Consider the following 72,089-nt stretch of genomic DNA (forward strand, 5'->3'; position numbering starts at 1 on the left):
TTATAGTATAATCACTGACAATATTATTTTAGTCAACATGTTAAAATTATGTTGAGATTTTTGTCCCCAAAAATCGGTTGTAGCGATAGCTCTATATGTAATAATACTAGCTGTTTTGAATAACTCATTTCGCAAAATATGTTTGGTGGTAGGTATATAACGCTTTTTATCCAAGTATTTTTTTATTACTTATTCTCTTTAGAACTTTGATCAAATAGATTTCTATAAAAAACTATTATATTATTAATAAAATATAAAAGTAAATTATATTATTTTATACGAGAACATAATATATTTAAGATAAAAATTTACATTTAATTTGCTTAATGTATTAATGGGCTTTTCTTATGTACAGCTATCGCACATTAAGTGGAATCGATGTACTCAGTTAAATAAATATAATATATTATTGATTTTGGAAAGTCAGACCAGTGAGGCGATGTATATCATACTCATAGTGCAAGGAGAAAAATACAAAGTAAATCAAAATGCATGGTATTTTATGCAAATTAAATATCTCGAATAACGATAATGAAATCATAGAGAATATTTATAAATTTTTACTAGGAAATATTTTTAACCCAAAACTTAAACTTATAATATTTATAACAATGAGGGCTCTCGCGTTTGTGTGTCTCGTCCGATTTCATGAATTTCGCAGCCTAAAGATTATAAGCCATGATAACGCTGAGGAATTTGCACTCTACGAAACTGTGAATGCAGTGAAAAAGTGGGAGTAAGAAAGAGAGAGAGAGAATGGGATGTTGATAATTTTGAAAAGAATAAGAATAGGTAAAGACTAATACGAAAAAAAAATCACTTGTATATAGGTACTCTTTGCGACAGTCAATGCGTGGCGGGGTGGAACAAATGGGTTTACGCGTGCGCGTGCGAGTGTGTGTATGCGTATGGCATGGGTGGGCAGGAGGTGACACTGTTCAGTATTCCGAGAGTGCACTTTGATCGCGCGCGCTGTTTACGCCGCTGCTGTCGGTGTGGCATCCATCGATCAGCGACAACAACGGCCATAGCAGCAGCATCAGCAACTGCGACGGCGACGACAGGATTGCCGGTTATTTGTTTAACATATAGGCTGATAGACGAGGGAGGATGTGGAGAGATCCTCAAGTTGCAGTCGCTAGGCCGTACTGCAGGATTATCGTAGACCCGTATCTGTGCGCGAGACCTGGCAATATAGTGACCGAGCAAACGTGCAGGACTGTCAATCACGAGTGCGCGCGCGCACGCGTTCGCGGATCCCATTACGATGGATTTCCATTCAGTCGCATCGACTAACGATGTGTGGGCAAAAAAAAACGCAAAAATAATATATATATATATATACATAGAATAAACGAGAAGAAATTATATAAATTTCCAATGCAGAAGTGATTTTCATAGCGTCGGCGCACCGCGCGCGCGTGTATACAGATGAGTGTACCGTGATTCGTCCTTAATAGGGAATACGACGCACGTCCGTCGTCCTCGCCGCACCAGAACCACCGCCGCTACCGCGAAAAATGCGCGCGCCACGCCGGTCAATCGTATCACTATCGTCGATTTCACGCGGTCGTTACGACTACAGCTGCAGCTGTTCGCTATCGCGAAATCTTCTCCCATTTTTTTGTTATTACCTTTACCTACGCCATAAAAATTAATATCCTTAAAATATTTAACCGAATGAGTTAAAAAGACAAAACGTCCAACAATAAAAAAAAAATACGAAGTGTGATAAAAAAGTAACGATAATTTTTATAAAACTATCAACATTTTTGTTATTTATTCACCAATATTAGTATGGTCCCTTCAAAGTACTCTGTTCAATAAACAAATAAGTCTAACAAACAACAAATACTGTAAAATATTCTATACACTCGAACGTCATGAATAATCGATTTGTTTTGAACTCTACACTCATAAATGTTTAACATAGAACCAAAACAACTTTATCTTCTCCAAATATGAACTTATTATTGTGTACGGTAATAATAGTGTTCATCACGCGTGTTCTACGACGATACCTACCTAGACACCATTATAGAGTAATATATAGTGTACCTATGATACATGATACATGTTTATTGTTTACATATCATGATGTTATGTAAATATTAGTTGTGAAACTGTCGGAAATCCTCATAATTAATTATTTTTATCGACCTACGCTCCAATGACATTTATAACACCATTTTTTACTAATCGTAATTACCCATCTATGTACGTTGTTTTACCCATACCATTTTAACTACCCTTATTATTATAATATTATCACTTTGTGATTTAATATATATTTCGAAATATATTTACATAAAAAAAAAAAAAAAAAACAATTTACTTAAAGTGGTAGGCACCGTAACGTATTAGATTTTTATCTGTTTTATTCCAAAAACAAAATAATTTACGAAACTTTGTTTTGAAATTGAGAATCGTGTAATTTAAAAAAAAATTCTGATACAAGACGTTAAACTGTACATATACTTAATATACTTGTAAACTAATAATAATAAGTTAAATAGCATTTTGGTGTCTGTATTTTTTCCAATTTTAAATTAATTATAAGATGGTTGATAATAGATTACACTTATAAATACTAATAATTATTTTTTTATTTAACTGAATGACATAAGTAATTTAATAAAATAATGTGCAATACTTTTTTTTATATGTTTTTTTTTTTTAACTATAAATAAGCAACAAAGAGAGTAATTATTAACGCAAAAATGCATTAATATGTATGAGAATAAAAAATGAACTATTAACCAATCTATAGCTTTAGTACCGAAATATTTCTATTATATAGAGCCTGTAAATATATATATATATACAGTGTGTAAACGGTAATCGAGAACATTCAATATCTTTGCGTAGAGACCTGATATTTGAATTCTGTTTTTTTGGTAGTTGTTATGACATAAAAATACACATTTTTATGGTCTTTGAATTTTTTTTACTTAAATAGTCACGCGCATGCGCATGTCAACTTTTTTTTTTTTAATGGCAACCCCCTGCTTTAACCACTAATTATTTTTCGCCTATTTTTTTAATGAATTTTGGTAGTTGAATCAACTTTCTAAGTCCAAAATTGACCAAGTTACAGCAATTCAAAAAAAAAAAAAATTAGAAAAAAAAATGCTCTCGATTTTCAGCTTTTTAATTGTAACTCTGAGAATAATTATTATAGGATTGTTAAAGATTGACATTTTTATAACTATTTATTACGGTGATATTAATACGTTATTTTAACTTCAATTACTGAATAATTTTCTCTTTAGTTCGTGTAATAAATCATAACTTATTACTTCAGAAAAAACGTAAATTAGTATGTTGTTTATTTCTTTACATTTAATGGATCTATTAGAACGTATTAATAATTAATAACAAATTCAATTCTTATTTAAGTTACCTATTTATTTAGTTAATAAAAATCTAAAAATAAAAAATAAATCTTTTTTTTGACACTCCCAATAAATAAACAACATATCAACTTTATCTGAATGAGGCATATTTGTCACGGAGTAACGCACGGTTTGAACGATGAAAAATATCGAAATGTTTAGTTATTTCATTTATCTCATCGTATTTAATTTTATATCAAATTGTCATACAGAAAAAAATTTACTATAAGGTAAACCTAATGTTTAATCAAAAGTTTGAACAATTTATTCGTTAGATTTTTTTTTATTTTTAGATTTTTATTAACTAAATAAATAGGTAACTTAAATAAGAATTGAATTTGTTATTAATTATTAATACGTTCTAATAGATCCATTAAATGTAAAGAAATAAACAACATACTAATTTACGTTTTTTCTGAAATAATAAGTTATGATTTATTACACGAACTAAAGAGAAAATTATTCAGTAATTGAAGTTAAAATAACGTATTAATATCACCGTAATAAATAGTTATAAAAATGTCAATCTTTAACAATCCTATAATAATTATTCTCAGAGTTACAATTAAAAAGCTGAAAATCGAGAGCATTTTTTTTTCTAATTTTTTTTTTTTTTGAATTGCTGTAACTTGGTCAATTTTGGACTTAGAAAGTTGATTCAACTACCAAAATTCATTGAAAAAATAGGCGAAAAATAATTAGTGGTTAAAGCAGGGGGTTGCCATTAAAAAAAAAAAAGTTGACATGCGCATGCGCGTGACTATTTAAGTAAAAAAAAATTCAAAGACCATAAAAATGTGTATTTTTATGTCATAACAACTACCAAAAAAACAGAATTCAAATATCAGGTCTCTACGCAAAGATATTGAATGTTCTCGATTACCGTTTACACACTGTATATAATATATATGTATAAATCACATAGAAATGTAATTATAAAACAGCTATAAAATCCTAAATAAACCATTGCGCAAATCGTTTTCTGTAGCAATAATAATTAATCATATTAAGGATATTTTAAATATTAAATACGAATGATAGGTAAGCGTAGTCGTAGGTTGGCCCATGTAGGTAATGGTTTATACGGTGATAACTGATAGACACTCAATTGCCATTTTTAGTATGTATTTTTTTTTTTTTTGTTTGTTTTACATACAAGAAAGCACCGGGCAAGCAATGTGACAAGGTATATTAGACCAGGAGACGAATAACTTCCAGACACTCAATTACAGCAATCGATTTAATCTATTGTTCTACAGTTCTACTTATGATAATAGGTAGATAATAATTGAAAATAATTGTGTTAGCTATACTTTATCTTAAATACCTCTATGATGGAGCATACAGATAAAAATTATATCATCTGCCGGTAAACTTATGTAGTTCTTAGTTCATAATTCGTTATTTTATAAAATATTTGGTCCATTAAACCATAGTAGTATTAGTATTATTGTATTTCGGTTTAAGTTTAACCCTAACCTAACGATAATTTACGTTGAATTTTTAAATTTTAATATTATACATACATTAAACATTTTAAAGTAAACTATTTATTTTACGTTGCATTAGCTATGGCTTCTTGTTTAAATTTTTAATTTTAGTTAGATTTTTCTTTTTTTTAAACAAGTACTATTTATGTTATTTTTAACTTTTATTAAATATATAAATTATACACTATAAATAATACAGAAAATTGTTTATTTTATGTTAAATAAATGTTTTAGAAGTATTTTTGAAAATCTGAGTTAAATAATAGTCATATTCGTGGTATATTTTAAAAAATGTTTCCGAGAGACTCTAAGTAATAGCAGTGTAATTTTTCTATTGGATAGTAACGCAGGGATATTTTATAAAATTTGCATAGATATCTTATAAAATATAGGAGAAAAGTTTTAAAATCTTTAATTTTCCTTTATCCCGGTAGTTAAATTATTTGTTCTATTTTAAAATTAAAAATAAAATTTATGTATTTTTAACACTTATATTTTTATAATTAGTTAACAAATGTCAACAGATATTATTCTTAAAAAAAAAAAAATGAATGGTTTTTGTATTTCGGAACCGGTTATAATTGTGTGTATATTGTATACATACAATCGATTTAGTCGGTTTATGTAAATATGTAATATATTCTAATGACAAATGTATGTAATTCCATTAAAATTCAAAACTAATTGCGGTTTAAATAAATTGTTGTTTAATATAAATGAAATATGTAATATAAATAGTGTTATAAAATATGATTCTCTATGGTTTAAAAAATGAAAAAAAAAGTACATCAATTAGTATTTTGTTAAAGTAATAGGGGCGATGTTATTATCTTAGTAATAAAATATATTATATATACGTTATTCTTGTTCAGTAAATACTTAAATATTACAATAAAAATGAAATCTAACTATACCGTGAAAGGCAATTTAAAATAGTTATAACTTTTAATTAGTGATTCTGACATAAATTAATTAATTCTTATTGCAGCTTTACTTAGATTCATAAACATATTATGTATGCCTATAATGGATAATAATAATAACAATAAACGATTGCTTATAATAGCTTATTATATATCATATCAAAAACGTAATTTGACCAGTTTTTATCGTTTATATATTTTATCAATATCAAAATCATTTAATAGCTACGAATACGGAATATGTACATTCTTTGAGAAATTCATTGCCGACATCTTAAAATATCATATTTTGACGTGATAGTATAGCCATTTGTTTTATTTTTATAATAAATTACCAGCTATTTATTACGTTAGCAAAATATTTTTGGTAATAGTTGTTAGCTAAAAAAAATATATGGTGTTGGGTTTTTTTTATTTTGAATTAATTACAAATAATTGTGTACTTCGTGTGGCGATCGATGTTTTGGTATTTGAAAGAGAAACATGATTGTGTCGGGTAAAATGTAAAGAATATAATTCCACCAATAACTTATTAATGTGATCTGTTTTTTGCCTACAACATATATATTCTAACATTTTTTTTAAAAACCCGTTTTACTTCTCGAGATGTATTTGTATTATTTTTTTTTTGTGATCATATTAATATTACATTTTGTCGCCTCGGTTTTCCCCGTGAAATTAACAACCTTCAAATTATTATTTTTTTGACCACATTATTTTACAGCGACGACTATTTATCAACTGTTCACAGCTGCGGCTTGGTGAATGTAAAAAAATAAAAAAGATACGGTAAAAATCAAATTCACGCGCGCACACACGCACACACACACATACGCACACACAAGGAACACACCACCTTCTCAGCGCAAATATATATATATATATATAACGTAATGCACCTATTGTTCATTCCATCTATCTCGTTTATCAAAAAAATTGTTTAATCCTTTTACAAAACGTGCTATACTGCTATTCCAACACAGCCGACATCACATTTATAGTTATACTATATAAGTTTACACAATATTATAAAAACATCGTTCACGCATTCATCACAAATATACACATGATATATATTATACGATATAAATTTATTTATTTAGTCTATTGTATATAGTACCCATTGGCCATTGTCATAATTTACAGACTGCAGTATAAGATGCCTGCAATATGTTATATGAAATTGATCGTAATAACTAATAAGTACAACTATCGATTACGTCGATTACGATATGGAACATTAAATATTAAGTAGTTTTTTTTTTTCTAGCTAGTAATGTGAATTATTCGTATATAATATCTATCTTAAACACCACACAGTTGCATAAAATATCGTGGCAAATGAATATTTAAATGGTACTTTTGTGAATATGTAGGTGTATTATATTAGATTTATAATTTTACCTTATTCTTGATTGAACACATGTATATATGTCGCATCCACATAGTGAAACTACTCAATTCATGAACTGGATATCTAGATGATTAAATTTGTCCAGATCGTGAATTTTGACGAAAATACATTATATGGAAATCCATTTCATGGGATGGACAATACCTATATTATGCACTTTGTGTAATTATTATAAAATAGTTATTTTTGTTATTTACCAATAAATTATATTATATTATATTTTTATTTATTTTTCATACATCATATATATTTTATATTTATTATATTGTATTTAATTTATTTTTCATGAAAAAAAAAAAAATGTAATTAAATAATATTATATTATATTATTATAATACACAAGTATAATTGTATATTATATTTTATAAATGGCAGTATTACCTGTAAAGTATAACTATGAAATAATATCCTCATTACTTATTTTTTCACGACAATTGATTATGACATAGACTATTACATTTACTACATTTACATAGCATGTTATTTTTAAAACATGCTCTCTGACTCGATTGACAAGCAGTTTTTGCCTTACACAAACAAGACAAAATCTTTGCCTTCCTGAAATTTTTTTAATAATTTCTGGCACTGAAAATTCAACATTTTTATCAACTTGATCATTAGTGACAAATTTAATTATTGATTTTTCAAACATTTTACTACTGAACCATCCTTTAAGTAAACCATATCTTGTTTCAAGCTTATGCAATCCTTTTTTGTTTTTGTTTCGTAATCACTGATCACACAAATTATGTTTAGCGGATCGATAGGTCCCTTCCAACTTTTGGTACTCCGAATACAATGCATTGATTAATTTCAAAAATGTCTGCTCTTTTTTTGTTTCTCTATTAAAAATAACTTTAAATTAAGATCTAAAAGAACATTTTAACCATATTCTATTATCTACCTTGATCATTTTCTCTGCAGCTAATTTGATTTACGTATCCACATTCAGGTTGAATATATATTTTTTTTACTTGAATCACATAATTGATAACTGATAATAATTTTATTATTTTCAGCAATTCCCGATAATAGCAATCCCATTTCAACTTTACAAATACTATAGGCGATTGAACGTTTTTCAATTTACTTTATCTGAAATGTATGTTCGAGATTTTTTTCCGTTATTAATTTCTTCAACAAATCAAATGGTAAATTTGATGTAATTAGTCAAATTTTGAGTAATTTCTAAATAAAGCTTTATAAAGGCTATATCCAATTTTTTGATGAAATGAACTATTTATTTATTTTTTTTGAAATTAAACAAAATTTAAACCAATGTTCCACTATTTGCTTTATTATCAGCTTTCTATGCTCGAAAAATTCTGATTAGACTTCTCAATACTTCTCTGACTTTGAGGGTGTCTAAAGCGTATGTCATAAATCAGAATCAATCGTCGTGCAAAAATAAATAATAAAGATATTATTTTGTAATAATATTTCATAGGTAACACTGTCGTTTATAAAATATAATATACAATTATATATGTATAATTATATTATATTATATTATATTATATTTTTTTTTTTTATTATTATTATTATAATTATTTTTTTTTTTTATGAAAAATAAATTAAAATATAATTTATTGGTAAATAACAAAAATAATTATGTCATAATAATCACACAAAGTGCATAATATAAGTATTGTCTATTTCATGAAATGGATGACTATTTAATATATTTTTGTCAAAATTCACGATCTGGAAGAATTTCACAATCTGGATATCCAGTTTATGAAATGAATAAAATTTCACTATGTGATTGTGACATATGTATATAGATAATAGATAAATATATATATTAAATAGCGTATTAAATATAGTGTCTATAGATTCTAGATAGATGTTAATTTTATTTTATTTGTATAGTTTATCAAAATGATTTATCTAACGATTTAAAAAATAAATTGGTCGATTGTTACACGAAATTCGATGATTGATTTAATGATTTTTGAACGTATATAAACATATACAATATATATATGACAACATTCTGAACATATTTGTTGTAAAGCTATAAAATTAGATTTTTGCCGACGCCCCATCAGTGTCCTCAATATTGTACTATACGACCATGTTGGATATCCAGATAAGAATATAAGCCTGTATATGGAAATCCCGGAGGAGTGATTGTACTTTCGTTATATCCAACTAAAAAAATTGCATTTCCGAAAATATCTTTAAAACATTACCGTTTTTCGTTCATCACATGTATAGATAGGTTACGAGTCTCTTGAGTCCCGTTACTTATGTATCATAATGTACTATTTCGATGGAGGTTTATGAAGGTAACTGTTCGAATACTTTTATTTTATTTTATATTATATTTTACAAAACTTGTTGATATAAGAAGTCATTTTTCAAAAATAATAATAAAATATAATAACAAAGCACGTGCTATATATATTATATCGAAAGCTTAAAACTATAGTTTATGTAATATCGATTTAGTTTATATATAATATATAACATAGTACTATATAGCCATATGCATATATCCTTATATGTAACGTGTATTTATGTACTTGTAGTGTCCGAAAAATACAATTGGTTTTCCCATGTAATTTATTTACGTCCGTTGGACAGTACCCTAACGACACGTTCAATTCGTTTTCAGTTGGCGTGTAGTTTATCCCCGAGTTTATATTACAAAAAAAAATTCGCACACTGCAAATAAATAAATGGCAGGACACATATCGGATCGTGATTTTTGGTACTGAGTGTTTGTAAATCTACTACAAGTATAATCTCGGGACGTGTTACATTGCGTTTTTACAGTGCTAAATCCCGTTTTATATGTATATTCATGGCTGAAACTCGTCTGGTAAATATAAACTATAAAAATATCAACTCAGTGGCGTAGAGTTTACAACTGCCGCGGAAAATATGTATGAGGGTAGGGTCGTAATTTTAACTATAATCATGCTTATTAAAAATGTTTAAAAAATATTATGACATTTACAAAATATAATAAGATACATACGTATTATAATTTATAATGTATACTAGGAAAATTATCAACTGATTTCTAAAATTAAATTTATCCCTAGATTAATGAAATATTAACAAAATAAATATTGATTTATTCACTGTAGCTTTTGTCATTTATCAGTCGAGTGTAATAAAGCATTTAGTAATGTTAGTCATGCGCAAGTCGAAGTCGTACAATGTATAATGGTATACCGTAACTATTTTGTATAGCACGATGATATTTTATTATTTATTAATTTTCAATATTAATCCCTACAGCTATTTATTGGCAAGGTATAACAAACATATGTTAACATTTGTATACTGACCAGTCAAAGTATATTGTTTAATAATCAGCTTGGTATAGGTGATACTAGGTAGTAGGTACCAAAAATACGATTGGACCAGGATTTGCAGTAGGTTAAATCATAATAATATATTTAATATATTATTAAACAGATTGAACCGGTACAACTTAATAAACCTATATCTGAAGGTACTTGGCTGTAATACTTCTAGAAATTGCAATTACTATAATAGAAAATTATAGCTTACCTTTTATATGGTACATCGGTAAATATTTCGAAAGTGAAGCATTTGGTCAATATTTCTACTAGTTTAAAGTCGCATATTATACTTGCATCATGTACGATTATTGTCATAAATGTCATAACCACCAATATCATATTATATTATACATACTTGAGATAGAAATATATCGTGGACGATGGAACATGGTGCTATTAAGATACTTTATAATGCTGAAATGCAGTTATATGTATGTACTCCAGGAAGAGAAAAAGAATGACCTTATAACCATATAGTGAAATATGTAATATATACTGTGACGTATTAACAAATGTATTTTTTTTTTTGGAGGGGGTATCATAATAGTGACAGGGATCCAGACATTTTCCTTGAGGTGGGGGGGCAGAGACAGCTAAAAAAAAAGGTTTAGTCACACTCTGACGATTTTTTCTGAGATCGTCCTTGTATTATACATGCTTTTTTGTATATTTCTGGGGGATGTAAACCCCCCCCCCCCCATAAATACGCCTCTGTATATATATTAAATACAATATATTTATACATAATATTATATTGGCGGTGCATGCTTAAAATTACATTTATCAATTACATTAATCATTCGTCATCTATATATGGCTTTATATATATATAATGTATAAATAACAACGATATTAAGACTTTCTCTCTCTCTATCTATCTATCTATCTATCTATCTATCTATTTTTCTCTCTCTCAGAAAATATAATTTTTGATCGATTATTTATACAATGGAACCAAATAAAGCAAATATCGCCTATAGGTACATCTATTATATAGGTAATTAATAATTAATAACTCGATTGATTATTTCACTCGACACTCTTACACCAATAATATTATGTTATTACTTATTATATTGTTATTAAATTTTATTCAATCTCGTTTATCAACACGTCGCTGATGCGTATAATGTATACATTATCATAGTATTATACACACGGTATTACATAAACGCTATTATATATTAGATACGTACGATAAATCGTAAACACATATTATTATAATCCATATATGGCTATGAAGGGTTTTCGTCGTGTACTTATACATACCGGTATGTACAGATATTATCATATTACGGTCGACCATATCTCTATATAATACTGCAGGTTCGTATAGTGGACAGTACTGCTGCAGTGAACGAGATTCGTACGTTTTCTTCGCCTATATCGGATTTTGTTCCGTTTTCGCGCGTATACATGTAATTCTCATATATACCTTAATACCTATTACTGTATTCACACGTTATCGCGATCATCACATCGTGGCAGCTTCTACGGACTGTAGCCGCGTGAAAGAAATTCTTACGACGACTGCGACGATACGAACGTATAGATTATCATTATAGACGTATAGTTGCATGAGCGTTGCGATGAACCTGCAATAAATATATATACTTATATATTATGTATGTGTTATTCATGTCGCGGAATGATTCCTAATTTTTACGATGGTTAACAGGGAGTGTGCGAAAGAGAATAAAATAAACTATATAATAATAACATGTCGTAATACCTTAACGATATGTGTACATTGTACATAGAGGAAAAAGAATGAAATAGGAATATAAGAGAAAAAAGACTCGTGCGCTTATTTGTGTGTGTGTGTGTGTGTATAGGTGGGAGGAGAGGAGTAAAGTATTGAATAATATCCTATATGCCACGATATATACAGATATATTATATATAGTACTATTCGAAGACATGGTGTCTCTGTTTTATGTCGGTCTCATCGTACCTATAAGGGAGAAAAAAGAAAATGTGCTGCATTTAAGAGATAAACGCATGTTGGACCGCGAAACATAAATATATATATATATACATGCGTCATGCGTATACTGCAAAATTGAATCAATTTGATATGTCTTCTGAATTTATTTTGTACCCATAAAAACTACGAATCGCGTGGTATCGAGAATATAATATTATACACAGGTATACGTGAGCAGATCGATTTAGAATAAATTATTATTATATCATTCGCCAGCAGTACGCGTCGCACGACTTGTTATAACTTATATATTGTAAGTTATACTTATTACGTATCTATATGACTATAAATATAGGTTAGGTACTATTGACGTTGTTCCGTTACCGTGATTCTCAACTGCAGTAGGTATATCATATATATTTAATAGTGTTCACTATAATATACTAGTTCATAACTTCTGTATAGGTAAATATTACACTGACATACCTATGAACTAAAACAGCGGCACTGACGCACTGAATATGTACTTCAGATAGTTCAATTGAACTACTTTGAAGATTGGGTGGGTAGATGAGTAAAATAATAGAGTAGTGCAGAATCGTAAGTCGTTCTACTATAATATTATATAATACACAATAATGTTATTATTATAATATTATTATTTATTTATATTTAAAATGGTATATTTATTTAATGCTATGCTTAAAAAAATATTCAGAAAGGTGATAAATAGAAAAGGGTGGATGATTGTTATATTCGATTATTGAAAATCCCACTACCAGCGTTAGTGAAGAATTTTTATTCAAAATTATTATTCTAAAATAAAATTTTTCTCAAGCAGTTATCAAAATCAAAATTAGAGAATTTATACTGATTCTTTACAAAGTTTTTCGAAACTGTATACTAGTTTTTTTTTTTATTTATTTCAAATTTAATTTATAAGGGATTAATTTAAAAAAATAAATGAAGATTTTTTTTATTCATTTTATTTATAGTACATTAGGAATTATGTTTCGTAATTATTACAATTAAGTATCATTATTATTATTATTATACATTTTATTTATAGGACATTATTATGTTGTATCATTATTGCATTAAATTATTACAATTAAGTAACAAATTTAAAATTCTATAGGATGGGGGCAAATGTCCCGTCTTGCTATCCTCCTTGGGACGCCCATGATAAGCAGGTACCTTATTTTACATGCTTAATATCATAGCTTTTATATATATATATATATATATATATATATATATATATATATATTATATATAATTTTATTATTTATATAGCCTATGGCATATATATCTCATATTTTTTTTTAAATACCTATTTAAAGCTATGAGTAATGGTACGATATTTTTTTTAGGCAATAAGTCTATAATATAAGAGCGATAAGCCCTTTACATTTTTTTAGGATCATTAAATGCGTGACCACATTTATTATTTATTAGTTTGATTTTAAAACTTTATGTGACTATGTATACACACACATTACACATACATACATGATATATATATATATATATATATATATATATATATAAACACAAATAATATACATACGTATACGTAGCATGTTCGTATCAAATGATAATAAAACAAGTCATGTGGTCATTTTTTAAACATCACGTGGACACTCAATACGCAGAATCGACAAAACGACAATCGGAACAAGGTTTATGCATGCATTTACGATTCCAAACAAATATACATTTTTATTATTCGAATAATAACCATAAATGGTATGTTATCTAAAATTTTAGTTATTTAAATAATTGTACATGTTTCATCCTAAGTTAAACCATCTATCGAACGATGAGGCTATTTATTGTTTAAAGAACAGATAAACTGCGCAGAGTCTGTAGAACTATTTTATGAACACTGATATTAAGAGTTATTAAATATTAATCTATACAACAGTAATTATTATATTATATTACAATATTACGTTACTACTTATATAGAAATAAGAAATAATTATTTTATTTCATAATAATAATAATTATTGTTATATGATATAATTACATAACCATTTACAACCTAAAACCCATAATATCTATTATAATAATTAGTTATTAATAAGCTGCACACATTCAGAAAAGATAATTTTGTTTTTATCATAGGAATAGTGATGGTATTCATTATGCTACGTTTAAATATTTATTTATTTGAGTGTGGTATTGTATAAATTGTATTATGACGTATACGAATGCTAGTAATTGTATAACTAATAAACAAGAAACCTCACTTTATTTTATAAAAAACCACATTTTGAACAATCATTAATTAATTAACTGTTTACGTAGAAATAAGGTGCGTCGAAAAAGAATTATAGTAATATTTCAATGTTTTATAAATGTAATATCATTGAAACAGATGTAAAATGACAACAAGAAGATAGGATTGAACGTATAAAGATATAATGAAAAACACGTTGTTAATGTCGCGTTGTAAATTATATATTGGTAATATATAAAGCAACTTGTTTAACATTTAATTCTTTCGATTGGGTGTTTAACACTTATAAAAATTTAAATATCAACGTCCCATGGCAAAAGAACGTATTTGATGTTTTATTTAAAAACACATCTAAATGTTTGGTGTACCTGGCACCTAAGTAATCGAACAAATCAAGAGATCTCATATCGCGCGCACAGGTCCTTGGAGAATTATTATCGTCATCAAAATGCATAATTAGTCTGGTAGAAGACAGTTTATCGCCGTGTCCAAATCTAATATACTTATTTTACTTATGTATTATAATATTATAGGCACTCACATATTATTATATATACGCTGCACGAATTGAGTTTGTCCGGCACACGCCTATATAGAAATAGGATCGTACGTAAAGAATAAAATTAAATAAACATCGTTAAAGCAGTTCTATGGAATAATAATAATAATAATAATACGAGTAATAAAGACGAAACGTTTAAATTTTAAAGCGGCGTGTGTTTGTGTAGTTCGGGCGGTTTATATCCACCGAATCATCTGAACACGAGGTTGTTAGTCTTCGTGTGACAAGAATTCCAGTCGACATTCCTCGTATATACCTATATATCCATACGGATAGTGGTGTATTATTATATACACATTACTATAACTATTTACTATCAGAGCATCTTAATTTCTTAATTAGATGCTCTCAAAGAACGTCCCGCCTGATTTTTAATGGGCTAACCAGCAACCGCGGTGACATATACATTTATAATATATACCTGCTGCCACGTTTATATTATTATTATGCACTCATTATAATAATCGCGTGGTCCGAGTGACCGGCAGTTTCTTATAATATGGCCCTGCCTATAATATACGAATTAACGTGTTTAAAAAATATCCTTCCGCAGTGATGTACCTGCAAACTGCTAGATATCACACGGTAAACGAAATAGTTTAATATAAATTATATTCATAATTATAAATTATTTATGCATTATTATTAAATTATTGTGTCGGCATGTGTATTATTAGTTTATCTATGAGTTTACCCGAGCGTAATTAATATAAACACAAACAAAATAAATATATTATATTATGAGTACGGGTCATACACATAAATTGTGATTTATAATGATTGCGAGTAAAATAAAAAACCGGTATAGCGTACAATAATTGTAATGAATAAAAATATGACAGTGTATTATTAAAAATTTAAAATACATTTACTAAAATAATAAGAAGTATTTCATGTTTTTGATATATATAATATTATAAATACTTAAATATATAAACATATAATAAGCATAATATAGTAAATTTTGTGCTGCCCCTCTCCAAAGGTGTTTGAAATTTGAAATATTTTTTTAATAAAGTTGTTCAAAAGCATTATATACACTTTTACTATACAATAAAAAAGGCTAATGAATAAGAAAGTTGATGTAAGTTCATAACTTGCTTCTTTTAGAATCTTAAGACGTATGATGTCTCAATATGTTATATTAAAATATTATTTAGGTGTATACTTAATTATAGTACCTCTGATTCTATATTCAAGGTAAAATAAAATCATGACGATAATAAATTACAGTTCATTTATTTTTAATTATATTTGTCGTATGTGATGGTACAGAACTATTATTAAATGAAATAAAGGGTACCTAAAAGAGTTATCTCGTGTATTTACGCTGATGAAATATTAATGCGTGAAAAGTAAATAAACATTGTAGTACGTAATAATTTAATATTAATTATAATATAATATATTATGTGTTAGCATTTAATTATTTATATATAAATTTACAATTTATAACATAACCATTCAACAACAAAAAAGAGTTCTAATATTTAACTATATTAATCATACTGATTTCTCAAACTGTTTGTTTAAGCGATACATTATGTTTTTATTTCATAATTTGATGCAAAACACATTTCTAAAAATGTGTATGGTAAAACTATAGAAGAAAAAGTCTTGTATATACGTACAGAGTAATGTAATTTAATTTACCCTTTTATTATTGACACATTAAAATAAACTACAATAATTTTGTTTTTAATATTATACAAAATTACCCAGCTATACACGTGTATTTGATGTTTCTTATAAGTTATAACCCCAAGTAAAATTAAATACTTGAAAAGAAATTATTATTATATTAAATTAATATTATCTTTTACTATATGAAGGTAAAAGAAGTAATCGAACAGAATTAGGCTTTCAGCCTTGTCACTTAACAATTATTATACGTATTTAGATGACACCGAATTAACTGAAATAGTTATAGTAAATTAATATCAGTGTTTTGATATTATTATATTAATACGCGAGTTTAGTACTTTAATGTGAATTATATAGCCATACACACGTCAGCATCGTGGAATGTAATTTTCAACACGAACAAGCAATTAACACTAATAGTGATTAATGATTTATGTATATAAAAAAATGATAAAAAGACCTTGCAGCTCCACAGTAACCATTTTTCCACTTCTAGTCTTGTCTGAATATTTGATCCGTGAATTGCGATACACATTAGTTGTAATATATTTTATAAGTATATAGATATTATAAGCGTATAGGTAAGTATTTATACGAGTGGTCCTGACTATAACCTGTGTATTTTATTTCTTCGTTTAAGTGTTTAATGTTTAAGTATAGATATTAGACATAATATTATGAATAATTAGAGACCGGATTTTTATGTTTTTACATATACTTGTATACTGTAAGACGTATGCGTAGCTCAATTCTAATGATTAAATTATATGTCTATTAGATGTTTAACATAAACTAATTTATGTACAAAAACTCATTTCGCATACAAATTCAGCAGAACTTTCATCAACTAGGTTAAAAATGTGATAATAGCTACAATACGAATAATATCCTCTCATATAACTTAAGTAAACATAAAATTTGGTTGGTGGATGAAACAAATTATTGCTTAAACTATAATGTAATATAAACAGGTTAATAGTTAACAATCTTAGTCTAAATTTTACTTTTAAAACTTTGTTTTTATACAATGACCAAATATTTAATTATTATTATCGTTAATATAACTATTTATCTATCTATCTATATATATATATATATATATATATTATACAAATGTAAAAATAAAAAAATTGTCACGCGTGTTCTCTAAAACAACTCATTTGATTATCTGAATTAAACGTAAATTAAAATAAAATACAATCGATTTCACGCGTTATAAAAAAATTATAAGTAATATTATAATTATATCTACTTAAATGAATGCGTATGTTTACTAGCATTTTACATTTTATACATATTATAATGCAGTTGTAGAACCATCGAGATTTTGAGGTATGTGCAATGTGCTTGTATAGTTATTATATATTTTATATATGAAAATAATTAATATTGTTTACCAAGTTGGTATATTATGCGGTGTTGGTATAATATAATATTGTTATATCTACATCATAAGATAATGAAATTAATTTTGTTTGACATGTACACCTATACACAACATATTCATATATTATACATGTTATTTCGCATCTGCCATCGACCACGAACGTGACAAATAAATCTCTCGATTATTTATCGATTAAATGTAATGCGCGTATAGTGTATGATACACCTATAGTTAGTTACGCCATATAAAATATAATGTATCCAACATTTTATATTGCATAATTATTGTTACTGAAATTACATTATTCATTCGGACAGGTCGGCGTTGTGTTAGCGCTTAACAAAATATGCTTGGTCGCATTTATATACATTATTTTTATTCGTGTACATTATAATATTATCATCATAACATCGTACTTGAATAATTCCTTCCGAAAAACCTAGACAGGTGCTATATTATACGTTGTATAATGATTTACAATTTTATTTAAAATAGTCTCTAACCAACACTCTCCGCACAACACCGTTTTATTTTTGTTTCGTTTGACAGGTTTTTTGGCACTGTAAAGACCGTTCATCAATCTATTATTTTGTGTAATCAAAATTTGTTGGATAAATGTTATTATTGTATTATAATATTATATAGCGTATGAAAAGCCTACGGTACACGTGATTTCTTGACAAAATACTGAATAAGGTTGTGTAATAGTTAAAATACCCCGGTGTTTTTCAATAGTTAAGGACCAATGTGAAATGAAGAATACACAAAATATATTGACATTTAGTTTAGAATTTTACAATGTCATTTTTAATTTATTTTACGGCGGCAGCTCAAAACGTTTCATTTATATTATTCTATATCACCTTCATCGTTTACTTAAGAAATCAAGTCTATATCAAATGTATTTATTTGTAAAAAAAAAAAAAACGTATAATGATATATTATACTAACTTTAAACTTTGAAAAAGTCTATAGAGATATTCTTATAATTAATATTAATATTATTTTATTTATGTTTCCAAATTCCAATAGGTTGACAATTTTTTTTCCTATACATTTTTATAAGTTACCATTTACCTATACTCATTATTATTATTCATGAATTTCAATCATTTCACATTCGCCATTTGCGTTATGTATATTATAAAAGAGCAGGTCAAGTACGTTACCAGAAATAGATTTATTGTAATTCAAAAAAATTATTTTTAGGGACTTGAAACTTTTACATAAACTATTATTTTTACAATAGGTACACGATAGTCAATAACATTTTCAAAATATTGAGATTAATTTTAAGCAATTCCTGATTATACTACGAACATTTAACACTGAACTTAATACCGTTCTATAGAGTAAGTCGGTATTAACTCAAAAGTTAATAGCAATAGTATATAATATAAATACCTGCGCTATTATAATTATTATAAAAAAAAAAAAAATGTTATAATAAATGAATATTGTATAGGTAGTATAGAAATATAATATAGATATGTAACATAAAATATATATTTTTAATTAACACATCCATAAGTTATAACAAGGACGTAATTATCTGTATTTAATAATTATCGGTTAATTAAAAAATGTTAGTATTTTGTTTATTATAGTAATACGCATTCTGGCATTCATCATTCATGGTAGTTAATAGTTGAATACATATAAATTCGTATAATATTATACATACTATAATTTATCTGTTATTGACTAATTTCTTTTCTTACCGTAATTAATATTAAATTATTAATGATAAAAATAAAAAGAATAATAAATTAATTGGTGACATGATATAGAAAGAAATTAAATTCGAATACGTGTTTTCGATTTCAAGCAACCATAAAGTGGTAACTAATTATACCATTATACCAACACAATATTAATGCTACCAAGGTCATATCTGGTCAATGAATCGTCTCGTAACAAATATATGTTTATCCAAATATTATGACTCGATTATAATATAGCTGTAAGCTAATCCTTTTATATTAACTGTTGCGCAACATTTTATGATCATATTCTTCGATCTATAAAAATCATAGGATGATCCTTAACTAAATATAATAAAAATAATTTCAGAATAGTTTTTATTTTACATTTTAAATTTGAATATATAATGTATATAGTATACAAAAAAAAAAAATACTAGTCCGTTCAGACAAAGTTAATTCATATTTTTTTTAACTTAGAGTTTTACTTAACTAAATTGTGGAAAATGTTTACATTTTTGCGAATTTTCGTTAAACCAGTGGATCAATATTAAATTGGTCTACATACATTTTTTAAAAGAAATTTTTTTAGTATCTTTAAGTTTTTAAACTAATCAATTTTTATCATTTAATAACTGAAGTTTAGAAACTGTAATTTTAACTTTCAACTATAACACCTAACTAATACCTACATCATTCTCTATTTATCTATATTTTACTGTTAAAAATATAATTTATATCTCTAATTGATGCGCGTGACTATCATGACTTAATAATTAATATTAAATACGTCATTATCAGTGGCGTATTTACGGGGGGGGGGGGGGGGCCCCCGGGTCTCCCCCCCCCCCACACCAGAAAAAAATTTAAAAAGTCATAAATAACTTGGGTTTAACTACATCATAACTCGTATGTGTTTTTTTTATATTATAAACTTATAGGTACTTAACATTTAGACCCCCCCCCTCACAAAAAATTTGAAAATACGCCACTGATTATTATATTTATTAAACACTTGAATGGGGAAAATTTTATAAATAAGTATAATTAAAAAGGGTATGATTTTTACTACTTATATTTTATGAGAATGTTAGAGTGAAATTCACTATACTCAGATAAGTACATTGCTCAGTATTTTAATAATTCCATAATAATATACAGCGACTATTAGCGATTGAGTCCTAAACTTAAATCTTGAAGATTATTTTTATCCACTTTTTTATATTTTCTACTAAATATGTGTATATTTCTTGCTATAGACCTTTAAGAATATCCATAGCAACACATCCTTTTTTTAAGATAGCCGCCACTGCAGAGTTAAAAATTACTAACCATATTATTATATTCGAAATGGAAAAATAATAGAATGAGAATTTTTATACTTAAAACAAATAGCATTACTTGAAATACTCAAACACAAACAAACTTGTAGAAGCATAATATATAGCCATATAGGCAAATAGCGCTACATAATCCATCATCAATCTTTAAATAAGCAATTTCTATGTATAAGTATATGCTATGGTAACGACTATTTTTATGATTACACATGAATCGCTCCTATATAACATTATAAAGTTCAATAAACACTCTCGGGTGTTCGCGAGTATAAATAAAGCGTTTGGGAGATTATATTTCGCGTGACCAAAAGATGTATGCCGGCTGCAACGGTAAAATATATAGAAAACCCATTTCCTCTTTTTCTTTTCGCTGTAGGAAAATTTACCATGTGCTGACGTTGAACAGAATATTGGTCCCGCGAGACTCTGAACGTACCCCCCTTACAGAAAAAATACATGTATAACAGCATAGCAGCGTTCAGTATGCAGTGTATATTATGTAAGGCAATCGGCAAAGTGAAGTGTTGCAAACGGCTTAAACAATATACAATATACATGTATAGAATTACGCATCGATGACGACGATCTGAATGATCACATGCATCGTGATCGTTAACCAAATTCTCATCAGTTTTAGGGTTTTTATTATTATTATTTTTTTATGTATATATATATATATATTTATATACGTACGATGACCCAACCTCGACAGTTCTGTCGACAAATTGAAACGGGACCATTTCATCACAAACGGCTCGTTATTTCTTTCGGTAATATTTGAACCTTCCTACAGTACTATAGATAACCGCGTACCCTTGTCATTTCGACTTTGACCCTCTCCTTCTAGATACAAGTAAAATAATTTATTATTTTATCTGTATATTGTTTAAACTATACACAAATGACACATTTTACTTACATAGATATCAATTTTAATCCTGTGAAAATTGAAAAGATCGCCGTATAAGAGATTTTCTTGTTACGCAGTAAATAATTTTCATCATTTCTTGCACCGGGCTGCACACCTGGTGGATATTTGATAGAATTTTCTTTAAAACCGTCGACTATACCATACTTATAAATGATGATATTATGTAGATCATAATATTTTAATGTGGTTGCATAAACACTAATTTAATGTTAATTACTTGTAACAGTTGTTATCAAGATCTGTCTAATATATGTAGTACTTAGTTGTAGATATTGGCGATACTGCTATTTACTATAATTTAATGACTATGTACAGATAATAAGTAATATTTCTGTATTCAAAAAATATATATAATTTATACACTATAGTACTATACAGGAATATGATTTTAACATGAAAAATTAAATACTAATACACATGCATTAAAAAAATATATAAACGTTTAAAAAAATATATTTTGTTTTATATAATTTTAAGTCCCACAAAATGTTCTCCTTGAGAAACGAATATTTTTTTGTTTGTGTATGGTTGTTATTGCTCATTGGTCACAGAAAATAAAAATTTTATCTGTTATAATTATTATTTATAATTTTAGATCTTTATTTTATATTTAGTCAACACAACCTCGATTATTTATTAAAAATATATGTAAGTATAGTTTACATTGAACAAAGTTTAAGATAGGATAAATATGCTGCCGTCATTTAATTTTCTACAAACAAAAGGACGGTACAGAGGAACAGTTATATAATTAATATTAAATATATCTATTACATAAAATTTAAGGCTTAAGACGAATGATCCTTGTACATATCTACAGTTTTCAACTGATTTATGTGATATTGTGTTTATCAATAAATTTAGAAAAAATTGTAGTATTATTGGCTACTTCTAACTTTACAGCACATTAATGTTGAATATATATAGTTGAATTGACTGTAAAAAATTAAACAAATATAATTTTTTTATGTATATACATTATACATAGTACCTATTACCATTGATTACCAAAAATAAAATATTTATTATGATCGGATATGATTTTAAATCTGTACATAATATTTTGTATAAATCAAATAACTATGTAAAGTCTATGTTAAAAAACTGTGTATAGCTTACATTTAACAAAGCTTAAAGAAGTGTTAATCCGCGAGCATTTAATTGTTCACGAACAATGCCTTACAGCCTTACAGGATCAGCTAAGCCTAATTTAATTTCCTGATTTTTTTTTTTTACATCGTGCACAATACATCTCACTTGTATACCGTATTGCCAACGATTACATTCGAATTAACCACGTTTAAATATTATATATATACATATATATATATATCGTGCATGTTTCGATAAATAACATTTAATCGAAGTTGTTGTATAAAATACGCAAGTGAAAGAATAATACCTACATTTACAATATCTAAAAAATAATTTTAAAAAAAAATATAATAATATAGTTAATAGCGATAATAAAATACAAACGTACGTTCTAATGAGTGATAAGGTCGCGTAGCAATAACAACATACCTACGGACATTAACGTTGTGTTAATGGTGTCTGTACAACACACGTTTAGACACACGCACACACACACACAAACGCATCGAGTCGTCGGAGCAGACGTTCAAGAAAGCGAAAAAAAAAAAAAAAAACGTGTCGTGAAACGACTACGGAATTATACGTATATTATTATACGCATATATGCATATCATATACGTTTAGGTACGTATAATATTATTATATTATACATTTATATGTATACATATTACGTATACGAATGATGTACCTATATATCCCGAGTGGTGTAATATAATAATAATAAACACAATGATGATAATAATAATAATATAAATGGTGAACAGCGTATACACACACATTATAATAACAGTCTCTTATACACGGCCGGTGCGAGTGCGTGTGCGCGTGTGTGTGCACAGACGTACAGGTACATTTTATGTACATAAATATATATGGATACCGTACAGTTGGAAACCCGATCTCGACGGAATGTCGGGTCCGTTTTACCGGCTAAATACCTTAAAAGTGACATTTCTGGAATCCTCGGCACATATTTTATACGCGGTTAATAAAGTCTTTACGCGATAACAATCGAAGCCCGTGAGACGACGCGCGCGACTACGGGGAGGGTAACGACGACGACGTACCCACATAATATAAATACTGCAGAGCGAGCGAGAACTTATATTATATTATTATTATTATTATTATTATAAGGACAATACGGACACGCATATTATAAAAGATGTCCTCCGCAGACCGGGGCAGACGCGCAGACGGCTATAAACATGCCCATATATACATATAATATAAACGCGTGCGTGCCGTGTGTGTGTATTATTTTATACGCGTACGGGGTCGGTCCCGCTTTACTTTCACCGTAATTTATTCTCCAAATAAAAATATAATAATAATATAATAATATTATAATACACCTATCGTCGTCGTCGTCGCGCCGAGCACAGCACAACCGAGCGACGACGAGAACTAACAAACACCTGTCCGCGCGCGCTGTTTGTTTGTTGTTCGGATAAAAAAATAATAATAATTGGTCACGGCTGTATATGTGCCGTCGTGTACCTACGTCCGTAACTGTATATTATTATACGTGTTACGGGTATACCGACACATACCGTGTAATATAGGTGGGCGAGGTGGCGCACGCGGATCGTAGCCGATTGGTTTTTGAAATATTATTGTATTATCGTTATTGTCGAGTGCAAATTATTTTTATGTCCTCTGAAATGTGTGCCCGTCGATAAAACACATCGTTATAATGATTTTTGTTATAGATCGTTTATGCAATATCATGTGTCCCATACACACATATATATATATATATATATCCCACGTGTACAGTACCCGTGTATAATAATATAATATACGAACGATACGATCTATATGGTATTATGACACGTAGCACGCTCGTCCGATTTGGATACCTATATAGAGATTTTCAATTAAAATTCCAAAACGTCGTTTGTATAGTATTATATCGGTTCTATTAAACTACGCGAGTCGTGGCCACCTATATACATGATATTAGCCATAGTTGTAACTTATTATAATAGCTGTTCGTAATACGATATACTGTGCATTATAGTTCGGTTACATGACTATAATAAATACATGTATAGGTATATATGTTAAGACTAGAATAATAATATATCGTTACAAGAATATAACTTATGAGTTATGAGAATTATTATATATATATTGTATATAATATGCAGTATTTGTAAATATTTTATACATGGGTTGGATATCAGTGCAATACTAATGCAATAATTGTGTTTACAATAATATAATATGTTATTACTCTTATAATATTATATATCTACCTATTAATATTTTATTATATGAATGTAATTAAATCGACGAGTCAACGACTGTGATTTATGACCTGTTGTTTAGATAGGTGTATGGGTAGGACCCGCTGATATCTTGATGATATTAGCATATATTGATTATAATGTGTATTAATATATTAAATCTGTAAGTTTGCATCACTCAGTCATGTCACATGTCACATGTACATAATATATTATTAAATTAGTAGTCACTACTCAGTACTCACTACCCATGACTAATCTAGGTACCTCATAGCAAGCTAGTGTTTAGATAGTATACAACCTTAGTTATCTGTTATTAATTAAAATTAATATGCACAAGTACACATTGTGTTCGAATATAATATTATATCCTTACAACTTCTATTGTATAGGTATAGGTACACTTACCAGTGGTATAAATAGGTGGAGAGTCTGTGGTGCTTAGCTAATCCAAAGAAAAAACAAAACACCACTCCCAGGCCCCAATAGTACAAACAATATACCTATATTAGACTTTAAACTACCTATATAATATAGGTAGGAAGTACTAGAAACTATTATGAAAAATATTATAAGTACATCACTCCTTCAAACTTTACACCATTGAGGTTGACACAATGTCATGCCTAATTATTGATATGTAAACCAAAGGCCTAAATTCTTTTAGCCAGTTACCCCATATCTTAAGAGGAAGCAAGATTTCTCTTTTTGGCATTCATTTAAATAGTTGACGTTGAATAAGTACAAGCCTATTGCCTATGGGCTATGGATGTAACTAAACTATAAAATTAAGGAAGAACACCAGTCCTAGCATTTTTGAAATAAGTAAATAAACTTTGACCCCACACGCCCTCACAAACATGTTACATTAATTGTTGATAAATGAACGATTAATATTATATTTTATAATTGTACAGTGTGTATAATACGATTCATAAAAACTGGTATTGAAGTATACATTGAATGATTAAAATATATTATTTTAGTTATAAATTTAAATTAATTTTTTTTTAAATAAAAGTTTAAGTTAAAGAATTCATTTAAGTAATATTAAAATAAATACACAAAAAATACAATTTAAGCCTTTGTTTAGTATTATAAAATTTATTTAAAACGTCTAATTTATTTAGAAAATTTGATAAATCGCTCTCTCTCTCTCTCTCTCTCTCTCTCTCAATAGCTATGATAGATAATTTAAAGAATTAATTTGGTAACTTAGTTGATCTTATATATATTCATTCAATGTATTGCTCAATTGCTGAAAATGTTCTTTCGCAACAGGTTAGGTTATTAGGTTATTAGGTTATTATTCAACAGATTTTTAAATAATTATCTTTAGCCATTTTAAATTCCTCTAATGATTGTTAATCTTTTTTAATTGATTACCTACCTATTATAATAATTTTTCGTAACCAAAATTTTTGTTTTAAATTCAGTTCTATTTATATTTAATAAAGCTTGAAAATAATAAGAAAACAATAACAAAATCTGACTAATTATGATATTAAGGATAGTATTCGTATTCCATTAATTATTAATAGTTTTTTACAGGGTCATCACATACAATAATAAAATTTGTCAATAACAAAAAAAAATATTTTCCTATGATGTTATTAAAAAATATAACGATATTTTAAATTAAAATCTAAAAATGTAGCTACCATTAGATGACTATGAATTATGACAGGGAGAGTGGCTAAAATCAGAGTTGGGGGATTTGGTTCAAACTTCCCCCTAGTTACACTTATGGGTATTGGATACAGAGTAGTCAGTATTGAGAAAAAAGAATAATTTAGAGTTTTTGCTAAGCAGTCGTGATAAACATCTCCAGTTTTGAAATTGGCACCTTTGTAATTTATATCACTTATTAGTTAACTGAAATATAAAGAGTTCAGCAATTCCATTTGTTTTTTTTATTAAAATTGAGTCACTCTATAAAAGGTTTACTGACTATAAGAATACCTCATATAAATACCTACTTAGAAGTTACAATTAATATTAACGTAGGTACCTATCTACTGCATTTTTGTAAAGTGGTCATTTGATTGAAATTTAATATAATTTTACAATTATCGATTACCGTATATGTATTATTAATAGTTTAGTAATACATTTATTTTTAATGAAAATTTAAGTTTAAAAATATTATACAATATAGAATTGTGATTACAGGAGAGATATAAGGTTAAAACAAATAAAATAACAATCGTCTTTCATCGTTTCCGTGGTGTAGCGGTTATCACATCTGCCTAACACGCAGAAGGTCCCCAGTTCGATCCTGGGCGGAAACATTAAGTTTTTTGCATTTTTTTTGTTTTGCATTGATATTTAAATAAATATAATTTAATATTTAATTTTTGTTACATATTTAAATTTTAAATAATTTATAACATTTTAAAATACAAAACTATTTTTCATTATTAATATTATACACCAGCGATGTATATAATTATTTTATTAGTTTATATTTTACACAATTTAATAATATTTAATTTATAAATAATTTTGTTAGTGGATATTGAAAGTAGTAAAATATGATAAATTGCTTAATGATCCTAGTTCCTGTTGCAATCCCTTATTACAATTTATTTGTTGGTATTTCAGTTTGGTATGTATTATGATTTAGTAATATATTTTTGACGATTATTGAATACCTATATCTAAATATCCTAATTAGTAATTCTTTAACCTATATTATAATACATATAAACACAATGACACCACGAAATATCTTTATTCTTTATTTCAAAAGTTAGATATTAGTAATTGAAGTAGATACGATAAACTTCGAAGCTGTAGAATAGTAGAATATTAGAACATATATTACATAATATTATATGTAATATATATATTATATATAATTCACATTATTTATAGACCTAATGTTTTTAAGTAAGTATAATTTTATATGCTATAATTAATATTTTAAAAGTCATAAGCATAATTTTATTCTAACCTCTTAACATATATTGAAGTATAATCTACTAATGTATCATGCTGTTTATATAAGTACCTACTTACAACTTACTGGATACTTATAGAAGTATACTTGATTTCATAACGGTGTAATCTACATGATAATTTAGATTTTTATCTATTTAGGTGGGTAGTAGAATATTTGTTCACTATTGTGCACACACTTAGACAATAATTGATGTTTATGTAGGTACTGATTGTTCTACCTTAATAATATGTAGGGCTTATAAAATGTTTATTTTCTAATATTTATAAATATTGACATGTTTTTTTTTTAAAATCTTCATTTTTAATTTTATACGCGTAATTGAAAATTATAGATACGCATATCGCAGCTCAAATTAAATTATTGACACTGTCCATATAATATGTTGTATTCATACTCGTATCACATTTGTTAATTTTTAAATTAATTACTCCTAATGACTAATATAATAATAATTATTATTATTGTTCTAAATTGAAACGATAAACTGTAAAAGCGATAAGCAACAAATAATTATAATTTTTAATTACTAATAATATAAGAAAATATATCTCATAAATTACAACTGTGTATATTTTAACATTATAGTGCCTATAACGGCTATAACATAAAATCACAATTGCATATTAATCATATCTAATGAGTATTTATTTTTAACATTAACTACAAGGTTATTTGCTTACTGTAATTTAATTCTAATTCTTAAAAAAGAGATTCATTTATTAACATCTGAAAATATTTCGGTTGTTACATAAATATTTTCTGAAAAGTGAAATTCGTTTTTGGCCTCTATAAAATGTGGACAGTAGACGACAATGTATTTGACTGTTATCATTGTACATGCAAGTCTTTACCGTCGGCCATCGGATATCTTTGTGGATTCTCGTATGACCAATTCAAAATCTATTTAATGTAACTGTTTACTGATGGTTTAAAACTTTAAACTAATGGCGTTTGACCAGAGTTCATAATTAATAGTACATACAAATTGATTGAATAAATTAAGACGTACCTACTACCTCCTACTCTCTACCTCGTGTATAGTCTTACAGTGTGTGTTTTAATGGAATTGCTTGCTACAGTTAAAACAAAAGTAAATAAACTAACCACCAAATGACACATTAGAATGTTGAATAAGATTCTATTATAATCATATTTAAAAACATTTGAGAAATATTCCAAAAAAATTAATGTTTCCGCCCAGGATCGAACTGGGGACCTTCTGCGTGTTAGGCAGATGTGATAACCGCTACACCACGGAAACAGTTGATAATATTTGAAGAATTCATTACACCTAGTTCGTTTTAAAAAATAAAAAATGTTTAAAATAACAAATTAGTTACAAATTACGAATACCTATGAATAAGAAAAATGAATGTTTCACCCGATAGTTAATAATACATTATACATTTATATAGGAGAGTTTTTACGTCATGACAATAATAACAATATTTCAAACTGTATATAAATTCAAATGATCATTGATCCGTATAATTATTAATTATTATTAAATGTTAAGTACCTACTTAATATGAATATTGACATATTGCGTGTAATACTGTAATGTGTACCTAATATTTGGTGGTTTATTTTTTATACAAGTTAATAATTTTAATATTTAATTTTATGTTAAAAAATGTACTAATTGAAAAAAAAAATGTTTTAACATTCAGTTTTTGTAATGTGTAAATGTCTAACAAGTAACAATATGACCAACACATAGCCTTGTATTTATATATATTTTATTTTAAAAAGCTATAGTTATTAAATTTTTAGTAATGCAATACATACGATTTAAAATATTTTTCTATTAATAAACATTTATTATTAGTCAAATGACACCAATTGAACAATATATATATAGATACTTTACTATTATGTTTTCAGAGTTTTAACGGTAAACTCAAATATTTATTTTAAAGTTTAAACCAATTAAACGATTCAAAGAATTTAAAAATTGATATTTTTTTTTATCTTTTTATATAATAGGGCTTTTTTGTATCACATTTCTGACGACAATATTGAACTTTTTTACGATTATTTCATTTTCTACGAAGTCGTTTCAAATACCCCACTGAGTGTCCCAACGGTGCCCTTATTTTCGGGACATACACATTGTGTTTCAATGTTCTAGTTTATCAGTCAAGCATTTGAATATAATTTTTTTACAGAGATTATGTAAATATATAACAGTTTTTTTTGTGTATTTAGTTAGTATTAGTATAGATATTTATTATATAATGTGAAATATAATAATTATTACTATAATAAAATAAATACATGTTTTTAGTCTCATAGGCCAATACATTTATTTTTCTTATTTGGATTTACATTTATTTAAGATTATAATCCGAGATTACTAAAGAAATGACCTAAAACTATTATATTTATTTTAAAATCGTAAAAAACTATTTTGTTTTCAAATAAATAGAACTTTATTCTATTTCCTCAAAATTGTGTGATTATTGACTTAAATATGTTAATGATATTATAAGAATGATGAAATTTTTTTCAGAACATAAAAGGTTCATAATATTGTATAACGATTAAATTAGTAAAATTATCTATACATATAACATAATATGAAAAAGAAATATCATTTAAATTTTAAATTTGCTATACCCAATACACGGGGTATTCGTTTTTACATCTATACAGTTTCAGAAAGTAAATAAAAATCATACTGCGAATCGTGACAAATTGGTAGAGAAAAAATATAAGAAAAGTGAATGTTTTTGTCCCAGATCGAACTGGAAATCTTCTTCGTGATTAATAGATAAGATAACCACTATACACGAAGAAAAGCAGTGAAACTTTCACATCATTTATTATCAACAGTTCATTTTTAGAAATAATAAGTACCTATAACGACAATAATAAATTAATTAATAATTACTAACTAACTTTATGCGGGTAATTAATTAAAACGCATAGCATAACAGCTCAAAATATAAATATATAAAGACCACCTTTCCTAAATACCTGTCCTATAAGTACGTATATTAAATTTTAAATTTAATTTATTTTCTTAAATAACATTTTTGTTACGATATCATTATTTATTTAATATTGTATATTGCAGTTTTAAAACTAATTTGAGTTTTTATCAGAATTATTTTATAACGGTTTACAGATATTATTGGCTAGGTACTTTGATTTGTGTAAAATCAAGTGTTTTGTATATTTTTTTAAACTATTTCTATATGTAACATATGTATACCTATATCTATATAATATATGCATAAGGAAAGGTGGGTCTAATTATAATCGTAAAAAGTCTTAAATCTCGTGCTTAGAATTTTCTTGGTTAATTAAAAAAACTTAACTAGGTATAGTAGTATACATTTATTACTACATTTTTTATTGAAGTTAAAGTCAACTTAATGCTTACTACAATTGTTTATTATAAGAAAGTTGTTGCTGTATTTTAATATTTGCATTAATCAAAGTTTTTATGTAGTAAAATTTTAGCTTAAACTATAATTAAATACTGAAATACTCATATTTTCTTTGTGATACTCAAAATGTTCGTAGGTAATGATTATAACTATATAATTAAAAAAACAATTTAAAGTGTATCCAAGCAAAAAACTAATAATAAGCGCCAATGATGCAGCGTAAATGAATGAATGCATAGGCGGTACATTATTATTTTTTAGAAGTTATTATAAATTATTATTATTATTACCGAAGGACAAAAATAAAATATCATACTTTTTAATATTTTTTCGTGCTTTACTGCAATATTTATAAGGTAAAGTAGAATAACGCAGTTTTAAACATAATTTTTAAATTAAGATACTGAAATTAATATTATTACTAATGAAAATTTATTTAAATTTAATTGATGAAGAAATATTTATTTTAAATAACGAGTATCTGGAACATTCACTTTGTAATATTTACTACGTAGATATTATTATATTTATTAAATAAAATGTCAGTAATATCATATCAATAAACTTAACAAGCATAATATTACAACTCAAAATAGTATTTTAAATTAAATAAGTTATTCTCCTAACTTTAAATCGTAGTACAGTTATTGATATTAAAAACGATTGCAAAATTGTACAATAAAAGTATGTATCATTATTGCGGATTCCGAATGCTTAACAAAAAACTTATGATGATATACTAGTCATACACTACTATCCGCATTGTTTACATCAAAATGACTTTACCCAATCACAATGAATCGCCCTTTCAAACCCTCACAAACAATGAGGGACTTTACTCTTTAATTTAAAAGAAAATAATACTACAATTTATTTAAACCCATGTTAAAAGCTTAAAATGAATATCAAAGAAAAATATTTAACTCCCCTTAGTTAAAATCTTAATGTAAATATTACAAAATCGAAAAGTTTTGCTGCTTTAAAATTGTGTATACTCCAATATTTTATTAAAAGTTTGACCCCATCGAGCACTACCGATCATATTATAATCGATTACCGAAATGATTTTAAAATATTGTCATACATTTATTACAATTTTGCACCCAGCTTAGTGGTGGTAGTAATTTTTACTTATCACCTAGTCAGTTATAATCAAAAGACCTCAATCGTTTTGAGTAAAAAAAGAAAAACAATTTTATAACTATTCTCAGTTGTTTATGGACGAACGAAAATGATACATACACAGTAGTGAATTGATGTGGGTACGCGGGTATACGTCGTGTATACTCGTCAACAGATTTCAATTTTCAGCTTATACCCAACGTAAAATATTATTTTACGGGTATACGCTCCTAAAATAACTCGAAAACCAAATAAAACTTATTTTATAGTTCATAAGAAAATATTGTTATGATGTTTTAAGGAATTATTTATCTTATTTATCAGTATACGCTGTATTTGTTGTGTTTTAAAATAAATTTATTAAATAATATTTAATAAATTACCATTCTAAAGCATACAGTTTAATAAGTTAGAAATTAGTCATTTAAATTATTGACTAGGGAAGTACATTGATGCATGATGCTTATATGAATATAAAGTTTTCAAAAGAATCATCTGTTTATAACAATTATATACGGTAAGAAGTATAAGTAGGTACTAATTAAAAAAAAAAAGTTTTTATTTCCAAAGAGTACCTAAGTATCATGAAAAATCTAAGTACCTTTATACGTGTTATTTGAAAATAAAGTCTTCAATGTAGGGTTGCTTAAAGAATTGGTCAATTTTAAATAGCCAATTTTAGCCATTAAATCATGTTTAAGGAATCACCTTAGCTCGATATTTTTGTCGATTTTAGTCTCTTAAATATAATAATAATATACATTGATCTCAGAAATAAGTTCACAATATCAAATATTGCAAACTTAATGTTTTAAATATAAACGGGCAACCTTTGAATCAATAGAACCCAGAAGAACATGTGAAATCATAGTTAATTAGCCAACATATAGAGACGCTGATGATACTAGAACAAAGATATTGAAAACTCATAAACCCAATATTGAATACAATATTTTCATATTTATTGTTATTGTTTTTTACATTTTTTTCCAAAGTGAGTCAAATATTATGAAACCTGCCTAATGTCATATCTAGAAAAATTGTAGAGGGCAATAACTTTTTTTAATATTTATGGAATTAAATCTTGACTGCTAGAGCATTCGTTAAGAATTTACAAAATTGCGTTGTTATTATTCGTTATGTGTATAGGTTGAGATTTACTAATTTATTAATTTACTATAAAATTATGAATAGTAATAATACTCGAAAAAAAAATTTAACTTAAAAATCGTTTATTGTGTTTTGAATTTTGAATATTGTGATGACACAATGTTGAAACAAAAATATGTGTAATATAATAATGATAACGATGTTAGTCGAACGAGCGGACATTGATACTTAGCGTTACCGGTCTTTAATTTTATAGTAATACGTTAGAAGTTAATAGTTATAAACATGATGTAAGGGATTAAGTTAATTTTTTCTGGAGTAACGCCTAGAGAGAAAAGAATATTCGGAGCAAGAAAAAATGTTTAGATTGAATATACAAATTTTAGTAGTGCGTATGCCCATACATATATTTACCAATACACCATTGGATATACATATAAAAAAAACAACTTTTTTCTCTTTGTAAGACTATATACATCATACCAACAATAATAATATTAATTATTATATAATAAGGGTGATTTACAGTTCTCATCAGCGGCTCCCTTCTTGTTTATATAATCAAACATTATTTGTTATTATGGATTTAAATTTTATTTTGTTGTACATTATAAAACTTTATCAAACTATATAAAATGTATCTAAAAACATTTTTGGCTCTTGATAAAATTGTATTTATTAATGTGTAATGTGGCTCCTGAACATATTCACGTAAGCCATCTCTGTTATATAATATATACTATATATATGTACCTATTTTAATTGTATGCTATCCATGTATACACTATACATATCTGACGAGAAATTAGTGGCGTGAATGACGGCGCAATGATATGATCCGCCCTTCTTTTCCGGATTTTCATTTGACGTTTCAATTAATATGAACGAGGGTCAAGCGGTGAGGGTGTTCGTGTTTAAACATAAAATTTAATTACAGCGTTTGTGAACGTATTAATATATTAATTTATTTATTTTAAATGAGATATATAGTTTTTTATTTTAATAATTATAGAATGTATATAATTATACGGAGTCTATTATTGCTTTGCATTGTTAAAGTTACTTTTATCGTGAATCTTCTGTTCGTATACCTAAAAAAGTACTTAATAAGTAATAATCTTCTCGTGTAATTCAGTTTATATATAAAACTAAATTTAATATACTATATCCAATGATGGTCTAATTAATTTGGTAAATAATCATTTATAGATTTATACATATACATATGTCATGTTTATAAAACTGTAAGTACGTTTCAATTGTAGGTTTAACCGTTAGGTCGAAATTTCCTCAGTTTTCTACATTTATAGAATACCTATACAATAGTTGAGTGCTGGATTTAGCAATGCTTAAGGGATTTTAGTTTTTAACTTTGTTAAGCGATACATTTTTAAAAATAGTAAAAAAAATGTGGGAACGTGGATATCAAGTAGACTTAACGACAAATTTTAATCTATTTTTAGATTTATTTTCACTTCACTAGATCAATCGGTACATTTGGCAATAAACACCTCTACATTTCTATGTTCAGTATATGTATCTATTTCAAAAAGACAGAAACAGTTGGTAATGAATCCCCTTAATACTTTTCGAAATAATAAATATTCACAGTGGTTAAAACAATCGTCCTACATAGAATAATATCACTATATGTCTATATGTATTCATTACTTCAGAAAATAATTCACTTATCGTATAATAATATTATAATACAGTATTCTTATTGTCTGTCGATCAGAATATTCGAGTACATATTATGTCTTTCTCTTTCATACAATGATATCGGATGGAAACAAATTATTCTCACGTATTAGATTTATATGTATAATATTTTCGTCGAAGTCGCATCATTACAGTTTAAGGTAGTATAGTGTTTAGAACCTATAAACATGTAATACACATACGTATTATACCTAGTCCGCTTATTGTAAAGTGTATAATACAAATAGCTCGTATTATTTTCGAAACGCATATCGGTTTTAATCAAAAGTAATTCATTATATTTTTTGAATCATTTAAACACGCCCCGGGCCCCTGTTCCATTATCGTATATTAACTTGTTTATAATCAATCAAACTGTACGCGTCTTAAAATCATACATACGTAATACCGTATACCTATAATAATATAATAAATACCCACTTAAACATATAAATGCAGTGGTTTGTACTTTTGTAAGTATATATATATACACATAAAAATATTGTTCTGTTTTTCGATAAAAAAAAAAATCGTATGTTTAGTATTTGATTCCGTTGTTTGAGTTTGTATATATAGGTAGTAATATATATGTGTGTGTTATTGTGATGGCTGTGGAGAGGGAGAAATCATAAACGTAGTTTCTCGAAAAGATTTTCACATTGTATATAGGTACCTACACTCAGAGGTGGGTCGACTAATTTCATTGTGGGCGTCGTTGACTGAAACTAATTATAATTGACTAATGTGTATATGTATAGGTTTATTTGTTATGATGAGGTGGAGCCATTGTTGACAACTACTTTTTATATATTAATGTTTGTGTGTGCGTATTTATTAAATATTTATATATTGGATAATAATCTCTAAACCCTCTTCAGAACATTATATCTACCTGTCCTACATAAATAAGATACGCGTTTATACTGTGCGCTCCATCAATTCCAATGTCATTAAACACTAGTCAGAATCGATTAATTCCAATACCGTGTTCACAACCTATCTGCAATGTAACATATCCTATACAAGTATTATAAAAAATTAAATAAAAATAAAAATACCTAGTCATTTCAAACGCATGCAATGACGTTCGTTTTTTTCCTCTGTGCCAATACAAAAATAAAACCATATAATATATTATTAGAAGGATTTGCATGAATTGGATTCATATACATACTATAAATTATAATTTATCTTATTAGTCGTATTATAATTTAGGTATATCAGATAATGCTTTTTTGATTTCAAGTGATCTGGATTTGCTTAAAAAAATATATTAACAAATTAAATTAAACGCATTTTGTTTTTTTTTTAATGAAACATTTTATTTTTTATTTATTTTTTTTTTTTGCACTAATATACAATTTATATAATATTAAAGAAACCTTCTCGCTGTTAATAAATCAATAGATATAATATTATGTTCTCTTATACTAGGAATTTAAATTGTCATTAGATCTTTTGACTTATTTTAATTTGGAAATATACAATATTAATAGGCTAGTGAGCTTTTTATATTTTAAGCGGAATTTATAAGAAAATGGTTTATAGTAATACTCGTAGAGAAAGATAAGCTTTGAGGATTATAAGTGGAAATTCGGGAAAATGATCCTATATAAGTCTACCATTTCTATGGGTGCGTAATGTGTTATAACTAGGGCTATGGACTTATAGAAGTAATATAGAAATTTGTTTCATAGTACTATGAATTTAAAATAATAATTTTTATTTTACATATTTTGTTTATTCAGTTGTTTTTTCTCTATAAAAACATATTTTGTTGTATTTTTATTTTAAGTGTATATTATTTCACATATTTAATTATAAAAAAAAAAAAAAAATTAAACAACAGAGAATAATATTTTATGCATACTATACAATATTATTTAATAGGAATTTTCTAAAAATTGGTTAAAAATATATTAAAATGACTAAATATAAATAATGAAATAATCTATGTACCGTGTGTTTTCCCAATTATTTGTGTGTTATATAAAAACAAAATTAGTCGATAAGAAATACGCCGTATTCGGTCAGTTGATGTCAATTTCGTCTGGCGTTAGTACAGTAATAGTTATCAGTTTATCGCCTATGCGTAAATAATTAATATACTAATAATATTCTAGGTCTGGTAATTTTTTTTTTTTGAAAATTCAAGTAAAAATGCTTAAAGTAAAAACAAATATATCTATTCTCCTACAATCGCATGTTTCATAATTTGGTGTTTTCAATTGATCAATCAGTACTATTTTGTAAACTTTGTGAAGTCCTGAAAAACATTTTACTATGTTTCAACATCTTAAAACCGAAAAACATACCAAGTCAATTAACTTAATTAATAAATCAAAAATAAGTCAACAGCTTCTAAAATTTAATGCACCAACTAAAAAATGTCAGTTTAACAAAGATTATTGTGAATCTATGTTATTTGATAATATTCCTTTATACAAAAAAGAAAATGTAAAATTTAGAGCATTTTTACAAGAATTTACAGGAAAAAATATTTCAAAAGAGGCCATTCTTTGAAAAGGCTATGTAGATGACTGTTATCAAGATGCTTAAGAAAAAAATACGAAATAATTACGTACCTATCAAATAACAACATATAGGTACTTATTGACAAGACGACCAACGTTGAATGTCGCTTCGTAGCCAATGTTATAGGAATTTTATTAAATAACGAACCAGGTAAGATATTTTTGTTAAATAACAGGCCAACCATCAAACTATCTTTAACATTTTTGATAAATTTACGAATATTTGATGGCATATATTACAACATGATGAGCAATGTTTTGTTATTTTTTTATTATACTTATAAGTATAATAATAATTTTCATTAATATGCAAAAATTGATTTAAAATTTAAAATATTTACGATAAAATATATTTTTTTCTCACAAAGAATTTCAAAAATTGAACTGTACATAATAATTTACCAAGCTTTCACCCCCTATTTTTTTTTTCTTAAAAATATTGATTTATTAAAATTCTGATTTTTAGAGTTTATAAATATTTTAAATTATTTATATTTTTTTACACTATTTAAAAAGTGCCCTGTGAACCGTGGTGATGTAAACTTCTTTTTCCCTACTAAAGAATAATATATTTTACTATAAAATATTTACAAATTTGTATGAAAATTTTGGCATATCTAAATTAAAATTTGAATTAATAGTATCTAAGTTATTAAAATAGATATACTATGAATAATAATTATATTAAAATTATTAAAATTATTTTAAGTAGATCTGGTATTTATTATACCATTTATTAGACAGTATGTTTTTTTAAGTTGTAAAATGTACAAAAAATATTATTAATTACTAAAAATGTTAAAATCATCAAAACCCCCATAGCTTTAAAACTCATATTATCATGGATCCATTTCTTTAATATCAAGTTAAATAATTCAAAAACTACTCGTTTGAATTTTGATTTAGATAGGTACATCAACATTTTTAAAAAGTTATCTTATTAAGAATTTACATAAAAAAAGGGTGATTCTCATTTGAAAACAAAAAGTTAGTATATTCACAGGAACATATTTAGTCTTACAAGAAACAGTTAATTTCGAATCGTCGCCCACTTAGGGCAGTTTTATCAACGAAGCCAATAGTTGAAGTACTAATTTTAATCTAGTATCTTATTTCGTTTCGTGTTATTTTATGTAATTTCTTTAAATTTTATCTGTTTTTATTTGTTTACATTTAAAACAGATTCAAAATTATTTTAAAGTAGGAAGCTAAAAAACAAATACAAAATTTAAATACATTTAATTAATTCTATGTGAGTACAAAAATAAAATAAAATTACTCCTATTACCTACATATTATACCTACGTCCTACACAAATTATATAAATATTTTATAAATATAATAAATAATAATTAAAAAATTGTTTTTTCAGTTCTTTACATTAATAAGTTACGTAAACATTTAAGATCTATATATTTTAATCTATTTATTTATCTTATTTATATTTATAGCATATTTTAATTAAAAACTGATTTCCAACTACTTTATACTGCAAGATTAATGTCGTAAAACACATAAAAAAATATTTCAGCATATTACCTTGTACAATAAAAATTATATATATATATATATATATATTTAGGTGACACATAATTACTTCATTTTTAATATTAATCAAACAATTTAAACATTATAATTTTGTTTGTATCCAAATATCCTGTCTAAAGTAATTATAATTTAGACGGATAAAGGAACGTCTATATTATATAATCTGAGGACTGGCTGAAGGGTATAAAATAATTTATTATTTATCAAGCAGTACCTATTAAATAGTTCATCGTCATTCTATAACAGGAAATAGTGATTATATCCTTATACATTGTAACTACACTTACCTGATAATAATTTTAGTATGAATAAATACTTTTTTTTGTATTTGGTGAAAAGATATTTTATTATTGATTATGTAAATACGAACAGTGTAATAAATCTTTAGTTTTATAAAAATTATATATAATATTAGACCTATACCAATTTTAGATCATAAGCAATGTCAGGAATAAATTAGTTTTATATAATATAACCTCTTTATTTACACCGATGTATTCCAAAGAATGTTCTCAATGTTGATAAAATGTCATGTGGTAACTTTTATACATCGAACATCAAGTATATATATCGTATATGTAATATGTTGAAAATTCAAGAGACAATTTTTCTAATTTTTTTGATAATTTAAAGTCTTAAGTTTAAAATAAAGCTCTAATAAACATTTAAAATGTTTAAAATAGTGCCTGTATAGTCACATTTTTTAATCGTCTATAGTCATTGTGTTTTAAAAACTTCAATTTATTATATATTTCGAATTTAATATCATACAAATAGGCAAATTGAACATATATTTAGCTTTTGTATGCGAAGTGAATAAGTGTGCTTTTTTAAATATTCGACTTTTGTAGTAATATCTACTATCCTGTTTGAATTGTTTTTATTTTTATTCTGTTAACAACTTTTTAATTGTAGAACTTGCAGAAGTAAAAAAAAAAATAGATGACATTTTACAATATTTATTCACATTGAATAAGTGATTTTATGAATGGTAAACGGCTTTTAATTAAAATTTAAAATCCTTAGTATGATTTATCAGATAACTAAAAAGTCACAATTGGAAGTTGGTTAGATTAGGTATATAATTATTTTAAAATCCACATTTTCACAATCGTTCATTTAATGATATATTTATTATTTATATATAAGCAAACTTTACCACATACATTAAATATATAAATTAAGATTTTTATAATCTAGATTATAATTTATATAATATAAATATATAACATCGTTGAAAAATTTACATGATTTTTATGTATATAAAACGTATACATTATGAATTGATAAATTTAATTTAAAAAAATTATCCTGATTAATATATATATATATATATATATATCCTTTGAATAATTGAATGCTTTCAGGATTTCCGGTCGCAATAGGTCATTACGGCAAAATATAGCTGTTTCGGTTGACTAGTGAAATTGAGCTGTAATTTTCGGACTGTAATGATTTTTTATCGAGTTCGGTTTATGTTTTCTGTCCATATATATAGAAATAGACAGGAAATGAGTGAATAAAATGAAAAAAAATAGTAGAGAAAGACGACAAAGAAACACGTGGTTATATATATACATAGTAAGTATTACATATATATATTTGATGTATAAAACATGGCGGAAAAACGAGAAGGGGTATTATATTGTCATGCGTGATAGCTTTATATATTTGTGTTTTATTAGGTCGAGAAAATGGTGTTTCTTTTTATTGGGCGGAGTGGTCTCGCATGCACACACACAAAATCCGATTCAATTTCCTGTAAACGATAAATTGAAAAAAAGAAAACGCACGCACACACGCGCATATACACGCACCCACACGCAGATATATATATATAAACGCAGTGGGGTAAGAAAATAAATAGATTTGCCACCGTATGGCGCAATAGTCTGGGGATAAAAAATGTATAAAGTGTATGTATATATAATATATATACGGAGGAAATCTTTTTTCTAGGGGTTTATAGCCGAAAAGTTTCGTACCGGTCTTTTTTCCACCGCATATAAGTGCGTATATATGGCTCGTATGTTAGTATTATTATGATTTGCATAAAAATAATAAAATACCGTCATTGTTTTGTCTTTTTTTTTCGCAGGTCACACGCATGTACTATCTCGCAGAATAAAACGCTAGTATAAAGTGGTCCCAGAAGATACAGTGCGAACAGAGATATCGGGTAAAGAACCATCGTGTTGAGTATAAGACGTTTTACATTCTAGGTACTCGCTATATTGTATATAATATACAATAATGTTGCGTGGTCTAAAATGTTTTTGAAATTTGATCGCGCGCATTTACAGTATAATAATGTTGAACTGTTCAAGTAAATCAAGTCTTGTACAATAATAATAAACGTAATTTTTATATTTTAAAAAAAAAAAAAACAATATGGGCAAATAGCCTATATATAAATTGTAAGGTTTATAGTACTGCTATTGCTGATCGTAAAATTAAAATGATACAAAAAACAATAAAGCCTTGGAATCGTTTGATTAAAACTTCTATAATATATATATTTATCGACCCACTGAGATCGGAAAAATACTCATTTACAAAACTATATCGTTTATATTTACGGTATGTGTACATTTTATTCTAATTTCGTAAAAATAATAACTCTTATATATATATAAGTATATATATATATTTGTGTAGCCATATGGTTACATATAGGCCTATATGACCTATATAGGTTTATATTAATGTTGTAGGTAAGTTATAACATTTAACCAAAATCCTATCACAACTCGATCGATTATATGATAAAATTTAAATTATTCTAATGTTTAGTATAACTATCTTTAAGTTTTGAATTAAAGGAAAAAGGAAAGACAAACAAATCACGAAGAAATTTTATTCCATACTACATTAAAAATCCTACGTACGTTTTAACATTATTGACAAGTAATAAATGGATAAAATGATTTTATTATGTAAAGATATGATTGAACAGAAACTAGAGTAGATTATAATATGAATGACTTTATTCCTTAGATAGTAAAGTTTATAATTTATATGTTTAGAAATCAGAAAGACGCTATTGATTTATAAAATGTATAAATAGTATATAGTACCTGATTGGTTAATCAATAAAAATAATAAAAGTTATAAAGCGTGGTACTTATATTATAGTATTAATTGTTATTAGTTACTTATTCCTTGATTATAATTTATAATAATTGATAATACTGGAAAATACCAAAGTCAATCTAATTTTATAGTATATAACAAGAATAAATAATATTTGAAATATTTAAAAACTGTTTGTAATTAAAGTATATACATGAACAAAAAATAAATAAATAAATAAATAAATAAAAGATAAATTATAAATTTGCAATTGAGTTTAACTTATATGAGTATAAAATTAAATAATTTTATCACCTATAAAAATATTATTAAATATAATAAAGGAGGATGGATAGTTTTAATATGAAATGAAAAGGAAATATATTTTTATGTATGAGTAAATAATTTAACTTTTAAGATAATTATAATACCATTCTTGTGAGTATTGAATATTATATTTAATATTAAATATATGTCACAATATACTATTAAGACAATAAACTAATAAATAATAGTTTAATACTTAAAACTAATGATAAATAAATTAAGTATGTTTCTAAACTTCTATTTTTTATGTAAGTATAGGTACGTTTGGTCGTTTATTTACATGCATATAAAAAAAAATGAAACACCCGATTTTACTAAATGCATTATAATTAATAAATATTTATATTAAACATTTTGCATTATAATTACATAGTATTTTTTACTCATTGTAAATATACCTATTAATATTTAATACCTATTGCGACTTATTAATGTATCTATACCTACCTACTTTATTACGTATATAGTGTTAAATTTATAGATATTCCAAACGATTTTAATCACCATTTGCTTAAAACTTGGTACATTGATTAATTATTATATAATATTATACTATTTGCATTTTACAGCTTAAAACTTCTGAACACCAGCATATTATACCTACAAACTATATAATCGTCAATAGGACAAACGCACGTATTGTGGTGTATTATTGTGCAAAGTTTAGAGCCATGATCACAGGTATTTCGTTTGTACTTTTGTCAAAGTATCCATGTCCAAAAGTTAAACTCATCCCAACTCTAGTCATTTCCCGGTAGACTATATTTAGTAAACGGTGTTATGATGACAACAGCCAATCAGAATACGATAAAAAGCGCATAACATCATGAATCATGATAAACGACGTGTAGCTACGCGTGCAGCGTGAATTCAACTTATGCACATATTTTTAATTTGTATTACGACTATACCTGTATAATATTTACCTATATAATAACTTAATAGCATACTAAAGTACGAGCTGTGTTTATTCAAAATTTTTTCTAGTTTCACTTAATAGCTCGTAATTTATATACGAAATTTTACAACCGTTTTTATTATGATATCATGTGACGTATATGTAGCTGATCCTGTACAGTGTTTCCCATGACAAATTAAATATCCGCGAATTTACCCCTTCTTAAACTTCAATAAATGTAAACTTCAAAGATTTTTTATCACAGTTATTTGGGTTGTTGACCAAATATAAAATACAGGTTTAAAATTTACGTCCAATCATAATAACTATTTTATTTTGTGTAACCAATGGCAAACCTATAAAAACAAAAATAGCAACAAATTCCTGCGTGAAATTCTCTTTAAAATACAACATTTTACAAATGGTTTCAAGGTGCATATTCTTGGGCACATGGTTATATGTATATTAAATTTCATTATAGATTTCTTCAACACATTCGCGAGTCATAAACATTCCCTTTTATATAGATATAAACTGTATTACTATTGCATTAATTACGTATTCACAATGATAGAAGTTTCATGTAACAAGAGTCAAAATTAATCATACTTAAATAACGCATATTTTCTTAATGTCCAAGGAAAAACCTTCATACGTACGAGTCTAAGCAACCACGATCACATACTCGCCGAATACATAAATACATCTAGACATCAGAAGAAGCCTTAACCTTTCCGAATCAATAGTCAAAATTTTATAAAAACATCCTCAGTCAACTTTCAACATCGTCAAATTCATAACCACCGTAAATCTTCAATGTAAACTATAATAAACTAACAAAAATCCGCAATGTATAAATATTTTTTTTTTTGTATAAATAATATATATAGCTTACAATTGGTAATTGTTAATTGTACACCCAAAGGCCCATGTTGCTGCAGTTTTCTGTTAAAAAAAAAGGTTTCGTTATCGTTATATAAAAACACATGTCGCGGTTCGGACTCATCAAAATGGTCTTCATGAGGCGTAAGTATATCTACACAATATTATTGTTCCTTTATTTCTAATGTTTCATTTTTCGGATGTATAATCAAATGTAATATGTGTAGGTATATATTATCCTAAATTAAAATTGGTACTAATAATAATTATTTGTATGACAATTTTTCTAGAAATCATTATGAACAATTTATTATATATATATTTCTTTTCAAATAATTTTACTATTAATACAATTAATTTAGAAAATATTTTTAGTGCAATACGTCGTGAATGTCTAATATATAAAATAAAATCAATTGCAGTACTCGTTATAACTTATACACGAGTATGACTAATGATTATATAAAAAACTCATTAAAAAATGACCGCTGCCCAACATTGATTTTTATTGAAAAAAAAAAATAACATTATTGATCCAATACAATATACAAGAATACGAATAGACACACAGTATAGGTACTTTCTAAAATCAACATATTACGTAATAGTTAATAATATGATTATTGTAAATACAATAATTATATGGGTAATGAATTAGAATACTTAAATCCAATGCATAAATACTAAAACACGACACACCACACTTTTAATAGCTAATTGTATTTATATCATAAATTATAAATATTATAATTTAATCACAGAACTATATGCTATACTTTTCTTTTCTTCATGACGTCTTACACAGTTAATATTAAGTTATGGCTTATATAGAATACATATATTCCTACATGAGGTTTTCAATTTTAAAAGCGTAATAATTTTGGTAAGACCAAGTAATTTTTTGATAAAACTTGAGAAAAAACTCAAAAAAATTAATGTTTCCGCCCAGGATCGAACTGGGGACCTTCTGCGTGTTAGGCAGATGTGATAACCGCTACACCACGGAAACAGTTATGAGGGATGCTCAAAACAAAATTAAATAAGTCACCTTATTATTTTAAATTATTTTAATTTTATTATTAAATAGAACAAATATAGCATACGCTTAATGTATTTAAATTTTGATTATTTTTTATGTAATCGAAAATTATAGATAGATACACTGTAATTGTGACGTTATAATTTTTTTTTTTTTAATGGGTCAGTTAATTTCTCACAATGTATTGTTAAAATAAAAATCCATAGTTTCAATAATTGTTATTCTATTGATTTTTAATTGTGTCGTATAAATTGTTTGATAGGTAATAATTAAATATATGCATGTTAAAGTTATAAAGTAATGAAATCATATTTACCGCCATCATGGACCACGGAGTGATTTACGCCAAGATGTTGATGTTAATAATAATTTATTATTTATAAATATTTTTTACCTAGGTACTTACAAAAGCATATTATTCAAGACACCAGCCTTTATAAATAAGATATACATACAAACTTTCCTCACACATGATTAATGATATGATATTAAAATAAATAATAATTAATACTAGAACCTTCAGGTAAGCGCAAAAGTATATATTATATAATATATATATATATATATATATTTTTTACTATATTTGTTATAAATAGGTACATAATATATAGTATGAGAATAATTAAAAGTTAGGTAAATAGGTTAATATGAGCGGTCGGTAATTGGACCACATTTTACCTACCTGTAAAATAAAAAATATTTGTTTACCTTAAACTGCCCGGAGATAGGGCCACTAATTAAATTTATGTTTTTAAGTGTATCCAGAGATCGGGCAATACATGTATAATACAAAAATACACGAGTATGTAACTATTTTTTTTCTAATACATAAAAATACAATTTTTTTTAATAATGCCATACAGATTTTTCAATTTTAATATTAAACAAAGTACCTACTCAATTTCATTGAGAATACAATTTTTTTTAATTATTATAGTAGTTAGTTTTTTAGCTTTTACTATTTTTAGGCTTTTAATTTTAATATAAACTTCCAATTGAACTTCCAATAAAACATTTAAAAATTATAAATATTTGGAAGTGATACATAAAAATTATTTTTGAAATACAAATGATACATGTCTTACCTTACCATCAGATTCTATTTATCCAAAAATTTATTTTGATGAAGTTTTAGAATTTTGAGTAAATTTTTACCGGTCGCTCAATGCATCTTAAAAATATATAAATAGTCATAAATATATAAAATATTGTAAATTAATTATTTGTCATTTTCCGTCAACTTTATGTATAAATGTGAATATTTTTAATAAATTTGCAACATGTAAGATATAAAATAGTTACAAAATTAAAAATATTAAAAATTTAGAAATTTTGAAGTGTTTTTTTATTTGGATCAGGAGATTGTTGACGATGTTTTTCAATGACTTGCAGTAAAAACTGTTTTTGCATACAGGCCCTAAATATGAGGAGGAAAAATAGCATCGTCACAAATGTAATTGACTAAAATATAATCTGAAAATGTTGTTAATTAACCGAATTAAATTGTAATACTCAATTTGGATAGTATAGTTTGCAATCAATTAAACGATCGCAATGTTTTATATGGAGTATCCGCATCGGCTCCTATTTTTCCGCTTTGGCTCCACTATTCATTTGAAGGTGGCCGTATCGGCTCCCTTCAGATGTCAATGGTATGGACTTACCGGCTCCCAATTAATAATATTTTCCCTCCCATTTACAGGCTGAGGATTGACTACAGATATGTTCACCAAAAGAGCTCTTAATGAACAGTTAGCTTCATTGGATCGCACTCACAGGCTGTGGGTAATAATAAAATAGTATACATAGATTAATGCTACGTCGATTGCTCGAAATAACAACACCAAGAAATGTAATATACGCATTAAAGATATGATAAATAATCAAATATCAACAAAGGGTAGACGTCTCCGCAATTACAAAGTATATATAATATTATAATAATATAATATAAGAAGAATAATAACACGTAGGTAAACTTTTAATAATATGGTTTATGTTCACAAAAGGGACGCAATACGGCCACTAAACCAAAGGAATGGTCAAATACCCGGAGCCGATACGGACTCATTAGAGTTTGCCGGGAGCCGATGCGGTATATCATCCGTTTTATAATCTTTGTAAATTCCGCTTATTTGGTGGCGACCTCTACTAATTCTATATCATTAAATAATGGATAATTTATTATCTTTTGATAATACACGCGGTAGTTGCTTCGAATAAAGTTTTGTGTGAACTGAAGTGTTAAGTATTGTAGCAATTTATATATGACGTATTATTTTAAATATTATTTTATTAAAATTTAAAATTTAATGGTGGTCCAATAATAGGTGTGCGCAGACTTTAATTTTTAGTCGAGCCTGTAACAATTAATGCCCCAATACTTGGACAGTGCTCTTTTTTTTTTACTTGGACACAATGCTTTTTGACTTCTTGGTGTACATTCTAATTGTAAATGAAAAACTGTGTAAATAGTATCTAGTTGTATGTGTACACAATATTAATGTACTAATTTCTAGATGTCAATTTTTTAAGTTAAAATTAAAATTATATAAATACAATTTTGCATAAAAAGAAGAAAACACAATACCTAGAATTTAAAAAAAACTTGGTTTAATGGACAAAAATTGTATATACATAATATTATATAATACAAATTTAATTATGTAACAATTATAACTAAAAAATTATAAATGAATTTTCCTATTTCCCATACTTTTGAATTTGTCGATGACCATTTCAATATTAATACTACCTAGGTATTTGTTTTGGTTCAGTAAGCATTAATAATAAACTATTAAGTCGGTCTTGATGTATAGTACCTACTCCTTAAGTTATATTTTACTAATGTCAATTTAGAAAATACCCGTTCGCAGGAACAACTTGTAACTGGTATTATATTGAATAATTTCATTATTTACAGTAAAAAAATCCATTAAATGATTTTATGTAATTATTTTCTCTCTTATAATCTAGTCAACGAATATATTTTTATTCATTATTAGTATTATAGTATCTGGTTGAAATTGTATTAAGCCCCTAAAAAGATTCGACCGGCTCGCCCCGTGCGTACGCCTATGGGTCCTATTACCGGATACAATAATAAAAATTGTTGAAAATAGTGGCGCAATTATCGGGCGCCCGGTTAATATAATATTATATCATTGATTATAAATTAAATATTTGTAAAATTATAGTTAATACATGATTGTATCTTAAAATTTTTAAACCTAACAGTATCTTCCAATGCAGTAAATCAATTAGACCAATGAGTAGCTAATGATAATGAAAATTTGATTTTTCAATTGATCCATACGTGTAAGATGCACGTAAGGATCATATGCGTTCATCCCAATAAAAACGTAATCAGACAAGCATAAATAATTGTTAATTGCCTACGACGTTTAATTTCCTTTCGTTGTTCTTTTACGCCTTTATTTACTCTATCTTATTTTCTTGGTGGTTTCTCAAAAAGTGAATATTATACAAGAATTTTAAAAGTAATGTATTTTTTTAATTCAAGTTTTTTTTTTAATGGTTCACAAGTATTATCAGTATCTACTCGTATATTATTGACACACTTTTAAATTAAATAACAAAATTAAGCAAACACATTTTTTAATTGAATTTTTTAGGTTTTGTTCGTGACGATGTTCAATATTTGTTATTGTTAATTAATTGTTATATAATTAAGCTAAAATATCGGTTTATAATTAATATATAGTATTAAGTATTACACAATATTTTTATTGACATTGTATAGTACAGCTAATATAAATACTTTATTGGGTTTAAGATAGTGCCTTATTAAATGAAATTTTTATGATATTAGCTATGAAGTTTAAAGGTGTAATATCGTGTATATATTATTAGAGTTATAAATATTTAAACTCAAAATAATAAATATCAATACTATACTTATAATACACCCATTCGGCTATATACAGAGCTTATATATTCAGCAAAATATAAATGTACGACCATTAATTAGTACTAAGGGTCTAAGAAAAAGACAATTTAATACCATATATGTCTAAATTTTAAACAATGTATTTATTAATAAATTAAGTGAGTACACCATGATATAGCAGAAACCACCCCAAGTCACCCTTTCTTGGTGCCTGTCTACTATACCACACAGCGCATATTATAGTAGTGGTGTAATTATTGTATTATAAATAACCAATTCTAAATAATAGTTTTTTTTTTATATATATTATAAAATGTTCCTGACATACACGGTCATCAAACTTATTGATAAAATAATAACAATATTTAATATTTAGACAATTGATAAACGTAATTAATTACAATTATTTAAACAAGTTACATGAAAATTAAATTGATAAATATATATATATGGTACAATAAAAATAATAATAAATTTATAAAGGTTATATGATAATTAAATACATATAATTAAATACACGACAATATTATTACTAATTATCATCAATCTAACACTGTCATATATAATTACAATAAGATCAATTAAGTTAAAATAAATAAATTATTAAACAGAAAATATATGCAGAGTTGGCTTACCACTATATTTTCCGTATTACCCTATGGTAAAACACAATGAGGTACATTTTGTTCATGTACCTACGTTGGCGATGATGGTATACTCGTATTATTGTAAGCATAAATATTTTAGTATTATATAAACATACAAAAAATAACAGAAATTAAGTTATTTTATCGTTCATTATAATCATAGTATACAGACGATTAATAATATTATAATATATACATATAACTATATCAAATCGGTATGCTTATATAAAATAGCCAACCGGTGTTGGAACTTCAAAGCACGTCGTTAATGGGAAGTAGTCAGCCAATAAGTCTCGATATCTTCGTGTGCCTTCTGAAATCCCTAGGGGTAGTATGAATAGCAAGTTCATATATTAGTAGATTTCGATAATTCGATAATTCGATAATTGTGTATATTGAAATGAAGACATTTATAGAATGTTTTGGAAGTGTTTAGAACTGTTTGGATAGATAGGTCTTTATGTATAGTATAATTGGAGATATAATACGGATCCTTTGTTATTTGCCATAGACATTTGTATTTTATTGATAGTAGAGGGCTTGGCAGCCCTCCAGAATTGTTTGCCGGAATTGTACATAGGACCGAGGAGCAGTTTGAAAATAAGGAGTTTATTTTTGAGATTAAGATGTTTTGATTTAAGTATAGGTAGCATAATTGGCGAGAGCAGTTGTTTAAGACGAGGCGTTTGAGGTGGATACTCGTATAATGGGTTGCCCAAATTAAACGGCGGTCTAGGTGCAGACCAACTACCAAGATATAAAACATTTTGAGCAGTTACTAGAGATACACGTTGTTGAGGTATACTTGAGTGCAGTTTATTCTTTTTAATGTAAATGTAAACTTAATGGATTTTTTTTCATTAATTTTTATTCCTCATTATTTTTATTAGATGGAAAAACGATTTTAAAAATCTAAGCACATCATACCTGTATACCTTTAATCGCGTGATTATTTATGTACTTATTATGTTCTTACGGTCATATTCCCTTAAATAAATTAACAAAATGTATAGATATTATTTAGATATCGTAATTACAGATTAGGAAATTGTATACAAATAAGAAATTATACAAAATAATTGTATATAACTTTGTAAAATGTAGAAATTATCAGAAAAGAAGGATCTGATGTGGCGTAAAACGTTTAACCGCCAAACGGGTTCATTGCACATGTATAAAATTGGTGATGGAATGAGAAATATAAAAGAAAACTGCAAATAATAATAATAATAATAATATATATTATTATATGTTTGTACGATCAAAATATATGCCGATATTTTATTTACACCTATATATTATATTATTCGATAGGTACCCAGGTACGTGCGCGCGTAACGTCGTGGTTGAAAATAATATTTATATATATATATATATATACCTAATATAAGTAATAATTCATGTGTTTGATTTCCGACACACCCCCGCCACCCGTTCCGAGACGATCTGTTGCAGGAGACCGCGGTTTTTCTCTCCTCTATCTTTTCCACGCCGTCCGTTATGGAATAAAATATGAGATGGTATCTAGGGAAATATACGACTCACGTATATACGCGCCTATCCATATCGTATGATTGTATGAATGCACAATTCCCCTTCCCCCCCCCCCCCCCCCCCCGACTCGGCGGCTGACGACGATCATTCCGCGACCGTTTCGACGGGGTAACTTTATATATACATGTATAAAATACGTTGTAGACATTACAAGTTTATATCGGCCATTTTGCCAGAACTTATTTGTAGTTTGGGAATTGCGGTCATCAATTTCATCCCAGCGGACGTTTCGAACTGATCTTTTATCGACGGCGCAAAGGCGACGACGGCGCGTCCAACGCGCCACAACTGCACACGTATATATAAGCGTAAAGTGCTGATGTATGTATGTGTGTGTATATATATATATAGGCTTTGTCCCTTTATCCACCATCACTCCATTAAAGACGGCAGTCGACTTAACCTTTTTTAACCTTTGCAAGTCTTTCCTTCTATAAACTACTGGCTGCTGCACACACTCTGTACATTCATATTACCTATCGCCATAACGAAAAGGAAAAAATATACTTTAATATTATATTACTAAGTTGGTGGACAAAAAACGTGAAAACTCGAAAATGACATTTACGATAGATTTAGCTAGCCAAGCACATCGTTCCGTCAGATCAATGATTCACCGACACCTGCAGCTTCTTTGTATAGGTTTATATACAAATGCGAATCTTAAAAGTCTAAAACTAGAAACGCCTTCAAATTTTCAAAAAGTTATCCATGATCAAATCAATTTGAGGTAAGCAATATATTCTTGGACCCTTAAAACTATAACCATTAACAGATAAAAAAGTAAAAGACAAACAAATTATTATGTTTCATTTTTTACGAAAAAAATCAACATTACTTTCATTTATCAGTCTCCACAATAATATTTCTATAAATTTGGCTTTCACTCATTTATATACTAACTTTACATTACATATTACTCGACGGTAATCATGCTGAAGGTGGGTAACTTTAAAGTATAAAAGCCAAGCCACATATGATATAAAAATCCTCTAAACTAAACTTCTAAAATAAACGGATCTATATAGTAATTTAGTTCAACTATAATATAGCTTTAAATTTAACTGTCTATAAATAAATAAGAAAATAAAAAAAGTCACACTTATCAATATTCTGTCTACTTCCGTCAATCTATTCATATACAATAATTTCACTCAGAGCATACTCTTATGTAAACTTGTAGGAGCAGATTGTGACACACCACGTAATGAATAATATTTAAAAACATTTAATTTTAGTTTTGAGACTTGAGTATTTAACCCAACAATTTATTATTTTTAATAAGAGAGCAATAGATAAATCATTATTTTATAATACCGTAGTTAAAACCATTTCTATTTAACATACAGATACAATGCACCTATGTTATTAAAATTATATAACATCGTGTATACGAGCAATGCCGTATAATATTTCAAATAATATATTGGTCATAGAGTTGTACCTAAAATAATATAGTTAATCTTCTCACATCGTACTGTACATTATTATTATTTTCATTTAATATTCACAGTCATCGTACAATTTGTTTTAATTAAAACGGTTTATAATTATCATACCTAAATATTATTTATTATACTCGTTTTGTGGTTACGATTACGTATAGAATAATAATACAACTTGTATTAACATAATTAACACTATAATCTATAATGTATATACTTATTATATATGCGTTATTTCGTATTTGTATTCATAATAAATTTAATTAGTTAATTATAATTTATTTAATAATAATGAACGAAATGTTTATTACAGCAGTCTATATAATTCAATACTTATATTACAATTAATTTTGTATTTTTGAATGACAATTTACGATTGTTACTTACTATAATTTATGAATTTAGACTTTTTTCAGATATTTCTAAAAAAAAACATAATAAATAGGTTGTTTATTACTTTATTATAATATTGTAATTGAACTTAAATTTACATAATTTTTTTTTTTGTTATCATTAACATTTAAGGCAATTTAACGTAATATTGATTTTAAATTATCATTAGGTTATACAGTTACGTTATTAATGGTATTTGTGAAAAAATTTAAATTTTATATAAAATATAAATTATAAACATTTATATTAAAATCCATGTTTAAATTATGAGGTTTAATATTAAAATAAACTCGAGTAATATGAAAATATTGTTGGGTTTCTAGTTTAGAGCATGTGAAAAATGGTTGAAAATTTCCAATTCGTTTCTCTAAAACAACTTAAATTTTAACTATTATGTATTTATGAGTTAATTTGATTCGTATACTCTTATTAATATTTTAATATATTTTATATTAAAATATAAAGATTTCCCCAGTACAAAAACAATATCATTATTTTATTTCTAAAATGTATAAATCAGTTTGTTATTTAAAAATATAATTAATGTGTATTGTGTACTGTGCAATGTATATTTAAGTTTTAGATTAATCATGTTAATTTATTTAATAAATTATACTATGAATTTATTAAATAAAATACATTATTTAGAATACCTATACATTTACTTACTGTCTATCAATTATAAATTTTAATTTACTGTATGACATTTAAGTGATATATAGTCTATAATATAAATAATTACTATTTTATAATATAGCATATTAAAGAACTTTTTTTTTAATTTTACAATTTAATACAAGCTATAATAATTTTCATTAGAAATTCAATCTTTTTTTTTTTTTTTACCAAAATTAAATGCTTTTTTAAAATCTATTATTTTTATATCCTAAAATGTTATACGTGTGCTTAAAATACACTAATTATTTTTCAATTTAATATTAATGAAATAATTTATTTAAAATCGAAACTCTTTTATAATATTATTAATTATAGTAATAATATTATAGATATATTATAATATACTATTACCTATATATTATGTGAATGGTTTTTCTTGGCAAAAATTTTCGAACAATGAAGGTAATATAAAATACTGCGACTCAATTATAATTACATTATAACAATAATAATACGAGTATATACATACACGAGTATAAAACTATTATATTTATTAAAATATGTAGATCGTAGGCTATTATAATTAATAGGTTCATAAATGAGTAGGTTATCTAAGTAATAACTTAACTATAGTTCATAACTATCATTTTAAATGTATATTTGTTTTATATAATAATATATTTCTTTAAAAACCCAATACTATTTATTTTTACAAGAATAACATAAATCGTAGTTTACTCGTGATTAAAAAATGATTTATGTATTGCAAGTAATTTATTCATTGTATGGCTTACAATGTAAGCTGATTCTAAACGCAAATTAATCCACATATTTATTTATTTAACAGCTGTATGCCTGTATAATTTGTTCAACAGTTTTACCAAACAACATTTTAATACTTAGAATTACGTTCAACCGGATATTAAATTTATCCATATTACTCGTATATTAGATAATTCTATAATCAATATAAATAAGTAAATAAAAATATTAATGAACCTACATTCGCTATAGATACTCACAGATTATTACAGAGTTCAAATTAATTTTAAAAACACATAATTGTATCGTATAATATACAAGATTTCCGTCAAACATTCAGTAATAATTATTGTGTCATATATATTATAATAAAGAAGATTATTTTAATAATTGTATGCAGATATAATAAAGTTAGGATTCTTGTAATTTATATTTAAAAAAAAATATTTGGTTGAAATGCTGATTAAATACCTACTTTGTGTATAGTAAATAATTACAAGCTTATGATCTTTAAAACATAGACTATCTTTGATATTGCTAAATTACAAATTTAAACATTTTTTATCATAGATCCTATATTGTATATTATATCATTATATATAATATATAAAATATCTTCAAACAGAAAACCTCTCTATTTACAGTATATAGGTAATGAAAAACCATGTTTTACGATAAAACTAGATTAACACACTACATATAAACGGTATGCAAATTTACACAGAATTATTATAATTGAAATTTAACGACATTTTTTCCAGTGAATATATTATATATATATATAGGCTTAATAGTGAATGGGCGGCTGTGGCGGCAGCAGTAGTGGCGGCCCGTGACGCCCTGCAGGCGGCTAAAACTTTCCTGCGCAGTCATTACCGAACTTATACAACCATAAGGGTGGGTAGGAGAGGGCCTAGGGGAGCGGGTTGCAGAAGCAGCTCCGGAGGAGGATTACCACTTCATTTAAAGCCGCCATTTCGTAAACGGCTCACTCCGATTGGCTGGTTTGGTTTAATCGATGACACCCGGACGAGCTTTTAGTGTGGCGGCGGTGGCGGTGGAGTTGGTTAACGACGTAGTCGTCAGCGGCAGCGTTCTGGGTAAACGCCGCCGCGCCGCCGGGTGAAAGCGAGACGGGTAGTTATATATAAATATATATATATACGTGGTGGCGGCTGCGACGATGGTGGTGGCGGTGCCGTTTTATTAATGAACTTGGCACAGTATGCTGTTTGTTTCCATTTTAGTTTAAAAGCTTTCCTCTTATTGTAGTTCCTTTTTTCCATTTCTTCCTTCCTCCTGTTCCTTTCCCATCATCACTTCGACAAAGCGAATCCAATTAAACAACGAAAATACCCCGGACCAGTTTTTATTGTTCTCCACCCTCTCTTTCTCTTTCTCTACAAATTTATATATATAGAGAGCTCCGATTTTTGTTTTTCACCCTCAAAATTACTTCACTAACGTCTTGCTTGACTTACCCTACCATTCCGCTGATTCCCATACACAAACTCGTCCTCTGGGGCAGTTTGTCCGGAGACAAATGCTAAACGCAAAACACCCTCCCCAGCAACTCCCGACCGCATCCATAAGCAGACACCACATCAGAGCATAATACGTTTCGATGTTATATATATATATGTGTGTGTGTGTGTGTGTATTATAATAGTAACTCGAGCCGTAGATAAAATTTTGCTCAAACTTTGTATAAATACGGACTTTAGAGGTCATTGTGACTTCACTGACGTTTTAATGGAGACTATATATACAATATATGCTGCGATAATGGTGAATTCCACTCCATGCGTTAATAAATCCATTTACAAAAATATTACTTGACCCAGAATTTATAGCATTATACATATAAATATTAAAATATGCATGTCTCTACGCAAGCTCGTCTTGTAATAATTTTTTGATAATTAAATTATAGAATAATATAATATACGAGTAGATAACCTATAATAAATAATGAGATCACTCTAGTGTTACTTGCTTTTATACATTCTAGAAGATTAGACAAGTTTTATTATATAACCATCCATTTTATAGTACAACGATTTTGAATAAATTGCGTTACGAGTAATATTTTAAAATAATTAAACCTCTCTAAATATAGCCCAATAACTTGTTACTGATTAGCCATCTGAGAAAAAAAGACAAGCAATTTGAAAAAATGAAAGAGCTCATAACAGTTTAATAACAATATCATAACCTGTACTGGACATACATTAAAATAGTGTGTAATTTTTCAGCATGCTCATTTATACATAATTTATAAACTTTATACAGTTAGGTAATCTGAAATGATAATTCAAAGAAATACGTAATTATATAAATCAATTTTTTTAAGTATTTCCTTAATATAAATAATAATGACCTCTGTTCGAACGAAACGAATTTTAAAATCATGCTCGTGGCAATAAGTCACATTAGGTGTAGGTAGGTATATAAGAATTGGTAAGAACATAAAAAATATATATCCTATATACGTGTTAAGCAAACTCAGCATTTGTACAAAAAAATCTTGAACATACTTAATTCTTGAAAAATCTTTATACATTTTATAACTAGTATATAAATTTCAATTATATACGTTTAAAAACCAGTTTGCTAAATACTTATATGAGGTTGCGTTGAATTCCTTTTAATTTCAAACTTAAATATTGACGTCAACATCAACCTTTATTCGCGAGTTACAAATAAAAATTGGTTAAGAATTATTGGCTACGTTTAAATCTAAACATTATATGAACATTTATCACTTATCATAATTTAACACCATAAAAATATTAAATTAAATAAATTTCGTGGAAAAATAATAAAGGTATAATTTTAAGGTAATATTAGGTCAAATACTTTTTTTTACGTTTATTGAAAATTTATGTTTTCGTCACAAATAATTAAATTCAAGGAAATAGAAATAGGAAAGGAATAAAAAAGGAATTTAACAGTTTGTAATAATAATCAAAACTATAGTACAATTTAAAATCTATGTTATAATGTTATATATGCATAATAAATTAATAGTTTATTACACACAACTAGGATGGTAATAAAAAAATATATATTAAATATGTTAATAATACATTAATTTCATAAACTATACTATCGTTTCATAAAGTATTGGATATCTTTAAAGGTAATAATGTATATTTTTATTAATTTATTATATTTTTAAGTTTTTTAAGTTCTAAGTCTAATATAATATTATATAAAAAATTAATTGCTTATAATTTAAATTTTAAAAAAATCAGGGAAGCTACTCAACTGCATTATAGATTTCTAGTGCACTTAGTCATTGAATAAGTTAATGTAACGAATGTGATAAATTTGAATTCAACAATAAATAATTGTATAAGAACTGTGCAAATTTTGTATATAGTCAGCCTCTTCTTCTTAAGATATTTTATTACTAAAATATATTAATATTAGTAATTTATTTTTTTTATTATTAATATACAATAGGTTGAACTTATTTCTACGAAAACACCGTATGTAATATTTATATCATATATTATTGCATCATCAATTAATAAATCAATACCAATGTGAAATACAACGGTGTAAATAGATTCGTTGACTTTCGTAGTATAAATAATTTAAATATTTTTATTTTTTCAGAACAAAGAATATTATATAAATAAACGCTATGGCGAAAAATGAAACCTTTTTTGAGTGTCACTCAATTTATATTTTATTAATAACAAAACAATAACCAATAGGAACTCAATTCTTCTATTTTTCGTTTAGATATCCAATTAAAACGAAATTAAAACTTCATATCCGAATATGTTCATAAAAAGTGTAGGTATCTGGCTTTACACCACGCTTTTTTTTTAACCTATAATAATAATGGTTTGTGAAAAATTTTAAATTACATTTTTTCAGTTAAAAAACTAAAAAAAAACAATGATTTAATTTAAAATGTTTATAAATAATACAAAAATAATCTAAAATTATTGGAAACCGATAAGTAAAAATTCCTGTAATGCTTTTTATTTTCCCTGAGAATTTAATACTATAAATTTTACACTTAGCTTTTGAACACACAAAGTATCATTTAGATCAAATTAATAACTAGAAACCACTCTTAACGTTTAAAATTAAGTTTGAAGTTTTTATGCAGGATCAAAATGTGATGATAAACCACAAAACAAAAATAAATTATTAAAATAAAAACCCACACATCGTTGTAAATTAAATAAATACACACGCATCGCTCCGCTTATTTTTAATAACCGCAAAAAACAATTCATGTTTCCGCCCAGGATCGAACTGGGGACCGACCTTCTGCGTGTTAGGCAGATGTGATAACCGCTACACCACGGAAACAGTTGTCAATTGGAAGAGAAATGACAGTAATTATTCGTGTTCAAATTCATTAGGTAATTCATTTGTAATTTTTAATTATATAATTAAAGTAAAAAATAAAATAATTCTTTAAAAGTACTGTATATTTATGTTTTAAAGTGTTTTAATGAATGCTGCTTACATCTTCTACCTTTCAAATATTGATATTGGTGTCTAACACCTAAGTTAATTAAGTTAAATACAAATTAGTAGGTATACCATCAAATCATATTGTTAATCAATATACTCATTAATCCGCTCATGATCTAAAAATTATGAAATGTCAAGTATCTATCTATGTAAATTAATTCATGAAAAATACTTTTATAAGTGTTTTTATTTGTGTCTTTTTGGTTGATATTCTAGTCAATATTAATATAATATATTAAGCAGGTACTTATATGAAAAGTTGAAAGTATCTAAAATGGTAGGCAATCTTTAAATGAATAAAATGATGTTTTTTTTTTTTTTTTGGAAATATTGATAAACAAAAATGGCTTTTCTACACTGTCATAATTTACATTGATTGAAAACATGAAACGCAATATTATAGTAGAAACACATTAATATCCACCTGTCAGCTTAAAAACCAAATCGTAGCTTCATCTCAGATTACATATCCCATTAACATTCTTGAGGACGGTGTTTTATACAAGTGCGATGCTTTCGTTTTGCCCCGATTCCTTTCGGCTTTCGAAATATAGTTTTCAATATTCGGTTTACATAAAAATATTCAGATGTTTAAGATGTTTACATGTCTTTTAGATAGGTACCCCAATATATTTACCATGAATATGAATGTAACTAAGTGGAAATACCTATAACTGTAATTTATACTGATTATACCCCAAGAAAATACCAACAAATCTAATCAATTTAATTGGATTTAATACCTATCAAATAATAAAATGTAATTAAAAAAAAAAAAAAAAACAATTTTACGAAATTGGATTATCCTCAAATACTATAGTTTTTTTTATTTCACGACGTCACATTATTATTTTTTTTTCCGGTATAGACATTACTGAAATTGGCTATTTTGATTGATTTATCGAATCCATATCAAATATAGGTACCTATAACGACATATTGTATAAGAAAATATGTCATCTGCAGACTATATAGTATACACTTTTAAAAATATGAATGGGATAATAAAATATATACTGTTCTGTCCCGACTTACCATTTGCCCCTTAACGCTCGACATAACATCCTGAAAACTATATGTACACAATGCACACAACGGATTTTGTAAGCAGTTGCATACTAATAGTGTATGATAAAACCTTATCTCACCCACAACGCATCGCGGGATAAGCACCTATACAGAGAATGAGAAGAAAAGGAAACTTAAATTGATTTGTCCGTTTGATATCGAACTGCCATCGTGGAAATCTCGACGTAGCTAGGTGAATAGCCGTATAGGTGGGCTATACCTGGTTGTCTTGGCGTCTATATCGTCTGTCAGATTTCATCCCCTAAAACACGCGGGCGCCGTCGTGTGTGCTTCTATAGATATTGTATATTCACGACAGGTCAGAAGACAGCGGTGCGGCGGCGGCAGTGGGGTCGCCGTCATCATTATTATATTTCCAAGAAGTGTGTCCGCCACGTATACACATATAACAATTGTATAGGAACGATGATAAATGGTGTAGAGGGCACACTCACTCGTCGTGAATATATCACGAGTCAAGTGGCATCAGTAACACCAGCTCACAATGTATAATATAATATGAACGCATATCCTTTTATATATATATATATACGTATAATAATAATAATGTACGTGTGTTTACCTAATAATATTAGCCGAAAAAATAAGATGGGAAAAAAGGAAAACATGGTTTCAGTATAAAGTATAAAAACGCCCAATGGAAAATAAATAACGACAAAAACCACCCACGAAGCGAATTTCGTGTTATTCTTTTTATTGCTCTCAACCCTAAAAACCAGCAGCTGACACCAGAAACCGCAAACACTCGATACGGTCATTATGTGTTATGTATACACAAATGCTGTTTTCTCGCAACCAGTGGCTATATTGAATTATCACTGTTTTCCGTCATTAAAAATAACAAAAAAAAAAAAAAAAAAAATCGTCTATGATTGGCAGAACGTCCTCCGATAGACGTTTAAATGTAAGTGGTAAAGTGGAAATAATAGTATGTATAAACATTATGCGTGTTATGCATATATAAATATTCGCTATGTGCATTGACGCAGATCGACTCGAGTTTAAACACGATATTATTTATTGTATTTACCACACGACTCCATCGTTGCAAAAGACATCTGCTGTGCAATATTATATACTTATAATACGCCTGCATCAAGATAAGTTTGTAAGTGCACGAGTGCATGACACGATGTCCAATAACGATTAGTTAAAACATTTGTATGGAAAAATATCAATAATAAAAATTCCAAGTCTCTACACAATGCTCCTTTTCTTTACTGCATTTATGTGTATTTCGACTCTTTTCATATAACATACGTACAATTATTTTGACACTAACAAATGTTTGAAAAGGATAGTAGATATAAACTGAATATTTTGTTAAAAATTATTTTATCCGATTGAAATTTACTTGAACAATACTATTATAAAACTACTAAACACCAATTTTATTTTATTCGACTATAACGTGTTGTATTAAGATTATCAGGAAATTTTAATAAATCAAAAATAGTTATATTTATTATTTAATTTTTTGTGGGTAATAATACATATGTATAAATGTAACTTATTTTTTTATCATTATCTATTTTTGACAAATAAAGATATTCACAAATAAAGAGTTGAGATGAGAAAAAAATTTAATGATTGGAGGTCTAAAACAGAAATAGATACTTCGTGTTTATATCACAATACTTATACACTAATTATTTTTGAGTGTTCCACTTTTATTCTCAAATCAACCTTTCTGTTTTCAACCAAATCGATCCACTTCATACTTGGTCTACTATCTCAGTATAATAGGTAATACATATTATTTTATTTTTTCGCCACAATCATTTTCAGTTTTTAAATTTTGGTTAGGAACTCTTTCTGTACTGTAAAAATAAATATTTATTGATAATTGTCAATGATTTTTAAAAATAACTATACATTTAACTAAAATAATTAAAAGCAATTGATCATTAACTAAAAATATTAAAAAGATCATGCTGAAGTAATGTTTACAAATTCAATATATAAGTTATTTATAATGTTATTAGCTATTATAAACATAATATATATATAGTTATATATAAACATACGAAATATAGATACATAGTAAATGTTAATTTTATTCACATTTAAAAAACGTCTATACGTTATACAAATAGAAGCTTGATAAGATAATAAAATCATTACAGCATTTAATCTTAATTGTAATCACATGCCAGCATGCCACGTATATTGCTAACGCAATCTTTACTTCCTCTCCTATTGACGAAGAAAAGGCACAGATTATGAAAATATTATCTATAAATATAAATAGAACAATTATATGATATTATTATGTTTTAATACTATATTTTAATTCTTATAATAAGAGTTAAAAAAATTTAAGAACTGAAATTTTTTGTGTCAAAAAATTATAATATATAATACCATATATTATATACTAGACAGAAAAATCGATTTTGGCAGAAAACGACAACGTCTCTTATTGTACTATACATTTAATTTTTTTTATTAAATTATTTTAATGACCACCCAAATGCTTTTATAATGAATCACCCATTACATAGATATTATTAAAATTTAATAATAACTGTTATGCAGTCATCATAAATTTTACGAGATTATGTAGATATTATTTCATTTTTATATTTGAATTAAAATATCAATAAAACTGTATATTAAATTTCGTGACGCGTGAATAAGTACACGAGTTTAATCTGACATATTCATTAGATTTACCTTCCCTTTAAACACGCCGGTAATTTACGCGTTAAACACAACACTCCGATAAAACATCATTTGAATTATATCGAAATAAAGAGAAATAAAGATAGTAACCCCATACATATATAACTGCGCGTTTATGTTTTGACACTGTGTTTATTTATATTCTTCTATACAGTGCATGATTAAACGCGAAACCCCGTGGTTTTCTTGGTGTTGAACAGTTAGGTATCCCGTGAGATTTTTTTTTTAATAGAATCGCTGACATTAAATTAACTTATAATGGGTGATCATTTCAGGGTGTCATTTTCCTTCTTTTATATATTGTTGTGAATATAAAGACGCAATTCATAAAGGTTTTTAAAACAGTCTCTCTCTCTCTCTCTTTCTCCACTCCCTCACTCATTCTTTAATAATAAAAGCAATACTGAGCCAAACCAAACTATCACACTGAAACTTAGTATATGAGAATTTGTCATACAGTCATTGTCATCATAATGTTTCATCTTACAATAGTCTGCCTAAAATCAGCAACACTGTATTTTGTATTAGTGTTTTTTATAGAAAATTTACCTAAATATACATAATAAATTGCATATTTGTAGACAAATTAATTATTATTAACAAAAATAAAATACATTTGTATTATGTATAGTATAAATTATAGATAACAAATACAGAACAAAACATTTTATAAATATCAGTTGAAAAAGCTATTTGCTTTTATACTAATTTTACTTGACATAATTCTTATATATCTACTTAAATATTTTTCATATTTAAAATGAAAAAAAAAAATTTTAATCATTTAGTAAGATATTAATGCTTTGTTTCTTGTATTAAAAAATTAATATATTATTATACTTGCTTAGTATTTGTAAACGTGTAATAAAATGTATCTATACATAAAACGAAATATACGATTACTTAAACAAGTATTATAACATGAAAAAACATGGTGTATTATTTGGGCGAAATCATTTTCGACCATAAACGTCCCCTCCCTTTTCGGCCAAAACAAAATTTTATATAATATATGTAAAAAAATAAAATAATTATTAAATAATTTTTGTAAAATTAGGAAAATTATATAATTATATAACTTTGAAAATTATTAAAAGTATGAAATGCATAAAATGTTGTAAAATAAAATGTAGAAAATTATTTAAAATATAAGAATATCTATATATTAACATTATTTTTATGTTAATATGTTACAAACCTACTCATATAGTTTAAATTTTATTTTTTTTTTGTAATATTATACTTATTACACACTATGACATATTAACATAAAAATAATGTTAATATATAGATATTCTTATATTTTAAATAATTTTCTACATTTTATTTTACAACCTTTTATGCATTTCATACTTTTAATCATTTTTAAAATTATATAATTATATAATTTCCCTAATTTTACAAAAATTATATACCAATTATTTTATTTTTTATTTATATTATATAACATTTTGTTTTGGTCGAAAAGTGAATCGACCAAAAAAGGAAGAGTACGATTTTGGTCGAAAACGGCCATGCCTTATTATTTAATGCAATATGAACTGTGAATTACAAAACCTGTAACTTTTCAATATTTTAATACAATTATATAATTATGTATATAGTATATGGCTGTAAGTATATGTAATATTGTAACTTAATGGAAAATTAAATGTAAGTTTAGCTAAGTAATTTATTAAAAAATTATTAAAAGAATAAAATAACAGTAACTAATTACACGCTTTACCACATATAGCTTGATTATAAAATAATTATTTAAATATTTAACATTTATCTACATTCAATATCTTAATGGTAGGTACAATGTACATATTTACAATGTACCTACCTGCCTAGTTTAAAAGTGTTGACTGTATGAACTTTAGTACGCATATTTTCTTTGTACTATATACGTATGTTATAAAATAATTACCGAAGCGTCAAAGAGTTTTTTGATTACGATATTATGATTTTATATTATGCATAATAATATATACATAACTAATTATAATTTTACCATTAACCGCTTACTAAATGTTCATGAGCTATTTATCATTAATTATTAATAAATCTACTGTTTATTGCACAAATATAGTTATAGTTAATTAAGTTTTAGATATAAATATAGTAAAATTGTTTTCTTATATTTTAAAACATGTAATTGATTTATTTTTCAATATTTAAATACTTAAGGTTATCAATATAGTCATAACGCAATTATATGCAATTTTCATAGGTTTATTAATAAAAACAAACGCAAATTTAAATTCTGTAATTTTTCATAAAATACAGAAATACAACGCAATTTAATGTTATCTGTTTATTCAAATACATTGTTTTATCTATTGTAACTTGTAAGAAACATCATTTTTAGGTAATTTAATTCTCTCTTTTAGTATAATTTATTGTTTATGTATAGTTCTATACAATGACGTGTTCAGTAACATAATATTTGATATTTTACTAATATAATAAAATATAATCTATAAATTGGTTAATAAACATATTATCAATATATTTAACCTATTTATGTACAATAGCTTAGCGAATATTTATTTAGTTTCTTTCTGACCATTATTTTTGTTTAACTCAAAAATTATTAATCCTTGTATTATATTCTAAATCTATTTATTTTAGCATTTTATAATGTTAAGGCTGTCGCATTAATTACACATTATATATAATATTTAAGAGTATTCTATAATCATAAATCTCCGCCTTCATGGTTTTTGACATTTAAAATGATTATTGGCTTAATTATTTTTTTAATTCTTAAAAGCTCAGATTTAAACATTATTTGAAGAACTGTTAGTAAAAATTGTATAAATTATTACTATTTCTTTTAAATAGCGTATATTTCATTTACAATTTATAAATTTTAACTGTTGTTTTATCTTAATCACTATACACTTGTTGAAAACTACTAATTTAAATATATCTAATAAGTGTTTTAAATTTATAATTAAAAATATTAATTATTTTTTAAGTATAAAACTTCAACTTAAGGGATAAAATTTAAAGAAAAATGAAACGTGATTTCAAGTAGACATTTTAATGAATTCAAATAATTCAAATCTGTATTATTGAAAATCAAAATGCATGATCTCTTTGTTATATATATTTTTAATAGCTTATTGCTTGTTACTAAGGCTAATTTGTATGTATAAGTATGTTTTTTATAGCATCACTTTATATAAATTTGGTCTTTAATATCCACAAATTAAAGTTGAATTGACTAATATTGAAACGAATGATTGAATATTTATTTCATATATTATCTGTAGTAGTATACTGCATATTATTGCATATTTTAACTACCGTATACACAAAAAACGCATGTTTTATGGTACATATAAGTAATACAAACGCTCGTTGCTACATTATATCAATACAAGATCTCCTGATTTAAATTTCATAAAAATCAAAGATTTTGCCTTGATGAAAAAAAAATGTAAAAATGCTTTAAACTTATTTAATTAAATTAAAGTTTTATTACAATTAATTTAAGACGAACAGAAATAATTATTACTTTTCATGAAATGTAATATCAATCTATTGTTAGATGCTTTTATTTAACTTGTTAATAGTTCTGTTCAACTATGATAATTCAATGTGTGTACTAATGTATTGTATTTTATAATATTTTAATTGTATGTTTTATTCTTGTTTCTCAAAAAACGAAATACATATTTTACGTTTTTATATTAATTTTATATCCTAGCTCTACTTATTATTCTACACTTTTGAAATTTCTAATCTGTTCTTTGATAAAAAAAAAAAAAAGTAAAATCGAATTAATTATATTAAATAGTATGGTAAAATGTATATTTATCTAAGAAATTATAAGTAATAAGCTTATAACCATTATGCTTTAGAAACAGTGAGACACTTATACTGCATAGATATACTACAGGTATTATAATACAACTACTATTATGGAAAATCCACTGTAATGAATAATGATTCGAATTATACACATCATGCGTTGTTTGTGAGAATGATATAGATACTCATGAGTAAGTACTAAACCACTAACTTAGTAGGTATGTATCTAATAATTTACATTACTTTTACTGTTTTACTACGTAATAAGTATAAGACATATTGAAATACGATCTCGTAATATGCACGGGCGATATTGACCCCATGACTTATACATATACAGGTAATATATATAAAACTCAATTAAATGTAATCTATTTAATCAGTGTTTATTATATTATTATGTTTAAGTATACCTGTGGTGAACATTTTATGCAATAAGCATGTCACGTTTATAAAACTATTATTTATTTATTTTTCTTGTATATTTTTTTAAATTAATAATATCTGGTAAATAAGTGCGTATATTAACTAAAAAATTTTAGAATGATAGATTACCCACTTAAATAACTAATGTAATATAAAAGTTTCATACTCTCTGGATATGTATGTAATTTGATAAACATACGTCACACACACACGTACATATGTGTGTGCGCACGTTTTATTTTCAGTGCATACAACTTATTGAGTTCATAATTATTATAATTAATAAATAAGTTTTGCTTTACTCATATAAAAAAATACAGACAATTGCAAAGGTTATTTATTTCCAAACATACCAATTTTAGCTTTGTCATGTCTCTTGCTTGAAAGAAACTATCGATAAAAAAAATTAATTAACTAATAACTATATTCATTATACGCATGAATTATTTATATAAATATTATTGCAAACATTTCACAAGAAAAATGGTATAAATCATACATTATATTTTTCGATTTTCCATAGAACACACAAAATTGTTATAAATAATCGAGAAAATCACTCTGCTGTATAGTAAGGTTTCTATAGAGTTTCTCATTGAGTAGGGCATTTTAACGAATGTGTTAAATTTAAATTCAATCATAAATCATCACTTAATAAAAATAATTCTGAGCGGAAACCGTGTGTCTATTTTTAATGAAGATACATTTTTATCACTTATTTATATTATTATATTAGTAATTTATTTTCTATTAGTAATACAGGATATTGAATTTATTTCTGCTACCTTTATTCATATTTGAATTACAACATAATAATGAACTGTACATTTTATCCGTTTTAACCTAAAGTACAAACTAGATCCAATTTTATGTACCAGAAACGACTCTAAACGTTAAAATTTAAACCATTTTTACTGGTATAAAATGTGTTTCCAGACACACTCATAAGAAACCAATAAAAATAAAAATTTTTTATTAATCAATTCTTTAAAAATAATTTATCTATAAGTATAGGTATTAATGTATTATTATAATATAACATATATATCTGTACATAATTGTACTGATTTTCTATTTATATGCCATCATTGTTTATAAATACTATAGTATCCACAAAATACGACTGTCAATTTTGATGGACAATGGTTGAATTTATAATAGGCACATTATGTAACGCTATATATATATATTTCACGATTTACTACTCGTTTTACTTTTTTTTTGAAAGATGTTACTAGTATGCGATCTTTAGTTAATTAAATTTGCGTGTATACAAAATTAATACATACCTGCATTTTTTTTTTAAATAAATATATTAACAATAATATATATAAGAATATTATATCAGTGAGAATATTGGATCAGACTAATTAATCTATAAATTTTCTAAGTGTTTTTAATATTCTAACAATAATTAAATAATATTAATGAATTATATTATTAAATATTAAAGTCCCTTCATTGATTTAACATGATATAACATACTAGTATAAGAATTATGCGTTTAAAATCTCAATATTCCATTGTATAGTTGTATGGTTTATTAAGTGTCCATTAATTTTTTAAGAAAAAAATTGTAGATATCATCACTGTTATCTGTAAAATTACGTATTTTATTAAATATTATTGCATATTTACATAGGTGTACAATATTATAATAAAATATTTCAAATAACTTAGAAAAAAATACATTTAGATACAAATATAATATAATGTACCTATTAAAGCAATATCATAATAATAAATATGTTTTTATTTGTTATAATTCATAGATATTATAAACCTACATTAAAAATAGAAATATTTAAACATTAAAAATATATTTTATTCATAATACTCGTATTAGATGAATTAAGAATACAAATGAAATCATTAAATAAATTATGTAAAGTCATATACAATAATTAACTGATAAAATAGAAGTTTATTTATTTTTTTGCAAATGTGAACTTAAACATTAATATTACACGTAACATATAATTTACATTAGTAGTTTTAAAATAATTAATTCATAAACTTATTTCTTAAACAAAAATAAACAAGTTTTTAATTTATGTGTATAATTTTTTTCTTGTATTTAAACAAAGTACAAAAGAAGATATTAAAAACTAATTATAATACAATTATTTTTATTTAAAACAAAATAATTAAAATATAAGAGTAAAAAATGATACTTGCATAAATGACTTTTTAGCCGTTTTTGTGGGTGAGCATTTGCTAAGGATTTCAACTGAAATTATTTTTCTTGGTAATTTTTATTTAGTAATTGTCTTAATTAAAGCATAAAATCAATATAAATTTGTTAAGTACAATAAATATCCAAAAATAAAATCTTTAAGCATACATAGTAACCTCGTATAACTGTGGTTATAAAAAAATGACGATACTAAATAAAATCTTATAATATTAAGTAGTATGCGAATTTTTAAATATTCACTTTTCGTTTTTTATGTTTTGTGCGCTCTATGTCATTATTTAAACTGTCAGTTTTAATTTTCTTTTTTTAATTAAAAATTGTTTTATTAGTTTATTTAATATTTTTTTTAATGTTTGAAACTCTATACGAAAGCTTTTGAACAACAATATAAGTTGTAATAACCTCATGGGATTACTTAATTTGAAAATATTGTCACTAAAATTCCTTCATTGAAACTTTGTTTGTTGATAATTATTATTCGTACGTTTTATTATATGCATCGTAAGTATTAATTGATAGAATTTAATCGAATTGACTTATTGTTTTGAATTTAGTTACACGAATAGTAACGTTTGACTATTTGAGTTATATTTAAGCTGCCTATATATTTCTGTTTTATGGTCATGTACATTATTATATTACATTACATTAAATATAACAAATTTTATTTTATCGATATTACTACTTATTACGTAAATGTTTATAATAAATCATTTAATTTAAAAATTTACGTATTTTATCCTAATAAAAAATATTCATGTTATTGTGTGCATTTACTGTGGGATATATTATAGTCATTAACAACCTCCTCAACATCTTCATATTTTACAAAATATAACCTAACAGTTTTAATAAAATAAAATATTTTTCATGTGAATAAAAATGTATCTTTTATATTATTTATTATTAATTTCAATAATCCAAGAATAAGAAAGCTGCACCAACCCCACGACACACATAACGATTATCTACATTAAAATGCAGTATGTATTGTCGTCGATAACGTATAAACATAAGCTATTATAAAATCTCCAATATTGAAAGACATAGGGTAGTTAATTTATACAATAATTTTACAAATGTTAAATTTCGACTCCAACTTTTTTCAAAATTTAAATTGATAAAAGTTTTAATATAAATACAAATTTTTAAAATTTATTTCTGTAAATTAATGACAATTTTTTTTTAACACTTGTGTTCGTCTTGAAAAATCTGGTTTTATCAGGGTTTTTTATGTCAACGATGATATAATATTAGTATAACAACTATAACAGAGTTTGTATAGGAATATATCGCTCGTATTATACATAATATATGTATATATAATTAACTTGCGTTTATCCATTTAATATTATTATCTACATTTGTATCTGTGTTTAGCGTCCATGCATTAAATTGGCAGTACATTTAACCAACAGCAAACTTGAGCCACTCGTGTAATTAAAAAAAAACAAACAACGCGCGGCCGTAGCGTTATGGGTTGAAATATAGTTAGGGGGAAAGATGAAGAAGAGTGCGAAAGAGTTAAGTGTACACACGTCGAGCTATGAGGAGCAGAGGAGGAAGCTAAATACAAGCGAAGCTCGTGCGAAAGGGAGAAAGGAAAAAAAAAGGGGGTGGCGCGTGTATAAAGTACTCGCTTCGTCACCATGGCGACGCGACGGCGACAGCGACGACGACGACGACGACGACTACGGCGACGACTGACGACGACTGACGGTGAGAGGAGAGAGAGCAATCTGTACGTTCATAATAATAATATAACGCCACAGACGATAGTCCGTGGGGGCTGTGAAGGGAGCAAGGACGGATATTATGCGGGGATGGCGAAAAAG

The 72,089-nt window shown here is 26.1% G+C and overlaps 4 non-coding genes across 4 annotated transcripts; 1 reads left to right on the plus strand and 3 right to left on the minus strand.

Moving 5' to 3' along the window:
• The first annotated feature begins 27,846 nt into the window (after positions 1-27,846).
• Trnav-aac lies at positions 27,847-27,919 on the plus strand. Its single transcript has one exon. It is a non-coding gene; the product is annotated as a tRNA-Val (tRNA).
• Positions 27,920-29,781: 1,862 nt separating this feature from the next.
• Trnav-aac lies at positions 29,782-29,854 on the minus strand. The gene has a single exon. It is a non-coding gene; the product is annotated as a tRNA-Val (tRNA).
• A 16,264-nt stretch (positions 29,855-46,118) lies between these two features.
• Trnav-aac lies at positions 46,119-46,191 on the minus strand. The gene has a single exon. It is a non-coding gene; the product is annotated as a tRNA-Val (tRNA).
• Positions 46,192-59,808: 13,617 nt separating this feature from the next.
• On the minus strand, positions 59,809-59,885 carry Trnav-aac. Its single transcript has one exon. It is a non-coding gene; the product is annotated as a tRNA-Val (tRNA).
• Positions 59,886-72,089: the final 12,204 nt, after the last annotated feature.

This window comes from Melanaphis sacchari, unplaced genomic scaffold, assembly GCF_002803265.2.
Source record: "Melanaphis sacchari strain LSU unplaced genomic scaffold, SCAv2.0 Contig128_pilon_pilon, whole genome shotgun sequence".
In the NCBI taxonomy this organism is placed as follows: domain Eukaryota; kingdom Metazoa; phylum Arthropoda; class Insecta; order Hemiptera; family Aphididae; genus Melanaphis; species Melanaphis sacchari.